The 72,089-nt window shown below is 35.5% G+C and overlaps 1 protein-coding gene across 1 annotated transcript; it reads right to left on the reverse strand.

Annotated features, from left to right (window-relative positions):
- Positions 1 to 44,946: 44,946 nt before the first annotated feature.
- Positions 44,947 to 45,966, reverse strand: LOC149195582 (uncharacterized). Its single transcript, XM_089407965.1, has one exon. The coding sequence runs from the start codon at positions 45,964 to 45,966 to the stop codon at positions 44,947 to 44,949; it is 1,020 nt and encodes a 339-aa protein (XP_089264091.1).
- Between the last annotated feature and the right edge of the window lie 26,123 nt (positions 45,967 to 72,089).

Raw genomic sequence — 72,089 nt, forward strand, 5'->3', positions numbered from 1 at the left:
ACCCAAAGCATGTCTCAAATGGTGAGCTTTGAGTATATGATTGCATGGACCTATTGTATGCATTTTTCACATAATGGATTTTCTCATCCCACAACTTGGGATCTTTTCTACAATAACCTCGAAGCAAGTGAACCATCATTCTATTGACAACCTATGTCTATCTATCAGTTTGTGGATGGAACGTCTTGTTCCTATTTAGCTTGGTGTCCATCATCTTCCATAATCTTGTCCAAAAATCTCGAAGGAATCGAGAGTCTTGATCAGATACAATGGATGTTGGTAGCCAAAAATGTAAGCATACATGCTAAAAGAAGAGTTGATAAGTCTACTCAGCAATAATCTACTTCTTACATGGCATTAAGATACACATCTAACTAAACCTATCTGCCATGACATACAAATAGTTAATGACCCTTTCATGACAAATGTAACCCTCGTACAAAGTCCATCGAGATACTCTCCCTTGGATGAAAAGGAATAAGGAGTGGTGTGTACAACCCATATTTTCTATTAGTGGACTTAAAAATAGATAAAATTACACATCCCTTTACATATTTAGTTACAATCTCTTTCATACAAGGCTAATAAAAAAACCTGTGCAAGTGAGACATAATATTTCCTACACCATAATTACTAGACACATGAGAAGTATGAGCTTATCGTATTACATGGAATCTTTAGCTTCTCATAAATTTCTTTGAAATCCTCGTCAACAAAATATTTCTCAACTTAGATTTCATGAGGTAAAGAAGCATTTTTCAAAATAACGAATGAAGAAATAGGAGATTGAGAGAGAATACATGCTACTTTGTTTCTTTTACCATTTTTGTACTCCATTACCAAGTGAAAATGTTGAAGGAAACCCATCTGCATGAAATGATGAGCCTATTGCAACTTGGTTTGTGACTAAAGGTGTTGTAAAGGTTGGTGATCAGTGTGAATAATAGTATCCTTCCCAATCAATTAATGTTTCCATTTCTTGATTCTTTGCACCAAAGCATGTAATTTCTTGTCATAAGTGGCATAGTTCACAACAACTTAAGAAAATTCTCTAAATGATAACAAACCAATTTTAGTTGATACATAAACATTATACCCATGGTGTAACCACTAGCATCCATCTTGGTCTTGAAGGGATGTTGAAGATTAATTAAGGCTAGTGTTGGTGTGGTACTATATTTTTTGTCAAGGTGTTGAAATGTTTGTGCTTCTTTCCTCCTAACTGAAAATTATGCTTCACAATTGTTAAGGCATGAAAAGGAGATGCTATGTTGGAGATGTTTCCAATGAACCTCCCATAATAATTTACTATGCCCAAAACTCTTCTCACTTCTGTTACATTAGAAGGCTTAGGACATTTAACAATTACATTAACTTTGAAGGGCCAATTTTGTATTCTCCTCCTCCATCAATATGACCTAAATAAACCAAAGAAGTTTTTCCAAATTCAAATTTACACATTTTTACATAAAATTTCTCCTTTTACGAAATTGCAATCACTTTTTTAACATATTTTACATGATCATCCCAATTTCTACTGGAGACAAGTATATCATTAAGATACACAAGAACAAAATCATCTAGAAAAGGCGTAAGTACATTATTCATCACCCTAATGATTGCATTCGAGGAACTGTGAATCCCAAATGGAATTACCAAACAAACAGACAACCTTTTCTTAGTCTTGAAGTTTTCCACACATCATGCTCTGCAATTCCGATTTGGTGGTAGCCACTTCACAAATCTAATTTAGTGAAATAAAAAACATTTTTCACCTGATCAAGTAAATAATCTGTGTGAGGGAGAGGGTAGTGAGTTTTCACCGTAATCTTGTTGAGTGCGCAATAATTCTTGCACATCTTCTGTGTGTCATATATCTTTGGTTCCAACACGATGGGTGAACCATATGGAGAAGAGCTAGGTCTAATGATTCCTTGGTTCGACAAGTATTTCACTTGCTTCTTGATCTATTCCATTCTAACAATTGATAACTTGTACATTCCCACATTTGGTAAAAGAGCATCTCCAATTGGAGATGAATTTCTTGTTGGATCTCCCTTTTAGGAGGCAACCCATTTTGTTCCTATAAAACCTCATTATAATTATAAACAACATCATACAATTCTATCATGTGATAGGGATTCTTAAAAATTGGTTACCAGAGGACAAGTGGTTCCCTAAGGTTTTGATCTTTGGCCTAGGGAAAAGTGTCCAAATTTATTTGTATTTTTCTCCTAAAGTGACTTTATAAGTGGTAAAGTCAATTTAATTTAAAATTGACTTTATAAGTGGTAAAGTTACATTCTAATTTAAAAGTTACTTTATAAGTGGTAAAGTTACATTCTAATTTAAAAGTGACTTTATAAGTGGTAAAGTTACATTCTAATTTAAAGGTGACTTGATTAAAGTCAATGAAGAATTAGAAAGTGAAAAAATGACTATGGAAATAAAAGGCTAAGTGGGTCCTTATTTAAGTGGGTGAGTTAAAAAATAGAAAGTAAGACTTAAATGCACATTTATTCTCATCCCTAGATCTAAATGAATCTCAAGCATTAGATCTTAGGGTAACCCAAGAGGTCATTTAGAGAGTAAATGGAGAAGAGAAGATGAAAATATTATCCATTCTTTCATGACCATTTGAGAGAAAGAGAAGAAAGAGCAAGAAGACATTTTAGCAAATCTGGGCAACAACATTTATTGGCATGCATCCCAAGGAAAAGCCATACATGAGGAGCCCAAGGAAAAACCATACAACAAGAGAAAGGCACAGATATTGAGGAAGAGAGACATCACAGAAATTGAGGAAGAGGGATAGTAGCAAGGGCATGAATTTTGAGGCAAATTTGGGCATGAATTTCGAGGTAACCATACGGCTGAAATCCGTACAGTCGATATAGTCCGTACAAAAAGTTATGGGCATGTTTTTTGAGGTAGGATGTACAACATTTACTGTTTTTTATTGCTGGAAAAATTTCAGTTTTGGCTGTTTGTTGATTGGCATGATTTTCGAGGTGCAGTTCAAGCATGTAAATCGAGATAAGTTGTAATTTGTGATTACTGGAATTTTTACTGTGTATTTCAGTTTCTTTGTAAAAGAATTTTCATAAATAAAGAAGAGCTCTCAAATTGGTTTTCCCCAAGATTTTTAGGGGGTTTTTCCAGGGTCACATTGACCAAAAATCACTGTGTTATTTTTTGTTTGTGGCTCTCATAGTTTTTCTATGTTTTATTTCTGCAATTTCAGTAGTTGTGAAATCTCCAAATTTGTGTTTTCAGAAAATATTGTCATTTTCAGATTTTAGAATTTTTATAATGCTTGGATTTAAAACTAAATTCATGGAGTGATAAACAAAAAATGATAACCAGAGTGGGGGTTGAAATTTATTCATGGTATCAAAGCTTGGTTGGCTGAAAAGTGAAATTTGGGATAGTAAAGTGAAAATTACAACAAATTTATTTTTACAAAGAAAACATAAACCTTTATCACATATTTGAAAATTTCAGTTTGGTAGGACATTGAAACATGTCTTTGGGTTTCAGATTTGAAGACAATTTGGATGGGAATAACAACTATAGTGCATGGAAGGAGAGAATCCAGAGCATATTTGAGGAAGTAGAAGTATGGGGCATTATGGTAAATACTACACAAAACCCAGTAGCAGTGCCTGCTTACCCTGTACAGTTGGCAAAGTTTAACAAAATGAATGCTAAGGAAAAAATATTGATTCTATAAGGAATCAAAGATCATGTCATTCATCATGTGAGAGGAAAGACTTATGCACATTAGATGTGGACAACCTTGACTAGTTTTTACCAAAGCTCAAATGAAAACAAAAAAATCATCCTAAAGGAGAAACTGAAGGCCATTAAAATGGCTAAGGTTGACAGTGCTACATCATACCTCACAAAGATCACTTTAGTGAGAGATGAGTTGGAAGTTTTAGGTGAGATTGTTGAACCCATTGAGTTCGTAAGGATTTCTTTGAATGGTCTTCTCAAGACTTGGGAGAATTTTGTGGATGTCATTGTTGCATAGGAAAACCTTCCCGATTGTGGGAGGTTGTGGGATAATTGCATTCAGAATGAGATTAGAAAGAACAATCTTGGGGTAGCCAAATAGATGGAGGAGGATGACAATGTGGCATTGTTAATAAGAGGCAAGAAGGGCAGAGCAAAGAAGTAAGCTTCCAATAGTGGAAGCAAAGGCAAAGGTAAAAGCAAACAACATAACAAGGAGAAGGACTATTCCAAAGGCAAATGTTTGAATTGTCAAAAGTTGGGACACTAAGTTTTTGTGTGTCTGGAGAAGAAGAATAAGAAAGGGAAATACAAACCCATGGTAGCTTCTATAGAGATAGAGAGATTCTCAAAGAGCTTTGATCAAGATTTTGGGTTCATAGCTTGTGAGTCCACTAATGCAGGATCACCTTCCATACATGTTCAGAGGGAGTGTGCATTCCCCACTACTAGCAGAGCATATTCTAGCATTTGGTATGTTGGCAATGTCACTTCCCGCCACATGATAGGAGTCAGAGAGTACTTCTCAGAGCTTTCAGAGGATGATACTAATATGGAGGTAGTACTTGGAGATGAAAGCATTGTTAAAGCAGTCAATGTGGGGACATTGACATTTGATAGGGGACCCAAACCTCCCTTGAAAGTGTCAGATGTTCTATGCATGTTTAGAATGAAGAAGAACCTTATATACGTCTCAACGATTGAGGATGGAGGGTATGAAATGTTGTTCAGTAGAGGGCAGGTGCTTATATATCCTAGGGTAACTCCAACCTCTTTATCTAGAGTGATTTGTGTGCACCATGCCTGTTAGCTCTGCTACATATCTTTGATATTGAAGGTTAGGGATAAGCTTCATTGTGACTGGTTATGCTCGAAGGAGGCTATAATGGTCATTCTCACCTTTTTCCTTTACCTTTCTCATCCTCCATTCATCTCCCTTTCCCATGCTTTTCTATTAAAAACCATATAAAAACACTTGTTTCTTAAGCCCTGAGCGCTAAAACCAAAAACCTCATAAAACCACACCCATACAACTTTGCACCTTCGTAAACTCATCACTCGTAGCCTCAATCGTTGATTTCCACCCGTCGATCCAATGGGTCTCATCATGCCCGACAAAGAGACCCACGCGATTGAATTGTCACCGTCCGATCATCTCCACCGGAGATCCAACGACAGTCGCTCTCCCCGGGTCCACAAAGCGATGAAATGTTAACACGTGATGGAGAGTGGTTTTCCTCTCTCCTTTGCCACCATGCATCATGCGCCGAATGGAATCACGTGCCCTTGCTCTTTACCACCGAATGCCCTAAAGGCAGTGCGGCTGATACCACTTACCGCTTCACCTCATGACCCCACCCAATAACCGCTGTGCGTTTTCATCGCCCGACCACCATTGGATCTATCCACCTGAGATCCAACAACTCAGGCTCGCTCTGCTTCAACCTCCTCCGGTACCCTTTGCCAAGCCATCTCCGCTGTCTATCCTCTCGATCTGATGGATGACCTTTCTCCCCCATCCAGCTTGTCCATCCACCACGCAGTCCATGTCCCTTGACCATTTCGTGCACTTGAAGGATGAAGGCGATCGGCTCACCAGTACCAGTTGTAGTTGCTCCTCAACAACCACATTTAACAGATAGTATGGCTAAGGAGGAAAAGGACACAGCTTGAGATTGTAACTGCATTTAGTAGTTATGGAACTTCATGAATACGAACACTCTAGCTGCCTGAGAGGACAGTAGAACACCTGAGAAAGATCATATTCACCCAGTGAGACAAGTAAACACATTGAGAGACTCCATTAGGCAGTTAAATGTAGTTGGTAGTTAATTATGACCCCTCCATACCTGAAATGGCCAAGTGCCTTTGTAATGAAACTCCATATATACCCACAAAAGAGATGTAATCAACTTTGATGGTTGATGATTTGATGTAAGGTTCAACTTCTAGAGACTGTAACTATTTTGACACTTGCAGCATCTCGTCTTCATTTTCAGCTAATACAATCTTCTTTTGCTATTAATTTCTCACTTTCCATTTATCTTCTCTTCCAAGTTGTGCCTAATATGTTGTGTTCCTGAACTCTTGATGTTTAGCATTAGAGTAGTTGTCATCCTATCTCTGTGTTAAAATCTTGTATGTATCATTGAATGAGTTATTCAGGTTTCTCTTCTTCTAGTGCCAAAGAGTTGTCATCCTATCTGTGCATTAGTAGATTAGATTTGCAAACTTCTTTACTGGTTACAGCTGGCCATCACATCGTCTTGTGCATCTGCTGGTGTGGTCAGTATTCTCCATATTCACCCAATCTTAAACTGTGAGTAATTTGTGGTCTAAAGCCTTGTAGCCTGAGGGTGTTCACGCATGTCTAGAGTAAAGCAAAGTAGAAGTGGTTATCTGGCTTGGACAAACATCATTCCTTCCATTCATCCATTTACGAAAATAAGTTGAATTTATATGTTACCAGGCATCTACGAGCTACAACCTAGGAGAGATTCTTGGAATCCTAACATAATTGGCACTGTTGCCGAGGAGAGGAGATTGGAGCTCAGCTTCCCTAGGAGAACGATACAGTTCCAGCTTTGATGATAGACAATGTCTGGACATGTTTCTAGTTGTAATCATCTATCTGTGACTCTACTGGAGGACCAACCTAGTGGTGACTCCACATTACTGTTCTGGCTCAGTTTGTGAGGCATACTCGGAGAATTCCTCAGAAATCGCCAGCTGACCTAGTGCCTCGCCCTGAGAAGATTGTTAAGCAAAGGAAAACATCACAGAAAGGAGCATTAGGATTAGGTAAGCCTAAACAATCTGATGTATCTCTGCAAGAGAAGATTACAACTGAGAATGTTCAGTTTGAAGATATAGAGCCTAGCATTGTTAGTGAAGAAATACCCTCAGAGATTCATAAAGATCCTTGTTCATTAAGTTCCCCTTTGGATCTCAGTCCAAAGAAAGCCTTCCACGTATTCCATCATTTTCCTTCATCTCTATCATTGGTTCCTCATTCTCCTGTCATCCAAATGACCAGTACTTTTCCATCTATCCCAGTCATGGCAGGCCAAAAAGCACCCACAAAGATGGAAAGAATCATAGCTTCTAGGTATGGACCTCTGGTCTTTCCTATTCCTTTGAATTCCATGCCCGCAGGAGAGAATTAGAAATACATGCCTAAGTTCAATGGTACAGAGGGAGTAACAGCTGAAGAACACCTTGAGTCTTTTTATAGTTATGATGATAACCTACATATCAACGAGATGATGTGTGGATGAGAGTATTTGTCCAAAGCCTTGATGGAGAGGCTAGAAAATGGTTCAGAGAACCAGCCCCTAGGTTTGTAGCAGACATTGAAGCATTAGATGATGCATTTTTGAAGCAAAGGGGAGATATAAAGGTCCTGCTATATTACCATACCGAGTTTGGAAACCTCAAGAGGGAGAATGGGGAATCATTTCCTGATTTTAATAAAATATTTAATCATATGTATAGTAAGATACCAACTAAAGTAAAGCCTACCCCTACCTCTACCAAACTCACCTATGCCAATGCAATTTACTCTGACTTTTGCCTGCTATTGAGAGAAAGAAGATGTGTCACTCTGGTCGAAATATAGGATGCAGCCCTAGAGGTAGAATCTAATATCATGGCTACAGAAAAGCTCAAGGGTCATGCTAATAGAAGAAGGCAAAGAGGTGAGGCTTCTTCTTCCTCTGCTTCATCTTCAGAACCTAAGTTAGAAAAAATGACTAAAATGATAGAGTCATTGGATGCTGAAATATCTAAGCTGAAGGTTGAGCAGAGCTCTGGGAAGGCAAGGCTTCTAAACACATTTGCTCCAAGAAATACAAATACATTCATAAGAGCAAATCAAAAATTGCAAATCATTCAGAGGGGTAAAGAAGCCGATGAAGAACAAAGGTTTAAGGCCCCTTTCCAAAACGTAGTCATGGGGGACGAGCAGTTTGAAGAAGAGCATGAAATTCATTGCATGGAAGATAAGGGTAGTGCTGCCTTCTTGACATTGGTTGCTTATGAAGAATCATTACTCCAGGACCAAACTAGTCAAGAGTGGGACATAGAGGCTGTTCTATAGATTGACGAGCATCAAAGATATAATCTGAGGTCAAGAACAAGTAATATCAAGGAGAATCCTGTCCAAAGAGCTCCTATTCCCATAGAGCATCAGAACATCAAACAGAGAAGGCCAGCAACTGACCCAGTCATCCTCAAAGCACCAGCTCAAGAGCTAAGATTTTCTGACAAGTCCCCTTCCCCTTTCAGCTTTGAATCAGAAGTCGAGAAGTTAAAAATATTTGTGCCTCTGATAGAACTTGCAAAGAGTTACGTTTTTAGAAAGCTTATACTTGATGCTCTTGAGTTGAAATCCATGCAAGCCTCCACTGACTATGTCAATTTTCAAGATGAAAAACCTGCAGTTGTGCTTAGCCTAATGACTGAACCTAGTGATGATAATTCCCCATCATTTTATGTCTCCTTGAGCATTCATGACAAAATCCTCCACAATTGCCTGCTGGAAACAGGGGTCAGCCATAATATGATTCCCAAAGCCATCATGGAAGAGTTAGACCTTGATATCGCCACACCTTATCATGATCTATTCTCCTTTGATTCAAGAAAGGTTAAATTTCTGGGGTTGATCAAAGACCTGGCCATTACCCTAACTTAGCTTCCCATGAAGAGCATGATGATGGGAATTGTGGTAGAAGATTTCCCTCCTAAGTTTGGAATGTTGCTGTCTTGGATTAAGAGACTAGGTGGGACATTACAAAATGAATTATCTTATGCCATTGTCCCTATCTTTGGGGGAGAAATCAGGAGATTATATAGAGAGGCAAAACTAGCATACATCATCAGTGATGAGAAGAATCCTTCTAATCATCCTATTTATGTTGTGGACACTGATTTTGGAGCATGTATTCTACAAATTGAAGAATCCCAGAAGGCCTCATTGTAGCTCAAGAAACTAATAGTCCAGGTAACAGGAGGGCAAGGAAGTTAGGTTTGGGAGATGTTCTTTGATGGAGCATGTTCAAGGGAAATTGCAGGAGCAGGGGTGGTGTTGATATCTCCAAAACAAGAAAGCACACATTTGTCTTTTAAGCTGGCTTTCCAAGTCACCAAAAATATAGCAGAGTATGAGGCTCTGATATTGGGCCTGAACGCAGCTAAAGACAAAGGAATCAGAAACATAAAGGTGTTTGGAGATGTTGATCTCATCATTCAGCAAGTGAACAAAATGTTTCAAGCAAAGCACCCAAGGCTAAAAGCATATAGAGATGAGGTATGGAGACCCAAAGATTCTTTTGATGGTTTTTGTATCTCATATATCCCTAGAGTATAGAATCAGCTTGCTAATTCCATTGCTGTGTCTGCTAGCATGTTTATCCCTCCCATGCCTCCCGGACTAGTTTATGAAGTTCAAATGAAATATAAACCATCCTTGCCTGATAATGTCCAACATTGGAAAGTTTTTGAAGATGATGATGAGGCAAATAGGTTTCTACAAGTCATTGATGAATTCTCTGAAATGCAAATTGATCAAGAGAATGAAGCCTTGGAAGGAAAACCCCAATCCCAGCTAAAGAACAAAATTGGCAAAGATAGCATTGTCCAGCTTCCCAGTAATTATATACCTAAAGGCCTAGTTCCCTTAGAATTTTTTTTTACCAGAATGATGTGCCTTATAAAGCTGCCCAAAAAGAAGAGCAATCTGTAGTCCATTGGCATAACATATGGAGCCCAGAACATCCAAAATATGTAAATCTATCCACCCGTCTATGTGCTGCCTAAAGTTCTAAGTACAACAATTTAATGAAGCAATTTGCTGATGTTTTTTCCTGGGAATATAGTGACCTGAAAACGTATGACAAAAAGATCATCCAGCATAAAATTCCTTTAGAGAAAGACACCATCCCTTTTAGACAAAAACTGAGGCCCATAAATCCTTTGCTCCTCCCTCTGATTGAAAAAGAAATCAAGAAGTTGTTGGCTGCCAAAATCATAGTTCTCATGAGATATTCAAAGTGGGTAGCCAGCTTGGTAGTGGTGAGGAAGAAAATTGGAGAAATCAGGCTCTGTGTTGATTTCAGAAACTTAAAAAATTCTCTAATAAAGATAATTATCCTCTACCCAAGATGGAGCATTTGCTGCAGAAGGTCTCAGGGGCCAAAGTGATGTCTTTCCTGGATGGATTTTCAGAGTATAATCAAGTTGTTGTGCATCCAGATGGCCAAGAGAAGACTGCATTCACACTCCTTGGGGCACTTTTATGTATTCCAAGATTCCTTTTTGGCTGATGAATGCTAGAACCACCTTTCAGAGAGCTATCGATATAGAATTTTTAGGAGAGAAGGATAAGTTTGTCCTTATCTACCTAGATGATATAACAGTGTACTCCAGCAGCCATCAAGACCATTTGAAACATTTGAAGAAAGTGTTTCTGAAGTGCAGAAGGTTTGGAATTTCAGTCAATCCTAAAAATTCACAGTTTGCTTTAGAAGAAAGCAAGTTGTTAGAACATGTTGTTTCTACTGCAGGTGTCAGAATTGACTCAGAAAGAGTAAGAGCAATACAAACCTTGTCTATCACAAGATAAAAGAAGGATATCCAAACCTTTTTGGGCAAGACAAATTGTGTAAGGAGGTTTATCCCAAATTTTGCAAAACTTGTAAAACACATTATCTCCATGTTGAAAAAGGGGTGAGAAATCAAATGGACTAATGCGATAGGAAGATCTTTTGAATCCATCAAGAGAGCCATTATGGAAGCTCTTACTTTGATTAGCTCAGATTATAGCAAGGAGTTCCATATATTTTCGTTTACCTCTGATGACACCCTTGTAGTAGTTTTGTTGCAAGCAAATGAGGAAGGTTCAGAGCATCCAATGGCATTTTTCATCAAAACATTAGTGGATGCTGAGCTGAGGTATGATATCATTGAGAAATAAGAATATGTTCTTATCAAATCTTTGAAAGCTTTTAGAGTTTACGTTCTGCATTCCAAGGTAATTGCATATGTGCCCTCTGCTTAAGTGAAAGATGTCCTAACGCAGCCAGATGTTGATGGAAGAAGGTCTAAATGGATTGCAAAGCTTATTGAATTCAACATAGAATTGAAGCCCACCAAGCTTGTCAGAGGCCAGGGCCTTACTAGATTAATTGCTGAAGAAAATTGCAGAATGCTGGACATGAATTTGATAAGCATGAATTCAGAGGATGGTAAGATACAAGAGGAAACAGTTGAACCAGGGAAAAATCAGTCATTGGCAAAAAATCTAGCTTCTTGTGAATGGTATTCTACAATAGCTCAATTCTTGCTGAAGCTAGAAGTTCCTCCAGGCCTTAGTTCAAGCCAAGCCAGAACTATCAAGCTCAGGGTAGCCAAATACTGCATTCATGAAAATCTGCTCTACTGGAGGGACCCCTCTAGGATTCTCTTGAGGTGTCTGGACAAAGAGAAATCCATGGAGGTTATGTAGTAGTTTCATTCTAGCATGTGTGGAGGGCATCACTATTGGAAAACTACAGCCCATAAGATCCTCAGAGATGGATACTATTGGCCCACCTTATTTTCTGATGTCTTTTCATTTGTTAAATCTTGTGACAGGTGCCAAATATTTGAAGGGAAACAGTAATTGAAGTCCCTGCCCTTAAAGCTAATACGTGCTAGTGGCCCTTTTCAATAGTGGGGCTTGGATTTCATAGGGGAAATCAGTCCACATTCCAGTGGCTGGCACAGATGGATCTTAGTAGCCACTGACTACTTCACTAAATGGATTGAGGCCATCCCTACCAGAAAGGCTGATCATCATGTGGTCAATGAGATTATTGACAGAGAATATCTTCACCAAGTTTGGCTGTCCACATAAATTAGTCATAGGTAATGCAACAACCTTCGGGGTAAAAGAGTTGGTGGACATGTGTGACTCAATGGGAATTAAGTTAGTTCATTCCACTTCAAACTACCCTCAAGGCAATGGTCTAGCAAAATCATCCAACAAGAGCCTAATAAGGATAATTAAAAAGATGTTGGAAGACAACAAAATGAATTGGGATTCTAATCTCAATTATGCACTGTGGGCTGACAGAGTGACCACCAAGAAATCCATAGGGAATTCTCCATTCAAGCTGGTATATGGCATTGAGGCTGTATTCCCAATTCAGTTAACCCTCCCTGTGCCAAATTTCTTTCAAGAAGAGCAGAATGAGGAAGAGGAAATGGCAAAAATGATCACTAATTTAGCAGAGGTACATCAAATCAGAGAACAGCTGGTTGAGAAGTCTGCAACAAATCAAAAGAGAATCAAGGAAGCCTTTGATAGAAAGGCAAAAGCAGACAATTTTCAGGTTGGAGACTTGGTTCTTAAGTTGGATGCACTGAAAGAGAAGAAAGGAAACCATGGGTAGTTTGATGCCCTATGGATGGGACCTTTTGTAATCACTCAGATTAAGGGGAACAATACTTTCATGCTACAAATTATGGAAGGAGAGATAGCTTTTGGTGGTCCTGTTAATGGGTGATTTTTGAAAATATATGTTGTCTAAGGTCTTCAGGCTTTAAAGTTGTAAATATGTCATTTTATCAGTTTTAGTGTAATTAGACTCCATGCCAATGGAACACTAGGAAATTTTGCTCATCTGGTTTTGACAGGGAAGGCATTGGTCTACAGTTCTTAAGACCTCACAGGGAGGATCTCATCCCTAGAAGGAGCCAGTGTTAGCTCTGCTACATATCTTTGATATTGAAGGTTAGGGATAAGATTTATTGTGATTGGTTATGCTCAAAGGAGGCCTATAATGGTCATTCTCACCTTTTTCCTTTACCCTTCTCATCCTCCCTTCATCTCCCTTTCCCATGCTTTTCTGTTAAAAGCCATATAAGAACCCCTGTTTCTTAAGCCCCGAGTGCTAAAACCCAAAACCTCATAAAATCGCACCCATACGACTTTGCACCTTCGCAAACTCGTCGCTCGTAGCCTCAGCCGTTGATTTCCGCTCGCCAATCCAACGACTCTCGTCGCGCTCGACAAAGAGACCCACGCGATTGAATCCTCGCCATCTGATCATCTCTGCCAGCGATCCAATGGCAGTCACTCTCCCCGCGTCCACAAAGCGATGAAATGTTAACACGCGATGGACAGTGATTTTCCTCTCTCCTCCACTGCCACATGTCACGCGTCGAATGGAATCGTGTGCCCTCGCTCTTTACTGCCCAACACCCGAAAGGCGGTGCAACCGATATTGCTTACTGCTTCACCTCATGACCCCACCCGATAACTGCCATGTGCTTTCGTCGCCCGACCACCGTTAGATCTGTCCGCCTGAGATCCAACGACCCACGTTCGCTCCAGTTCCACCTCCTTCGATACCCTTTTCCAAGCCATCTCCACCGTCTATCCTCCCGATCCAGCAACTGACCTTTCTCCCTTATCTAGCTTGTCCATCCACCATGCAGTCCACGTCCCTTGACGTTCTGTGCACTTGAAGGACAAAGGCGATCAGCTCAGTAGTACCAGTTGTAGTTGCTCCTCAACAACCACATTTAACAGATAGTATGGCCAAGGAGGAAAAGGACAGGGCTTGAGCGTGTAACTGCATTTAGCAGTTATGGAACTTCATGAATATGAACACTCCAACTACCTGAGAGGATAGAAAAACACTTGAAAAAGATTAGATTCACCCACTGAGACAAGTAAACGCACTCAGATACTTCATCAGGCAGTTAAAAGCAGTTGGTGGTCAATTACCCCTCCATACCTGAAATGGCTAAGTGCCTTTGTAATGAAACTCTATATATACCCACAAACAAGATGTAATCAGGTTTGATGGTTGATGTTTTGATGTAAGGTTCAACTTCTTGAGACTGTAACTATTTTGACACTTGCAGCATCTCATCTTCATTTTTAGATTATACAAGCTTCTTTTGCTGTTAATTGCTCACTTTCCATTTATCTTCTCTTCCAAGTTAAGCCTGATATGCTGTGTTCCTGAACTCTTGATGTTTAGCATTAGAGTAACTATCATCCTATCTCTATGTTAAAATCTTGTATGTATCATTGAATGAGTTATTCAAGATTCTCTTCTTCTGGTGCCAGAGAGCTGTCATCCTGTTTATGCATTAGTAGATTAGATTTGTAGACTTGTTTTTTGGTTACAGCTTCCCATCACATGGTCTTGTGCATCTACTGGTGTGGTGGTGTTCTCCATATTCACCCAATCTTAAACTGTGAGTAGTTGGTGGTCTAAAGCCTTATAGTCTGAGGGTGTTCACGAATTTTTGGAGTAAAGAAAATTAGAAGTGGTTATCTGGCTTGGAAAGGCATCATTCCTTCCATTCATCCATTTGTAACATAAGTTGAATTTATATGTTACTAGGCATCTTCGAGCTACAACCTAGGAGAGCTTCTTGGAATCCTAACAATGCCAATGTGTACAAGTTCTCATTCCAGCCCCTAATGGCATCGAGTAGAAGCACCCTAAATAGGACCGACAAAAGATCTAGCAATTCAGAGTTCTGTGAGATTTGGCACTGCAGGATGGGGCATATGTATCATGGGGCCTTGAGTACATTGCGGGAGATCACCACTAGTGTGCCAGATTTTAGTTTTGATCACCTTGATGTATGCAGAGGATGTGCTATGGGGAAGTTTTCCAGATCCCATTTTCCCAGCAGTGATAACAGAGTGACCTAGATCCTTGACTTGATTCATACTGATGTGAGTGGTCAGATGTCTCATGTATCCTTGAGTGGCTATGAGTACTATGTTTTATTCATTGATGACAACTCTAGGAAGACCTAGATTAATTTTGTAAAGACCAAGAGTGAGGTCTTCAAGCAGTTTCAAGATTTCAAAGCTCTTGTGGAGCCTAGACATGTAGGAACATCAAGGTCCACAGGTAGGACAATGGAGGGGAGTATACCCTTGGTAATTTTGTTCATTTTTGTGTCGAGGAAGGCATTAGGAGGGTGTTCATAGTTCCTTACAACCCCCAACAGAATGGGGTTGTGGAGAGGAAGAACAGATTGGTTGTAGGGGCTACCAAAGCCATGCTTCATGATCATGGGTTACCTTTATTTTTATGGCCAGAGGCCTGCAACACTGTTGTGTACTTGTAGAATAGGAGTCCAAATCTTGCCTTGGGGAATGTGACTCTGAAGGAGGCTTTTGCTGGGAAGAAGCCTGATGTTTGGCACTTTTGTATCTTTGGGTACCTTATATATTCCTATGTCCCCAAGGAGAATAGGACAAAGCTAGAGCCCACTACATACAAGGGAATATTTGTGGGTTATAGCGAGACCTTAAAATCTTATCGGATTTATATTCTTGTGTAGAGGAAATTGGTTATCAGGCAGGATGTGAAGTTCAAGGAAGACAGATTTCAGGAGGTCACAGGAGTTAGAGTATCCAAAGTCACCAAACCCTCAGAAGAATTTGAGTTATTCATAGGGATCTAGTGGTTAGGGATCAAGAGGTACATCGATTACAGTGTGAAGTCCATCAGTGAGGAGTGCCTCATAGAGGTAGGTGTGTGGTTCTTCGGGTAACATGCAGGGCATTTTGCAAAGCAGTTCACAAGGTAGTCCCGTAATGGACAATTCACACGGTACTTCAGCATCTACAGGCACAGATTCAGGCATGAGGTGAGTTGGCAGGCCTTTAGGAGTTTAGGCTTCTAATGATGATGAGGATTATTTTACTCTCGTGGGAGAATTATTCTCAGGAAAGAGGAAGCTGAAGTGGTTTCAAGGTACCTTATGAGAGGCCACGTCAGTTTCTGGGCCAAAGAGATAGGTTAGAGAGAGTAAACCACTTGAGTGGTTTTGTAGTTACATGGCATTGGTAACAAGCATTGTTGACTTTGAGCCTTCTAGTTATGAGGAGGCAACCAACTAGCAGGTCTAGAGAGAGGCCATGATGGAGGAGCATTCTTCTATTATGAAGAATGATGTCTGTGTGGTAGTGTCTAGGCCTGAAGGTAAATTCATTATTACTTCCATATGGCTCTACAAGATAAAGCATGTTTTAGATGGTAGCATCAATAAGTTCAATGTTTGATTTGTGGTGAGAGGGTTCTCACAGGTAGAGGGAGTTGACTATGAGGAGACCTTCGCTCCCATAGTTCGATATACATCTATTTGCTCCATTATATCGATTTCAATAGAGATGGGCTGGAAGATCCACCATATGGATGTGAATACTGCATTTCTCAATGGATTCATTTATGAGGAGGTCTATATTGAGCAGTCGCGGGGCTTTGAGGTGCATGGATTTGAGGTGCATGGGAAGGAGTCCCATGTGTGCAGATTGAAAAAGGCACTCTATGGCCTGAAGCAATCTCCTAGAGCTTGGTACTCATTGATTGATACATACTTGTAGCAGTTGGGTTTCACAAAGAGTGACGTTGATATGAACCTATACTTCATTGTGGTGGGTGAGGAGCCTCTCATTTTGGTATTATATGTTAATGACTTGATCATCGCTAGTGCAGAGAGACTCATTGAGGGCTGTAAGAGAGATCTTGCTTCAAAGTTCGAGATGAAGGATATCGACTTGATGCATTATTTTTTGGGATTGGAGGTGTGGCAGGAGGAGGGGCATTTCTTCCTGGGACGAGGGAAGTACATTGTGGATATTCTTGTTGATTTCACTTGGAGGACTGCAAACCCATGTCTATACCTATGATCACTAACTAGAAGACTCTTCACACTTTTGATTCTGAGTTGGTGGATCCTACTCTATACAGATAAACTAGAAGAATCTTCACACTTTTGATTCTAAGTTGGTGGATCCTACTCTATACAGATAATTGACCAGAGATATGTTTTGTAGTTAACACTATGATTCAGTTCATGAGTGACCAGGAGAGTGCACTGGGTGGGTGCAAAACACATTCTTCATTTTATGCATGGGACTGTGGATTTTGGTCTAGATTATAGACAAGGTGATGCAGTGAGACTGACAGGGTACATAGATTCAGATTGGGTAGGTTGTGCTTCAGATAGGAAGAGTATTTCTAAGTGTTGTTTGGATTGGATTCGGGAGTTGTGTCATGGATCAGCCAGAAACAACAATCATTTTCATTAAGCTCAGCTGAGGCAGAGTATATGGCTGCTAGTTTTGCTAGTTGTGAGGCCATATGGCTTCCCAAGATGTTGTTTGGTCAGACATTAAGAACTTGAGTAATTTACTGTGATAATTAGAGTTGCATAAAACTCACGGAGAATCCAGTTTTTCATGACAGGTGAAAGCATATTGAGATCAAGTATCACTTCATTAGAGACTATGTCCAAAAGGGAGCTTTCAAGCTTGAGTAAATTTCCAAAAATGAGCAAGTAGCAGACATTTTCACCAAAGTGTTACCACGGGGCAAGCATGTCTACTTCAGAGACAAGATGGGAGTGGTGAGGAATACCTTCCTTGGTAAGAGGGAGTGTTAAAATTTGGGTACCAGACGACAAGTTGTTCCCTAAGGCTTTGATCTTTGGCCTAGGGAAAAGTGTCCAAATTTATTTGTACTTTTCTCCTAATGTGAATTTATAAGTGGTAAAGTCAATTTAATTTAAAAGTGACTTTATAAGTGGTAAAGTCAATTTAATTTAAAAGTGATTTTATAAGTGGTAAAGTTACATTATAATTTAAAAGTGACTTTATAAGTGGTAAAGCTACATTCGAATTTAAAGGTGACTATTAAAGTCAATGAAGAATAGAAAATGAAAAAGTGACTATGGAAATAAAAGGCTAAGTGGGTCTTTATTTAAGTGGGTGAGTTACCAAATAGAAAGTGAGAATTAAATGCACATTTATTCTTATCCCTAGATCTAAATGAATCTCAACCATTAGATCTTAGGGTAACCCAAGAGGTCATCTAGAGAGTAAATGGAAAGGAGAAGAGGAAAACATCATTCATTCTTTCATGAGCATTTTAGAGAAAGAGAAGAGAGAGCAAGGATAAAATTTCTGAGTAGTGAGGAAGCGAAGGAGAGCAACATTAAGACATTTCAACAAATTTGGTCAGCAACATTTATTGGCATGCATCCCAAGGCAAAATTGTATAGCGGGAGAAAGGTACAGATATCGAGGAAGAGGGACAAAACATAAATCGAGGAAGAGGGATAGTAGCAAGGGCATGAATTTCAAGGCAGTTGTACCACTGCAATCCATCTACTCTGTACAACAAGTTTTGGGCACGTTTTTCAAGGTATGATGTACAAAATTTAATGTTTTTTTATTGCTGGAAATTTTTTTGTTTTGGCTGTTTGCTGATTGGCATGATTTTCGAGGTGGATTTCAAGAACAAAAATTGAGATAAGTTTTAATTTGTGGTTCCTAGAATTATTACTGTGCATTTCAGTTTCTCTATAAAAGAATTTTCAAAAATAAAGAAGAGCTCTTAATATGGTTTTTTCCAAGAGTTGTAGGGGGTTTTCCACGGTCACATTGACAAAAATTCACTGTGTTATTTTCTTTGTGCGGCTATCATAATTTTTCTATGTTTTATTTCTACAATTTCAGCAGTTGTGAAATCTCTAAATTTTTGTTTTCAGAAAATATTATCATTTCCAGATTTTAGAATTTTTATCATGCTTGGATTTAAAACTAAATGCATGGAGTGAGAAGGAAAAACTGATAACCAGAGTGTGGGGTGAAATTTCTTCAGGGATGACAACCTTTGAAAACATCAAATGATTCAACATTTGTTTCCATACAACCATGAGCATGCAATTTTTTTTGGAGTTAATGAGTCTTTTGATTTGTCCTACACCAAAAATATTTTCATTGATCTTCATATGGTGGGATGTAACAATATACTCCACCCCATTCTTCGTGAGATGTTATTTGTTCTCATATTAGAAAAAGTTTGATATCCTATCATACAAATACAGATTTCCCAAATCTATTATGCATATATCTAGTGGGACAACATCCAGATGAACCTCATCTACCAATTTTCATGCAATTACAAACCTAATGCTACATTTCTTGGTTACATGCAGTTCTGCATTATCACATACCCAAACAAGAGGGTAGGGTTTTAGATGAGATTTGATTTCAATTCCCAACTTCTTAACAGTTGATTTTGAAATTAGATTGACTTGATAGCTTGGGTGACATCGAAGAAATTTTGAGGTCTAAAATGGGCCACCTAAGGAATATTATAAAATAATGGTGGAAATAATAAAATAATATTAGGTTATATCATTAAATTTTAGAGGGAAAAAGGAAAATTTTATTTTTTCAACCTGTATTTTCAACTTATCTCCTTGCAATTTTACTCAAATTTAGAGAGGGAATAGTCATTAAATGAATAATTCAATTCCTCATCCAAGGAGTACCCATGTTGCATACGTTCGATGGAACCTGCTACATGAAAAATGAGAAATAGATGAAAAAACGTGATTGCAATAATGTTTTTCACGTATTTCTCATTTTTCATGTAGTAGGGTCCATCGAAAGTATAAAACATGGGTACTCCTTGGATGAGGAATTAAAATTTTCATCTAGCAACTCATCTCAACTGAAATTTGAGTAAAACTGTGGGGAGATAAGTTGAAAATACAAGTTGGAATTTTTTTTTTTTTTTTTTTTTTTTTTTTTAACATTTTTACTGTTTTTCTCCAAAAATGGTGAGTCATCCCCCATGGTGACATCATCATCTTGAATCCTATTGGTTCTTATAAAGTTAAATTTGGTTGTATATTTTTGTTTTGAGGCCAATTTTAGAGCTCAAAATTTCTCTCATGAAATAATGTTTATATTTTGGTATGTTTAGCCACAACCCTAACATGGAGAAATTCACTTTTCTTTTATTCATCAACATGAGATTCATTTGTATAAATTTAACTAGAAAGAATTTCAAAGATTGAATCAACATGAACAGATTTGTTACCTTGTATACCCACAATTATAATATGTGTCTCATCACTAGAATTGGACCCAAGATCTTGTTGCATAGTTGAAAATGTCTTTTTCTTCCCTTTTAAACTATATTTCTTTGGCTTGAATTGTAGATGTAGCTTCCAACAATTATCTTCAACACACCCTTCTTTCTTGCAATGTGTGCAAGATGGCTTTCCCACTTTTTTCTTGGTTGTAGTTATCTTCTTGTCCTTTCCCTTTCCTTTTCCTTCGAATTTTCAATGCTGAGGTTTGCATGATTACTTCTTTGGATGATCTGCCTAGTCATGTTTACCCCTTCTTTCAAGATGGATAACTTTCACACTAGTTGCGTCAATAGTAGTGGGTTTAAACAACAATAAATAATGCTAGAGATAATTGCATGAAGCGCCAATATTTTTCATCACAGTTTCTGGTGAATCTAAAAGAATTCCCAATGTTAATTCTTGCTTCCTAAATTTCTTTGTGAACCTTTAAACATTTGGGCCATTTCCTTGTCTCAAATATTTCCATTCCACGATGGCCTTTTTCCAGTATCCTAAAGGATAGATTTTTTTATCTCAATGTAGATGCAAATTTATACCAAAAAGAAATGAGTTTACTCAAATTTTTTATACCTTTTTGAAGTTTTCTCTTCCATCATATGAGAGTGGTGTCTCCTAGTCAAATAGATGCTAGCTATATCTTGGCATCATCTTCTTCAATCTATTATATCCAAAAATACATTTCAATTTGTCTCATCCAATTATTGAACTTTCTTGCATTACATTATCTGTTAAACATGGTCAAATCAGACTTTACATCCAAATTTGAAAAAGGCTTTCTGAAAGCTTTTCTAGGATGATTAGTAGAATTATGAGAAGAAGATGAAGAAGTATAACATTCCTTGGAAGATGGAGATGGAGGTTTTGGAGGTTCTCCTCCATTTCCATGATTTACCAAGCATTATCCTCTCCTTTCTCTTCCTTCTTCTCTTCCTTTATCAACTTCCTTGCATAATATGAAGATGATTTTTATAACTTATTTACCAAGGTGTAGAAATATTTACAAAATGATTTCTCCTCCTCAACATGGACATCATCATTTACCACCTTCCTTTTTTGAGTTGATGTCCAATTCCCGGGATAAAAGAATTATGTTTTCCTTTATAATTTTTTAGCTTCGCCCTCATTATCATACACGCACATTTCACATTAAAAAAAAGACTACTCTAATACCACACATGATCCATAATATTTACTTCATTTCTTTTTTTCTTAGAATTACATGAAAGATCATGTAAAAGCCATATGTGCAAGCACTTAAAGAAGAGAAAAATAAAGGATAACATAAAAGACAATGCACAAAAATTTAATAATGGAGTTCATCCAATGTGGACTATGTCTCTAGGCCCTACTTCAATAGTGGGGATTGACCTGCAAATGGGTTGCTCAAATCCAAAAATAGATTACACCAATGAAATCCTCTCAAAATTTTGAGTAAGTTGAGTACAAACTTGACTATATTCTCTCACTTGCAACTCTGGCCCCTCATAGAATCTAAACATTACACAGAAGATTCTCCTATGGGAGTATTCCTAAAATATTCTAGGGAATATACTCCTAGAATATTCCTTGTCTTGAAATCTGTACCACACAGTTGCACCTTCTCAGTTCCATCTCTAAACACAATTCCAAAGTCATGCTTCATAGCATGCTTGACAATCCTCTAGTTGGTCGAATGGCATATAGGTTTTTATAAATCTGAGTGGTGTATTATATAATGTATGGGTCGTTGGCCCAACAAGAACCTCGCCGTGTTTGGAGTGTTGGAGGGTTGGGTCGATCAAGGGTTCAAACCCCACCGACCTCATATTTTACTATAAAATAAATAATTAAACAACCCCCAGCCAAAGATTCGTCATGATCGCCATGTGTTCATTTGGTATTGCTGACCACTAATTTGTTGTTTTGGATTGAGGGTCAATTATTATAACCGCTGGCTCATTTGACTCCTGTCAATGACACAATAACACTACCACAAAAAAACATTAGGCTATATAATGAATCTAGGGGTGCCGCAAAGTTTAGGTTCCCACTTGAGAACTTGACACCTCTCTAGTTTCCCTACCAAGTTTCTCCAGGGTTTGACCAACCAACCACAGGATGGATTGTGGCATCCTGTGATTGTCCCATGTGGTGACCAATAACTGAGCCACTTCAACCCTCTCTCTTCCAAGTGCCTCGATCTGAACTCAACACATGGTGCATCCTGATTGCCTCGTGTGACTCTATACCTACTATCTTAGCTACTCATAGAGATGACACATGGACGAATATGGCATTGTCACATAACACCCTGTAAGTGGCCTGTAATTTTTTTTATATGTTTGACTTAAACTTCATATGGGCCCAACTTTCACAAACAAATCTGGATTGAGGTGTCTTTCATGCCATTAGAATCATAATGATGATCTCTTCGATTTGGTTTTGGGTTCACTGAGATTTGAGGACTTAAAATTTTGGCCTTTTTAGATCCCCTATATCATCATCTCTCAATTTTAGTTTGAATAACTTGATCATCAATTGAACTACCTTGAGCTCTAAGTGTGAGTGATATAATCTTTCCAATTAATTAATTCATCATAATACTTTGTAATTGGGATTATATGATTACTAAGCTCTTCACTTATAGAATCTATAATCAGGGGACAAGTCTTGTTATTCTTGTTCTCACATATGGAAATCTCTTTATCTAATGTCGACTTTGGAGGTATATTGTTAGATTCTCCTTCATAGACACCTTTCCACAAGTCACTGAAGATAAGGATGTGGATAATATTTATGGCCCATTCATGGTAGTTTTCTCTTCTAGTCAACATCACACCAACAATAGAGATGAGAGAATTCATCATTAAGTAGAGTATTGAGATAAATTATTTGTAGTATATGCTTCAACTCATATAATACAATAAAGAAACACAGTATTAAACATTCTCATTTGCTCTGACAGTAATACCAATAAAAAATGTGTCATACCACAATCTCCTCCCACAGAAGGAGGGTGGATTTCTATATAGAATACCAAATAAGAAAATAATAATCATAAATATGTTTTGATGAAAATTAAAACCATAAATAAGTGTCCAACACATGTTGCATATAAAATTAACTGAAATTTCCTCTTCACATGAATGTGGTCCCTCTCAAAAATTACAATCATGGACTTTTCCCTTGACTAAAATAATCACGAATTTGTTATTGAATATATTTAAATATGAATGCCAACAAGAGTATTAGTTCATAATAAATAAGAGGTCTGCTTAATCACTCCAATATCTGATCATTCTTCTAGACAATATCCTCGTGCCAAGACATGAACTCTGGCCCAACGGTCTACTTCTATGACTTTGCAACTTCTTCAACCTTAAATTTTTTATTTTTATCCTTATCCCTTTATTTAATTATATATGTGGGATTGATTACACTGTAAGAGATTATTTTTTAGGGAACCTTACGAAAACCTGTCTGCCACCAAGTCAGACAGAAAGACATTACAAAATGACAAAATGTTCTAGTTGTTCACAAGAATAATCATGTTCTCTGAACCTAGTCAAGGAGTCATTATTAAAATACTGTGAGTAAATTTCTTCCTCACATTCCCAAATTGGTATTTCAGCATATTCTGGTACTTTGTCTTGAAAAAGTAGTGGGCAAAAATGATTTAAATCTAGATCTTTCATGGCATGAAAGGACTCAAGTCATGAGAAGAGGCACTCATATTTTCCCCGAATCTTCTGAAGAAAATATTTCATGTAATAAACCAACGAAAAGATCCATTGGCATAGAGTGTTGCAAGCATGTGATAATTGGTGATATCACTGATATCCAAAATCCTTTTGTATAAAATTCCTGACTGATGTGTCTGTCGTTCTGTATACCAGGCTTTCCCTTGGCATTCATGATATTCAGAGTTCTGAAGGTTGGGTGGCAATAGGAGGCGATCAATGTAGATTTCGCAGTAGATTAGATTTTCATTTGTAACTTTGTATAATGTGAAATCAAGATTTCACAAATGTTGAAGAAAACTTAAAGCTTCAAAAGCTTCATCATTTCTTTGCATTTGATCATCCCACGAGAAATAATGTTGTCCAGCTCCATGCCGATATTTGATTTCTTTCATTAGAAACCAATCTGTTTGATAATCAAGTAGATGTTTCTGTAGATTCAAAGTGTGAGAACCATCAGCACATTCAAGGTGAATCTCATTTTCTAATCTTCTTATGACGTTACATTTGAGATTATTTACATAATTTCTCTGTAGAAATTCCCCACTGAGAAGATCTGCAAAGGATTTTTTAACTCCAAAAATGAACTCTACATCAAAACAGCATTGGGCCAATGCCATGATCCATCTAACCATTGCTGCATCTTCAAAGTAACATTTATGGATAGGAAACTTAAGGGCCTGGCAATCTGTTTTGACCGTAAAATTTTTATAGATCACAAAATCTTTGAATTTGGCAATGCTAAGGTAGACAGCTCTAAGTTCTTTCTTTAGGCTGGACCAATTTTTGTGTGTAGTTGGCTAGATTCCACAGGCATACTGGAAAATTTCATATTCCATTTTCTTTTCATTAGGATCATGTTGGTAGAATACTGCACCCCATCTGATATCACTAGCATCTATAATGATGGATTTAGGCCATTCTTCATTGATTGCGCTTAAAGGAGAAATATTCCTATTTTTTCCTTTAATTCTTCTGATTGCCTCTATTAAATCCTCTGTCCAAGGAATTGGATCTTTTCGCAATATTTTATTCAATAAGACTCTGTCTTGGGCACAATGTCTGACAAATTTGGAGATGTAATTCAAACTATCGAAGAATATTTTTGGTTGACTTTTATCAGTGATTCTGTGTGGAAATTTATCTATGAAATCAAGACTATGTTGCATAATGTAATATGATCCATATTGAATGACATATCCCAAGAAATCTATCATAGTCTGAAATAACTTCATCTTTGAATCTGATAAAACTATACCTTTTTCTTTAACTCTCTTGTAGAATATATTGATATTCTTTATAGGAGAGGGAATATCTGCAGAATGAATTAGAACATCATCAATATATTTCTTCAATCAATCATCCATACCTTCAAAAGTTTCGTCCATAATAATCTGTAAGGTTGACGGAGAATTTACTAGTCCAAAGGGCTTAATATTCCATTAAAATGTCCTTCTAGTACTGAAAAAGTTGTTTTCCACTTATCTTCTTCTTTTATCCCTACTTTGCCAGAAACCAAAGTTTAAATCAAACTTGGAAAATATTTTTTATTGTGATATCTGAGACAAAAGCACTAAGGGCTTTGGCAAGGGATAAGCATGATAATCAAGAATATTATTCAGAGGCTTGTAGTTTACTACCAATCTTGGTTTTCCTCTGATAATATCAAGTGTTTGTTGACATAAAATCCAAAACAAGCAATAGGGCTATGAGATTTTCTGATCAAACCTTTTTGCAGTAAGGATTTTATTTCTTCTTTACAATACCTGAGTTGTTGAGAATTCATCGGTATTGTTTTTGATCTTCTAAGTTTTCCATGAAATTCCTTTTTCAAAGGCAATTCTACTTCTTGTTTATGAATATGCCAAAAGGCATTTGGATCTTTGGAACAACAAGATTTTAGTTTCTAAGAGATCTCACTTATTTCTTTTTCAAATTTTCCTTTCAGAAGATTTTCATCAATCTTCAGCATTTCTTTCTTCTTCTCTAGTAAAGCCAAGGTATTTTGTAACCTGTCAATTCTGCTCAATCTATTAGGAGAATTGGAATGAATAAAAGGATAGAAATAATCTATACCATTGAAGAGAAGAAAATATCCCCATTTCTGTGATTTTTCATCATAAGTGCTTCCATGTCTTCTGAAATTGCTCAGGAAAGGAGTTCCTAAGTACATATCACAATCAAGCCCTGTGACTAATGGAGCATGAACTTGAATTCCTTCAGATTGAGAAACGAAGACATCTATTATAGTTTCTTCCGTTGTCTTTATTTCTCCACTTGCAGTAACAATTGTTGGACACTTTGTCTTTTGTCTTTGAGGATAAGGAATTACAATGTCACTTACTATGTTCAGTATTGAACCTGCATCAATTAGAACCTTCAACCACTCTATGGAAGAACCAATTCTGATTTTCATTTTTACACAGTACATTACGTTTGTGTTCATTGCATTCATTCCTAATCTAGATCTAGCATCTTCAAATTCTTCATCTAGAATTTCAAAGTCTTCAGATTTGAAAATCCTTTTCATTGGATAATGATATGGATCAGGCTGACTTTCTGGTTCTTTCTGTTCTGTGGGTTGTGCATGTAAAGAATGTATATTGTGCCCCTGATGTGCTTCAATACACATCCTTCTATTCTCTCTTAATTCTTTTCTGAGATCTTTGATAGCTTGACTAATTCCAAGGAGTGTTTGACGAAGATCATCTTCAATTATTTGTTGTCTAAATAGTCTTGTTAGACCATCAACTGAAAATAAGGCTGCAGAAGGAATATAGCTATGTTGATGATTTATCTGGGTCCTTTGCTATTCTTGATATTGTTGTGACTTGGACTATTGAAGATGGGTCATCAGCAATCCTTTATACATTTCTTTGAGTTTTGGATCAGTAGCATCAACCATTTGTGTAAGATAATTTCTAGAAAGCTCATCATGATGTAAGCTTTCATTTGATAGTGGTTTGAACATTCAGACTGCATTACATTTGCAAATGTTAGGACCGATGCATTCACAGAGTTCTTGAAAACATTCATTACAGTGTGGATCTTTGCAATATTCAACTTCAGAATCTTCTCCTTCATAAACAACATGTATCTGGTCATTTAGATCATAATGATTTTATTAATTTATTAATTCTTCACAACTAGAAGGGAGATCAATAATATTTACCTTGCTAGATTTATTCTTATAGCTAAATTATTTCTTCTTACCAGATTGTTGTTTGTGTTTTTTCAATTTTGGACAATTTGGAGCAATATGTCCTTTTTCATCGCAATGGAAGAAAAATATTTGCTTTCGTTATGGCCTTTGATGAAACTAGTGTGTTTTTCTCTATTCTCTCGGAGGCCTTCTATGAATGACTTTTGTGTTTTCTGGGGATCTAAGAGTTTGCTTAGAGTAAGATTTCTTTTTAGAGCGACAACAATCATATCCCCCTAAACTTTTAGAGCCATGTAAAGGCCATTGTTTACATAGTTGTTGATAGCCATGTGGTTTAGTGGAGCTGGTGGTAAGTCGAGCAACTTTCATCTGAGAGCAGAGTTCAAAAATGACAGTTTTAATAGCTTGTCTTATAACACCAAACTTATAGGCACTAATCTTTCTAGGAAGCTTATTCAAAATGGTAGTAGTTATCCAATTTGGTAATGAAGCAATGAATATTTCTTTCCATTTGGGATCTAGAATCATGTCGACAGAAAGAGTATGCAAACGATGGAGATATTCCATAAAATATTCATCAAAATGTTGCATATTAGTAAGCTTCATGGATGTAAGTGTGATTGCAGCAAGTTCATTATTGATCTAAGGATAACCACAAAAATTGACAAGAATGTCATGCATTAGGCAACCAATCATGTTATTCATAAGTAATGAAGTCTGTGGATCCATATATGTAGTATTATCTCGGTTCATTACCACAGATGTTTCCCAAGAAGGAATGAGGATAGGATCATAATTAATTTTTGCTTTAAGACAAGAATCAAGGAGTGCTTCCAATCCACTGATGGTTTTCCTAGTTGCATTTATTGGAGAAATTTCATCTGCTAAATATGTGCGGTAGCAGACCAACATGGAACTCAATGTAGACAATATTTCTTCTTCAGAAAAATTGTCAATATTCCATGAATATGAGGAAGAATCTGACCAATATTTATGATATTCTGATTTCATGATGTCCCTTTTATCAGGAGTAGGTGACCAAGAAGAATTCCAGGAAATTCTATTAGTAACTTTATGTATAGTTGTATCTTTGGGTTCTTCTAGATCAGAAAATGAAATCAGATCAAGAATGTCTTTTGGTATCTAAAAACTTGCTCTATCAGGAGAAGAAAAATTATTCGCAAGAAACTCTAAATCCTCTAGAGTAGGAGGAGCAGAGGGAGCTACTTCAAATTTGTTGAATACTGTATCCCCATTTCTGTAATTGGTATCATAGAAGGTTGAAAGTATTTACGCTTTCTTCCTATTGTTAGAAAGTATTGGTTATGGATACTTTTTCTCGAGCCACAAGTTCTCTTAATGAATTTAGTGATAAAAGTTTTGATGAAATTCTTAGAGAAGAAGAAGAGAAGGAATGTAATGAAATAATACAATCTCGTTTTCACACTTCCATCCATGATAAATCTATTACATTATTAAATGAACAAAGTAAGTCTGGTTCTTGGTATTTATCAAAAATAGACCCCAAAGATATCTATACAAATCTGGGATTATTAGACACTATACAATACTAGAGATATAAGGTTAAAGAAGAAATTCTACAAACCTCGAGTAATAATCGTCTGCTTCAAATAATGAATATCTTGAAGCAATCTAAGTTTATAGCTGCACTAAAATCTGGTCTCAATTTTGCTCATTTTGGTAATGTCCAAATTCGAATTCAACCACTACATAGAAAAGGTCAAGACGTTGTTGTCTTCTCTTGTGTTTTTGATCGCGGATGGAAAAATTTTCATAAAGCTTTAATTGGAGGATGTCAAGGAACATTAGCCTACGGTCCAATTTCTTGGTCTTGTGTTCCTGATTTTTCTATTTCCTTAGATGATCCTAATGCCATCAATTCTCTAATGCTTGACATCCAAACACATGGATATGATTATTTTCAAGATAATAGAAATAATGTTGCTATTCATTGGCGATGTGTCGTCAAATTTGATAAGAAGACCACTCCTTCTATTGTCCAACAAGTTTTTGAAACCTCTAAGGTCACTACTCTAATCACTCATGACTATGGCTTAAATCTTGTTGCTCCTCAAATGATATCGCTTCAAGATCTTAAACCGCCAACAGAATGGGTCACAAATTGGGCCTCTATTCGTACTTCTCTTTGTCCACAACCTATCACTTCTCAAACATCTATTCGAGAAGACTCTGGCCTTGTTCGAACTTGTTTCTTTCCCCAATCAGAGTGTGCACAGTCTGAGCGTGGTGGTCCTCCTCTTCCTCCTGTTATAAAAAACCGTAAAAAATCTGAAATCTTAGTAAGACCACAAATGTCTTCTATTGAATCTAGTCTTGAAGGATCACCAAGTCCTTCATATGATATTACTTCTGATCCAAAATTCTTGCATATGTTATCAAATATGATTGCACAAACTCTTCAGTCTTAGCATTCAAATATTGTTCTCCCTAGAACAATCAATATGCAATCAGTATTCCAAATTCCATAGTTTCCACAACCATCTATATGTAGTCATCTTCATTGTTCTCCTAACTTTTGTTAGTAAACTCCTAGTTTTCCAAAACCCCATGGAAAAGAAGAACAGGATAAAGACAGAAGAAGAATAAACATGATTCGTTTTGTTCCAAGTTTTGGAAATCAAACACAGGAATATACAAAGTGGACTCCTTTCTCAGCTCATGAAGAAATTTTTCTTCAATCAATGGGAAAATATGCTATAAACGGCTTAGGATATCCAGAAGAAATCCTCAACTATAGATTGGATCCTATGAATAAGATTCCTACTAAAATACAGCTCCCTTCTGATGAAGAAATCATTCAACTTCTTAAGATATACAAAGGAATAAGTCCTTATGATCCCTCAAATGAATGGTATAAGAAAATGTTTAATTGGGATCTGTATACACATCAACAAGAGTATAGATATTGTGAAGAAATGAAAACCTATTCAAAGAAAGATAGGTCAACAATCAACAAACTCAATAATTTTATTATCCAAGTACAAATGAAGTAGAAATGGCTTTGGTTAAAAAGTTCAAGAATCTATCTTGTGAGTATATAAAAACAAATATTAAGGAAAATCCAGTTGAAATTCTTGGACCTCTTATCATCCCTCACATAGATGATAAATATAAAAATATGTTGCAAAAAGCAAATGTTTCGAAACATTTACAGTCTGTCAAGATGAAAGGGAAGCTTTTGTTAGAACACATCTCTCAAACCCTTAGAGTGAATATGATGCAAGGGTCAGCCTTACAAACATAAGTTCCATAGCACAATTGGGAATTAATAGATGGCACTATTCTTAGCACTGAGTCAACAATTCCTCCTTGGAAAAATATTCTTAGCACTGAGTCAACAATTCCTCCTTGGATATCCTAAGCCTTTTGTAGCAGATTTTCCTACTGATTGAAGAAAAATTTCTTCATGAGCTGAAAAAGGAGTACACTTTGTATATTCCTGTGTTTGATTTCCAAAACTTGGAACAAAATGAATCATGTTTACTCTTCTTCTGTCTTTATCCTATTCTTCTTTTTCATGGGGTTTTGGAAGACTAGGAGTTTGCTGACAAAAGTTAGGAGAATAATGAGGATGACTACATATAGATGGTTGTGGAAACTGTGGAATTTGGAATGTTGATTACATATTGATTGTTCTAGGAGGAAAAATATTTGAATGCTGAGACTAAAGAGTTTGTGCAATCATATTTCATAACATATGCATGAAGTTTGAATCAGAGGTAAGATCATATGAAGGACTTGGTGATCCTTCAGGACTAGATGCAATAGAGGACATTTGTGGTCTTACTAAGATTTCAAATTTTTCAGGTTTTGTATAACAGGAGGAGGAGGTCCACCATGCTTAGACTGTGCACACTCTGATTGAGGAAAGAAATGAGTTTGAACAAGGCCAGAAACTTCTCGAATAGAAGTTTGAGCAGTGATAGATTGTGGACAGGGAGAAGTATGAATAGAGGCCCAATTTGTGACCCATTCTGTTGGCATTTTAAGATCTTGACGAGATATCATTTGAGGAGCAACAAGATTTAAGCCATAGTGCTGAGTGATTAGAGTAGTGAACTCAGAGTTTTAAGAAACTTGTTGAACAACAGAAGGAGTGGCCTTATTATAAAATTTGAAGACACATTGCCAATGAATAGCAACATTATTTATATTATCTTCAAAATCATCATATCCATGTGTTTGGATGTCAAGAATTAGAGCATTGATGGCATTAGGATCATCTAAGGAAATAGAAAAGTTAGGAACACGAGACCAAGAAATTGGACCGTAGGCTAATGTTCCTTGACATCCTCCAACTAAAGGTTTATGAAAAGCTTTCCATCGAAGATCAAAAACACAAGAGAAGACAACAACGTCTTGACCTTTTCTATGTAGTGGCTGAATTCCAATTTGGACATGGCCAAAATGAGCGAAATTGAGACCATCTTTTAGTGCAATTGTAAACTCAGATTGCCTCAAGATATTCATTGTTTGAAGTAGATGATTATTACTGGAGGTTTGTAGAATTTCTTCTTTAACCTTATATCTCCAATATTGTATAGTGTCTAATAATCCCAGATTTGTATAGACATCTTTGGGGTCTATTTTTGGTAAAGACAAAGAACTAGACTTACTTTGTTCATTTAATAATGTAATAGCTTTATCATGGTTGGCTGTGTGAAAACCATATCGTATTCTTTCATTACATTCCTTCTCTTCTTCTTCTCTAAGAATTTCATCAAAACTTTTATCACTAAATTCATGAAGAGAACTTCGGGTTGGAGAAAAAGTATCCATAACCAATACTTTCTAACAACAGGAAGAAAGCAAAAATAGTTTCGACCTCCTCTGATACCAATTACAGAGCTCACAAAGAAAGAGAGAATGCGGAAATAAACAAATTCGTGATTGATACTCTAATCACAAAGAGGGAAGAGACTCCTCTGCTGCGCAATCTAGCATAATGAAGTTGTTGTTGAATATATTTAAATTCAAATGCCAACAAGAGTATTAGTTCATAATAAATACTAGGTCTACTTAATCGCTCCAATATCTGACAATTCTTCTAAACAATATCCTCGTGCCGAAACACGAACTCTAGCCCAATGGTCTACTTTTGCAACTTTGCGACTTCTTCAACCTTAACAAGGCTCATACAATTCGAGAATAGAATCCAAAACAATCTACAAAGGAGACATAGATTTACAAAAATTGAGGAATCTTTATTGATGAACTTCAAAACTCAAGCATTACAAACTTGCTTCTCAAGCAAAAGGCTCTCTCCTTCATTTCCTCTAAATCTCTCGAAACCCCTGAATCCCTCTCTTCCCTAGTCTTGATCTATTTATAGATCCCTCGAGTACTGGGTTAGGTGATACTTCCATATCGGATATGAGAGAATCTTACTTTACATCAAAATCAAATCCTTACATCAGATATGAGAGAATCCTGCTTTCGAGTAACTCGGAGGACATCTGATAGTGATTCAATCATAAAATATTTTATATTTGTCCTTATCCATTTATTTAATTATATAAGTGGGATTGATTACTCTTTAAGAGATTCTTTTTCAGGGAACCTTACGAAAAACCTGTCTGCCACCAAGTCGGACAGAAAGACATTAGAAAATGACGAAATGTTCTAGTTGTTCACGAGAATAATCATGTTTAATGAACCTATTGAAGAAGTCATTATTAAAATAATGTGAGTAAATTTCTTCCTCACATTCCCAAATTGCTATTTCAGCATATTCTGGTACTTTGTCCTAAAAAAGTAGTGTGCCAAAAGGATTTAAATTTGGATCTATCATGGCATGAAATGACTCATAGTCATGAGAAGAGCCACTCATATTTTCCCCGAACCTTTTGAAGAAAAGATTTTGTTTAATAAACCAATGCAAAGATCCATTGCAAGCATGTGATAATTGGTGATATTGCTGATATACAAAATCCTTTTGTATAAAATTCCTGATTAATGTGCCTGTGATTCTGTAAATCTAGGAAGTTGTAATAACCAGAGAGAGAATGGGTAAAAACATAAAGGACTGATACCATAAATGTTCCACCATTATTTAAACCATTCAGGTGTGGGGTCTTGTTCTTCAATTTGTGTAATTTGGATTCCATGGTATCTAAAAGAAAACTACACATTATAGAAAAACAAGTTAGTTTTATTTTCAAAACACATACCTGTATACCAGGCTTTCTCTTGGCATTCATGATCTTCAGAGTTCTGAACATTGGGTGGCAATAGGAGGCGATCAATGTAGATTTCACAGCAGATTAGATTTTCATCTATATCTTTGTGTAATATGAAATCAAGATTTCTAAAATCTTGAAGAAGACTTAAAGCTTCAAAAGCTTCATCATTTCTTTGCATTTGATCATCCCATGAGAAATAATACTGTCCAATTCCATTCTGATATTTGATTTCTTTCATTGGAAACCAATCTATTTGATAATCAAGTAGAGGTTTTTGCAGATTCAAAGTGTGATAACCGTCAGCACATTCAATGTGAATCTCATTTTCTAATCTTCATATGACATTAAATCTGAGATTATTTACATCATTTCTATGTAAAAATTCCTAAATGAGAAGATCTACAAAGGATTTTTTAACTCCAGAAATGAACTCTACATCAAAACGATACTCGGCCAATGTCATGATCCATCTAACCATTGCTGCATATTCAAATTCACATTTATGGATAGAAAAATTAAGGGCATGGAAATCTATTTTGATTGTAAAATGTTTACAGATAACAAAATATTTGAATTTGGCAATGCCAAGGCAGACAACTCTAAGTTCTTTCTTTAGGCTAGACCAATTTTTTTGTGTGGTTGACCAGATTCTAGAGGCATACTAGCAAGTTTCATATTCCATTTTCTTTTTATTAGGATCATGTTGGCAGAAGATTGCACCCCATTTGATATCATTGGCATCTGTAATGATGGTTTTAGGCCATTCTTCATTGATTGTGCTTAAAGGAGAAATATTCCTAATTTTTCCTTTAATTCTTCTGAATGCCTCTGTTAAATCCTTTGTCTAAGGAATTGGATCTTTTTGTAATCTTTTATTCAATAAGAATCTGTCTTGGGCACAGTGTCTGAAAAATTTGCAGATGTAATTCAAACTACCCAAGAATCTTTGTAGTTGAGTTTTATCAGTGATTCTGTCTAGAAATTTATCTATGAAATCAAGACTATGTTGCAAAATGTAATATGATCCATATTGAATCACATATTCGAAGAAACCTATCTTAGTTTGAAATAACTTCATCTTTGAATCTGATAAAACTATACCTTTTTTGTTGACTCTCTTGTAGAATATATTCAGATGCTTTATATGAGATGGAATAGCTGCATAATGAATTAGAACATCATGAATATATTTCTTCAAGAAATCATCCATACCTTCAAAAGTTTCATCCATAATCCTCTGGAAGGTGGATGGAGCATTTACTAGTCCGAAGGGCATAATATTCCATTCAAAATGTCCTGGTACTAAAAAGGTTGTTTTCCACTTATCTTGTTCTTTTATCCCTACTTTCCAGAAACCAGAGTATAAACCAAACTTGGAAAAGATTTTTTTATTGTGATATCTGAGACAAAAGAACTTAGGGCTTTGGCAAGGGATAAGCATCATAATCAAGAATATTATTCATAGGATTGTAGTTTACTACCAATATTGGTTTTCCTCTTATAATCTCTCAGTGTTTGTTGACATAAAATCCAAAACAAGCAATAGGGCTATGAGATTTTCTGATCAAACCTTTTTGCAGAAAGGTTTTTATTTCTTCTTTACAATACCTAAGTTGTTCAGAATTCATCGGTATTTCTTTTCATATTCTGAGTTTTCCATGAAATTCCTTTTTCAAAGGCAATTCTACTTCATGTTTATGAATATGCAAAAAGGCATTTGAATCTTTAGAACAACAAGATTTTAGTTTCTGAGAGATCTCACTTATCTCTTTTTCAAATATGCCTTTCAGAAGATTTTCATCAATCTTGAGCATTTCTTTCTTCTTCTCAAATTTTGTCGAGGTATTATGTAACCTGTCAATTCTACTCAATCTATTAGGAGAATTGGAATGAATGAAAGGATAGAAATAATCTATACCTTTGAAGAGAAGAAAATATCCCCATTTTTTGATTTTTCATCGTAAGTTCTTCCATGTCTTCTGAAATTTCTCTAGAAAGGATTTCCTAAGTACATAGCACAATCAAGCCTTGTGACTAATGGAGCATGAACTTGAATTCCTTTAGATTGAGAAACGAAGACATCGATTATAGCTTCTTCCATTGTCTTGATCTATCCACTTGCAGTAACAACTGCTGGAAACTTTGTGTTTTGTCTTTGAGGATAAGGAATTACAGTGTCACTTACTATGTTCAATCTTGAACCTGTATCAATTAGAACCTTCCACCATTCTATGGAAGAACCAATTCTAATTTTCATTTTTACACAGTACATTACATCTGTGTTCATTGAATTCATTCCTAATCCAGATATAGGATCTTCAAATTCTTCATCTGGAATTTCAAAGTCTTCAGATTTGAAAATCCCTTTCATTGGATAATGATATGGATCAACCTAAATTTTTGGTTCTTTCTGTTCTGTCTGTGAATATTCTCCTTTTGTGGGTTGTGCATGTAAAGAATGTATATTGTGCCCATGATGTGCTTCAATACATAGCCTTCTATTCTCTCTGACTTCTTTTCTGACATCTTTGATAGCTTGACTAATTGCAAGAAGTGCTTGAGGAAGATCATCTTCAATTGTTTTTTGTCTAAATTTTCCTCTTAGACCATTAACTGAAAATAAGGCTACAAAAGGAATATATCTATGTTGATGATTTATCTGGGTCCTTTTCTATTCTTGATATTGCTGTGACTTGGACTGTTGAAGATGGGTCATCATCAATCCTTTATACATTTCTTTGAGTTTTGGATTAGCAACATTAACCATTTGTGTAAAATAATTTCTAGAAAGCTCATCATGATCTAAGCTTTCATTTGATAGTGGTTTGAACATTCTGACTGCATTACATTTCCAAATGTTAGGATCACTACATTCACAGAATTCTTGAAAACATTCATTACAATGTGGATCTTTGCAATATTCAACTTCAGAATCTTCTTCTTCATAAACAACATGTATATGGTCATTTAGATCATAATAACCTTCTGAATATGTTAATTCTTCAGAGCTAGAAAGGAGATCAATAATATTTTCCTTGCCAGATTTATTCTTATAGCTAAATTGTTTCTTTTTACCAGATCGTTGTTTATCTTTTTTCAATTTTGGACAATTTGGAGAAATATGTCCTTTTTCATTGCAATGGAAGCAAAATATTTGCTTCTATTTTGGCCTTTGATGAAACTGGTGTGTTTTTTTGTATTCTCTGGGAGGCCTTCTATGAATGAGATTTTTGTTTTCTGGGGATCTAAGAGTTTTCTTAGAGTAAGATTTCTTTTTAGAGTGCCGACAATCATATCCCCCTAAACTTTTAGAGCCATGTAAATGCCATTGTTTACATAGCTGTTGACAGCCATGTGGTTTAGTGGAGTTGGTGGCAACTCGAACAACTTTCATCTAAGAGTAGAGTTCAACATTGACAACTTTAGTAGGTTGTCTTATAACACCAAACCTATAGGCACCAATATTTCTAGGAAGCTTATTCAAAATGGAAGTAGTTACACAATTTGGTAAAGAAGCAATGAAGATTTATTTCCATTTGGGATCTAGAATCATGTTGGCAAAAATAGTATGTAGACGATGGAGATATTCCATAAAATATTCATCAAAATGTTGCATATCAGTAAGCTTCATGGATGTAAGTGTGACTACAGCAAGTTCATTATTGATCTGAGGATAACCACAAAAATTGACAAGAATGCCATGCATTAGGCAACGAATCATGTTATTCACAGGTAATGAAGTTTGTGGATGCATATATGTAGTATTATCTGGGTTCATTACCACAATTGTTTCCCAAGAAGGAATGAGGATGGGATCATAATGAATTTCTGCTTTAATCCAAGAATCAAGGAGTCCTTCCAATCCACTGATGATTTTCCTGGTTGCATTTATTGGAGAAATGTCATCTGCTAAATATGTGTGGTAGCAAACCAACATGGAACTCAATGTAGATAGTATTTTTGCTTCAGAACAATTGTCAATATTCCATGAATATGTGGAAGAAGCAAACCAATCTTTATGATATTCAGATTCATGACATCCCTTTTATCAGGAGCAGGTGACCAAGAAGAATTCCAAGAACTTCTATCGGTAACTTTATGTACAGTTGTATCTTTGGGTTCTTCTAGATTAGAAAATGAAATCAAATCAGGAATGTCTTTTGCTATCTCAATACTTGCTCTATCAGGAGGAGAAAAAGTATTCACAAGAAAATCTAAATCTTCTAGCGTAGGAGGAACAGAGGGAGTTGCTTCAAATTTGTTGAGTACTGTATCAAAACTGGAAGGCTTATCAGGATCATCTCCCGATTTCAACCACTCAGAAACTGCCATTTTATGTCCAAGGTTTGAAGAATTTAGACTGGAAAACATGTCAGTATTAGCCATAGGAGCATAAACAAAGGTAGTTTCTGGTTTAGGAAAAATGATATCACCAGGATTCCTCATTTTTTATTGAAGAGTAGTAGGAACAACATCGAAAGGAAATTGATCTTGAGGATCTGAGAAATAAGTAGTAGCTTTAAAAGTAGGATCAGGATTGTTTTTCTTTTTTAGACTTTCAACGGAAGTAGAGACAACCCAAACTTGTTTCTTTACTACTTCAAGTGACGTTTTTAAGCTTGTGATCATATCCTGAGTCTTATCTGCTACTGAATGTACTTTACCTATCCATTTAGAATTATCATTAATCCCTTTTTTCTAAAACATCAATAGTTTTAGCAATATGTAAATCATTTGATCCAAGAGTTTTTATTCCATCTAATAATTCATCTCTGGTAAAATCTACCTTTTGAAGAATTTTAACAATTATTTCTTTGAGCAATTTATTTTCTCTGGCTGCATATTGATGATTTCTTTCTAGATGTTTAATCAAACTATCTAGAGCAAGATTTGCCCAATTTGTTGCTACAATAGATTCCCTATCTGAAAGATGAGACTAGTCAGACTGAAGTGGAAGTAACCTAAAAATCTTATCACCTTGTCTAATAACAAGATTTTTCCAAGGATGAATTGCTGACTCAGTGCTAAGAATAGTGCCATCTATTGAATCCTGTTTGTGCTATGGCACTTCTGCCTGTAATCCACTTGGAATATTTATGATTATGCTTCATCTCAAGATGCTTCTTGATAGAAAATGTCCTGTTAAGATGTTATATATCCTCACGTATTTCTTGTGCAATGCCATGAGCCCTCAAAATTCATGACACTTTACTACCATTGGCACTCTTCACCAATGTCATTCAATGGGAGTCGTGGAATATTATGCCAATTTGTGAGGACATCAAACATTTCTGCTAGGAGTGGAAGATTTGTATCTCTACATAATGGGGATAAATGAGATTTATTTGTCTCTCAAAAATAAAAGATTTCAAGAAAATCATGCATAACAACCAGTAGCTCTACTCACCACCATCCCTAAAGAGTGAATATTACCACTAGAAAATATAATGCATGATTGGAAATGAAGCAATAGGTAACACACGCAAAGCTCCCCCCACATGTAAGAGTTCAATCATGAGATGAAAAGTTCGAAATGATTACTATACATTTGGAATTCATCATAGGGCCTGGCAGAGACATGGGTTAAAACAATATCAAGAAAACCATTGATTGGTTTTGTAAAATCAAATGGAGCATTTGCAAAATTTTACTAGAAGGTTGGTCTTCCACCAACATGGAAGTAAAACTTATCACATGGACCATGTGAAGTGCAAATATTCTTACTGTAGGGACATTTTGAGGATGGATTTACTAAACGGCAGTGGATAAAAGGTTAATGAAGAAGTGCAAATATATCATAGTGGGACAAACAAAAAAATATGCTGAGGCATTTCTTCTAGCAAAGAAACTGATAGATACATTAGCAAGAGTAGCAAAAATGAGCTACAAGGGGTAGAGGAATGCCTAAATTTGGACCTATACTTTGATACTATTTCAAGGAAGGAATTTGACTCCCAATGCGATGCATTCCATTAATATGAATATCTTTATATAAAAACATAATGGTGAACTTTGGGATTCAAATTCTATGGTGTTTCATATTCTAACTTATGGAATTTCTCTATTTTGATATTTACATTATTTCTCACCTTTTTAGAGGATTAGGCATCTAGAATAACCAACAAGCTAGAGGAATGAAGAATAATAAACATGGTAAGAGGAATATGGAGGGAAATTATAATGCATCTAAGGCCAATTATAATATTAGCAAGGAAAAGAAGAAACAAAAAGAGAAATTGAAATTCCTCTATAATATTTGTAAGGGAGATCGTCTTACCCATGTTTTTCATAGGATGCAAGATGCACAATGCATGTTAACACAATAGATCTCCTCAAGTCGACAAGTTATGCTAAATATGCCTTTCCACAAGGTCAACAACTTCTTATAGGGGTTGTTCCTAAATCCAATCCTCAATAACGGCGACACAAGAATTATTCAAGGTCAAGGGGAATTTCACTGAAAATATATATGTTTAGTGCTCTTTTGGACTTTCAAGCTTGCCCATAATTGTGGAGACCTTCAGTATTCAAAGGGGGAACAACCTTCTATGCCATAGGAAGGATGCATATCTTATGAGAGCAAGGATGTGTGAGGTTTTGCACTAACTTGCTAGATTTTTCTCTAACAAGCGCAACCTAAGGCAAAGTGCTTGTTATTATATATATAAGAATCCATACATGATATAATGAGGGAGCTCAACCAACTACATGCAACTCGCTTACACATGTACAATGAAACTAAGGAAAACTACCTTCTCCCAAAACTACCTAACAATATTATATGAAGCTACCCATCACACAACCACAAACCTTCCTCCTACAAGTTCCATTTCCATCTCCTTTTCGCTTAGTTAATGCAATTATTCTACTATTCCCAACCCCTAAACTCAGAAATTATAGAAAACTTGGTTTACACTTGTAAGATTCTTTCTTGAATTCCTTAGCACTTTGAGGTTTCCACCTATTCATAAGAGTTTACCTTTCCTTGTGAAGTTTGTTTCACTCTAGGTGGACCCAAGTACCATTGAGCTAAACTACTCATCTGTGGTGACACGTTTACATATTATTCCATTTGTTTGCACATCCATCTGCTCCTAGTGACACATTCACATCTAATTTATCTCAAATAATTTGAAGGTAAAATAATTCCAATTTTTCTTAGCTACCCCAATCAACACAAGTGCACCCAACTAGTATAAGTTTCGTTACACCTAATCCACTTAAGTCTAGTTGCACCCAATTGAGCCCATGGTGTCTAGAACATACATAACCCATAAATGTGTGCCCTTTGGAGTAAACATGATTAGAGATGATTGGAATTCATTACATCTTATGCCCAAAGTCAGCTCAATCTCTTATTACAACCCACAAATTTGGACCACCTAACTCCATTGATATTTATAAGTACCCAATTATTGAGACATACCATTAATTCTTCATTTATCATTCCAACTACATGATTGCAAATGACTTTTCCTAGAGAAATCTCTTTTCCATCTAGTTAGCATTTTCCAACTTCTTTGGTGCATATGAATTTCCATTATCGATAGTGTGACCTATTTATCTGTGTGTCCCCAACTCAGTCTGTAGTCCACCTTGCCAATGAGAAAAGGAAACAACAACCCATCATGTCACTTGCTAATAGCTTAAGGCATATGACCAACATGCACCTTTCCAATAGGCCAAGGAAACTAATTTTCTAAAGTGTTCCTTGCTTTCAAGCCAAGGTAAATGTATAATATTTCCCTTAGCAATGGGCTAAGCATGTCAACCAATTCATTTAACAGATCACCCATCCATGATTCTCATTTGCACCATGGTAGCAAAGGTTCCCAATGGCACTCTAGGTGAAGGTCTTATACATTCTAATATGACTTGGCCATATATGTTACTTGATCATAATCAAATCAAATCAGCTTAATTAATCCATCAATTTTATTATTAGAAAACAGATTTTTTTAATTACCATTTTAATATTTTATTCACTAATAACAAGAAACACACACATACACACATATATATAATTTCAAATTTTAATTGAATTAAAACAACGTAAACATTGTTTAACAATATAGGCGTTACATGTCAGACATTAGATATAAAATCTTTTTTAATAATAAATACGAAGTCATAAGATACATATCACATTAAATTATATAACATATAAGTAATAGTTATAAATTAAGATCTATTTTTCCATATAAATTAAAATAAGAATTTCGTAGCCATTTTTAAATTTAATTAGTAAGACTATAAAAATTAATACTTATCATACAGAAAGATTCTTAACCATGAATATTTGCCCTCATTGTACTATGAATATTGTTAACTTTTAAATAAGATTTGTCGCAATAGCATGGACCAATACCATGCCTTATAAATACCACATGCCCAAAAACCAAAACTCAATGCAAAATCTAACTATTATAAAAATATTTTATTTTAATTTTTAATTTTATAAAAAAATTTAAACTAAATCTTAATACTTATAATGAACATACAATATAAAAAAATTCTTAACCATAAATATTCACCCCCATTTTACCATAGATATTATTAACCAAATATGTTTTGTTACAATATCATGGGCAATACCACCCGCCCAAAAACCATAATTTTATTTTAATTTTATTTTAAAATAATTTTAAAATTAAATCTAAAAGAAAAATGGTACGTGTGAGATATTCTAGTGGTATAAATATTCGTAAACACTTCCAGGTGGCTCAATTAAAAAATAACAATATGTTAAAAGCTAGAGAGTTATTCTCCAACCTAAAAAATATCAATGTTGTAACTTGACGTAAACATTTTGATTTTATTGAATTATATAAAATTAAAAATAAAATGAAATAAAATATAAAATTAATAATTAAATTATAATTAACAACAAAATTAATGCAAAAGATGAACATCCTTGCCCCTCTATTTTCCTGTGTGTTAACACGAGTAAAGTAGCCTGGGCACATTTGATATCATATTACATTTGCATTTTCACTACTGCCTCAGTCTTTTTCGATGTTTGTCTTGCGGGTCTCCAGGAATTTCAGTTGTAGTACAAAACTTCTTATTTTCCATCAGCTTATGCGCTTCTTCTTGCAGGGCCAAAATTTGTTTGTCAAAATCTTCCCTCTGTCCCTACAATTGATTTTGCAAATTTTCCCTCTATCCCTGCAATTGATGTTGCAGGATCCAAATTATATATACGTGTTGAACTCTCGATAGAGAGGTTCTAATTGTCTCTTGAAACACTTCTATCCATTGTTCAAACCTTGCTACTATTTCCCGCACATCGGTGCGATGTCGTTCACGGAAACATCTATATTTTTTTTTTCAGGAAGAAAAAGGTTGTATATTATATTATCTGAGGAAAATATACAAAATAGTTGACATACATATCATTCACAGGATGTATTGGAAACTTAATTCTCCTCATCTCATAAGAGAGAAAAAGTGAGCTATAATACTAAAACATACATAATCCAGCAAAGAAGATCATAGCAACCTAGGTGCTTATATTATGTCATATTTAGAGTCTGAGCGGGAACACCTCATTTTGTCAACAATATGAAAAATATTGATCAAAACAACAAGTCAAAAAGTGACATATACAAAATTTTGCAGAAAAAAGAGAGGGAGGTTCAGATTTAAGACGGAAATGGGAAGTCCCCCAAATCATATGTTTTGTGCTCCCAGGTGATCTCCCAATACCATTTACCTATCATTCCCACCCAGCCTTTTTTTGATAATCTATCTGCTTGCTTGTTTTGGTTCTTGCCAATATGCTGGATTGTGGATCCTTCATGAAGTTGCCAAAGAAGATCGATCCGCTCCAACCATGGTAGCATAGGAGTGTTAATGGGGGCTTTTCCCAAGACCTAGTCAACGATGATCTTTGAGTCTCCATATGTGTGCAAATAGGGAATATTAAGGAAACTACTAAACCATAAGAAGCCCCATAGTGCTATTGCTTCTGCCTTGGTGTTTTTGTTGCGGCCTCCGTTCCAAAAGACCTTGTAGGATAGTTCAGCTGATATAGCCATCCAAAGACCACATTCACATGAATTTCTTTGTGCGGCCCATCAAAAAAATCCCATCGGATACAAAAACTATGTATAGATCTGCATGTGTGGATTGTTGCAAAAACGTGTGGGTTGTGAAGAGGAAGACCAAGTGAACTAGATTAAAAGGTTAGTAATTTTTGAAAAAGAGGAAGCATTTTTTTTATTATTAATTTTTTTTAGTCACTAAAGCTTTGGGATGCGTGCTTACTTGAGGAAGCTCTTTTTCCCTACAAAACAAAAAACACAAACTCCACACGAACATACAAAAAAAACAAACCTTATGGCTTGAAGTTAGCTTTACCTGGAAACTAAATATTTTCCTCCATGTTTCTGATTTTCCGAGATCACACTAAGGCACGACGGAAAAGAGCATACGCATGAGAAAAATCCTTCCTTTCTGTTTCTGATTTGCCCAGATCACACAAAATCACAGGGCAAAGAGCATATGCAGAAATGAAAGGTATAGATCCGGTAATAAAAAATACAAAGAGCTAAATAAACCGAAATAAACAGAGAGAAAATAACTATAGACTACAAATAAACACTGTATACCTCCAGATTTTAAAAATGACGTAGCTAGGGCTACGGAAACCTTTTCGCATGAAATAAAAGGGGTTCCTCACTGGAATAGATGCTCCTAACGCAATAGAGCTGTCCTCTCAGCCCGAAAGCAGTAAAAAACAATATATCTAGGAAAAAGCAGTCGGATGCAGTTCTAGGCTTCAAATTTGGATTACCAATGGATGTGACCCTCAAATAGCTCTGATAACATGTAGGAATTTATAGGGTAAGTTCCTTAGAGAGAACACTAAAGGACACCGCTCACAAATAGATCACAGATCAATACACCAATATTATTAACGTGGTTAAACTCTCAAAGAGGGAAACAGTCCACGGCCTGAGCCAACACGGCCACTTCAGTCAATTTATTAATAAAAAGTGAAAAATTTACATAAGCTTCTCTCATGAATGGTTACCCTACAAATGACCCTCCATGTTCTTTAAATAGAGATTATGAACCAATCGGGTGTTAGGCCGCGGATCAAGTATCACTGTCCGATCAAGAGGTTCTAATTGTCTCTTGAAACACTTCTAATTGTGTAGGATTGTAAGTTACAGAAACACATAGTGAAGAAACACACTTTACCTAATCCTACACTAGACCAAAATATACTTAACTATTTCCTATGTGTCAAAATATCCTAACATATGGATTACAAATTGATTACAAAATATTATCTATTTATAAAGTATTTGTTAAAAATTAACTTATTTCAATTAGTTAAATATATAATCACTCAAAATTTTATGATAATAGAATCATATATTAAGAACTAGTTACAAAAATATATCCTATACTCATATCTAGGATAACAAATCAATCAAATCAATTAACCTCCATAGTACACATTCTTATGCATTTCCTAACAAATCAATTAACCTCCATAGTACATAGTACACATTTTTATGCATTTCCTATTTTGAGTACGTTGTTAAATAATCATAAGTTTATTACATATACATTTCAACTCCACCCATACACTTACAATGCATATTAAATTCATAACATCCATAAATCATAACTCTATTTTATATACACTTACACTTCATATTAAATTCATAACATCCATAAATCATAACTCTATTTTATATGGTATTGGTACGTACTAAAAATCCAAAAGACAAAAAATTCAGAAACGGAAGAGGAAATTGGAATCCCTAATATAATCTATCCCAACGTATGATCTATGTATGATCATGAAACTGGTTATAGGGCCTAAGAGAAAATAAAGTTAGTCCTTAATATCATTTGAATCTATTTCCCGGCCGTCCTTATTGTCATTTGAATCTATTTCCCCGCTGAAACCTTGCTTTTTCAAGACATCGGCAATATAGTGAGCTACAGATTCATATCCCATAGCTAGGTCTCTATACGCTGCAATTCCTGTAGGTTGAATATTCCGTTTCCTCAAGCAAATAGAGCTGTTACAAATCCAGTATGGATTTATTCCACTCTCCTCTGAACAATGAGGACACATCCAATTCTTATTTTCGCGCACCTCCTCAATATCTTCCCCATAGCGCTCTTTCAAACAACGTCGACAAATCACACCGGTACTAGAATGACATCTTGAGCATTCTGAGTTACCAATGCAAACCTTTGTAACGTCCAGATTACGACAACGTTCACAATTTTCTTCCCGGCAGACCTTCTTCTGCCTGCAAAAATGACAACAAATGCCCACAATGGAGTCACGAACTAGGTCTCTGCCTTTCCTGTTACAGCGGTGGGACAATAAATCAGGAGACAGAAGCGCATCAGCATGAGAATTTTTGGGTAACTGCGCATTTGCCGGTCTTATCTCGCCATTGGAAAGATTCTTCTCATTATCTGAGTGAAATAATCCGTCTTTTTCGGTTTGCGAAAAAGTCGATGGAAGTGTTTTATATTCAGTGTTTGGGGTAGAAGAATTTGTTTTTTTCAAACGCTGTGAACGGCGCATGGGAGTTTTGTTTTCAAACACCGATTTCTGAGCAGAGTGGTTTTTTAATTTACTCGCGGATTTTGCCACCCTCAAGAGTGCTATCAAATCTCCTGCCTGCTTTTGGAGTCCTAACTGTGCCAGCCGGACCTGGTTCTCTGCAATCCTTGCTTTCCGGATAGATTCATAGTCATTGTCTGGGAATTTTTTGTCAGTCGGGGAGTGGTTTGAGAATCTTTCCAGATCTCCTGCCCGTTTCTGTACTCCCATCTGTGCCATGCGAAGAGTTTCGTAACCATTATCAGGGCATTTTTTATGAGTAAGCGGCATCTTTGATTTCACCATCCTGTTACAAATACAAACAGTCTGACGTAGCGAATCGCGATGAGAGAAATGAGTAAATGAGTAATGAAATGTCTACCCAATATTAGTTCGGGCTGGCTATTAATAATATTGAACATTCCATAATGATTTCATTACCTCCAGAATTATTGGTCGGCTATATAACTGTGATTGGGTGATGATAGTTATAGTGTTTTTTTGAAAGGCGGATTTGTTTTTGTGTTATCTTTTGGATTTTCTGGGTTAAAATTTGGTGGGAAATTTTGAGGTGAAATTTTTATTTGTGTTATTTAAATTGTTTTTTTGATTTTATATATGGATTGAGCATTGAAAAATTTTTAGTCCACTTTGATTATATCGGGGTTACCCATCAAACTTGTGATTTCAATAAATTTCTATTAAATTATAGAAAAATTAATTCAAAAAAAACCACCAAAAAAACTACCAAAAATATCATAAAAATACTTAAAAAAATCAAATCATCACAGATTTCTTTAATGCCATTAAAAAGAAGTTGGTAGTATGATGCTATGGTTATGGTTTTAAAAAGGAGCGTTTTTGATGTTTTTTCCTCCCATTAAAATTTTGGGTATAATCTTTAATCTTTACTTTTATGATCTCCTGAGAATTGATTTTATTTTAATAATATTTGTTTGTTTTATTTTTATTTTTAAATTAAGGTTAATATTTCTTAATGGTATTTTTTATTTTATTTTATAAAATTATATATATATATATATAATTTTATTACTAATATTATTTTTATGATTTATGATTTATAAATTTAAATAAATTAAATTTCTAAATATAAATAAAATAATTTTCTAAAATTTTTAATTATTAATATTATTTCATTTACATTTAAATAATTAATATTACTAGTCTATTTATATAAGTTAAATGGTTAATAAAATTAGAATATCAATATAAATATGGGAAAAAACTATGATAATATAGTTGAATTTTTTTTTAAACATTTAATTATCAATATTATTCATTTACACTTAAACAATTAATATTACTAACCTATTTATATAAGTTAAATCATTGATAATTGTGGAGAAGATTAGAACATCAACATAAACATATTTATCTATGTAATAAAATATATGTAAATATGTAAATAATAACAACAAACATGAAATGCAGAAATATATATCAAATTCTAAAATATAAAATTATAATATTTTTATAATAAAAAATGTTAATACCTAAATAAAATTAAAATAAATAAACTATAACTAAAAAAATTAAATATGTTAAACAATTGAATCGAAATTGAACATAATTTTTTTTATAATTTATAAATACTACCAAACTCAATTATAAAATCTAATTTAATTTAAATATGTTAAAAAATTAAATTAAAATCTAGAATAAAAATTAACCATTTATAAAATATGGTTAAACTCAATTATAAAATTATATTAGAAAAGGTATAAATATATTAATTAGATTCCAAATTTGAGGGAAAAAAATAATTACAAATATCATTTATAAAATAAATGTAATTTAATAAATTTAATCATAATCATTAATTAAATGGTAATAATAAAAAATGGGAGCTTTCGATTGATATTTAATTGTTACAATCTTAAAAACATTAATTGAAAAAATAATATTGTTCAAATTCATTATTAAATCTTAACTAATAGTAATATTTGTAATTAATGAATTTCTGAAATTTAACATATTCTTTCTAATATAAGCACTTCTATGGACATAAATAAAATAAGAAGTCAAACAACTAAAATTGTATAAGATAATTTATTTTTTAAGGTCGATGAATTAGGTATGGAGGTTTATGTAAATTGATTTTATTGTCAATGCCATGTGTTTTTTCATGTACTTATATAAATAGCCTTTGCAAATGTCCAATAGATATAGAGCAAATTCAACTGTTAAATTGGGTACAGGAAACCTATACATGCCAATATGAGTCTCATGTTCTAACATAAGGTAAATAAGAAGTCAAATAGCTAGTAATTAACTCTTTTAGGTTGATCAATTAGCCACACATCTTCACTTATATGAGTCTTATTGTGATCTGGTTGTGCATCAAGGTTTTTTTGTTATATTCAATAAAGGTGGAAATCAAGATTGTGGGAAATGTATTAGAATTTCCTTAAATTATTTCTCATTTCTAATTTCTAAATAATAAATGACTCTCAATCCATTCTCACAAGAAATTATCTACCAATAAAAAAATAATTTCGAACATTACGACATTTCTTTGAATCAAGGGAGAACAAAGAATCGTGCAGGGTAACGAGAAGGTTACATTAGTTAGAAGGGTTATAACTATGCATAGTCGCAGGAAAGGGTGTGTCTTGTTTGCAGTGCACATTTCCAGTTACAAAGGTAAAAATGTTGAGGATGACAAGATCTTGAACAGGTATCCTATTTTGCAGCAGTTTCAGGATGTGTTTCTACTAGAGATTCCATGGTTATTGCCTCATAGGGAAGTGGAATTTGTTATTGAGTTTCTAGCAGGGGAAACACCAACATTAAAGGCACCTTACAAGATGAGCACTCTAGAGTTAGCGGAATTGAAGTCAAAGTTGAAAGAAATTCCTGACAAGGGATACATTAGGCCAAGTGTGTCACCTTAGGGTGCAACAATATTGTTTTTGAAGAATAAGGATGGTACTCTCACATTATGCATTGATTACAGGCACTTGAACAAGGTAACCATTAAGAACATGTATTCGTTATTGAGGATTGATGACTTGTTTGATCAGTTGAAGGGAGCAGTAGTGTTCTCGAATATTGATCTGTGATGATGATCCCATCAAGTATGCATCATAGAAAAGGACATCTACAAGACTAGTTTCCAGATCATGTATGGACATTAAGATTTTTTTGTAGTTCCATTTGGTTAGGCTAATGCTCCACTACTTTTATCTGCTTGATAAATAATGTGTTGCGTCCATATCTAGATAATTTTGTGATTATATTCTTTGATGAAATCTTGATATATTCTAAGAATGAGGAAGAACATGCAGAACACTTAGCAACAACATTTATATTTATAAGAGTGCATTAGTTGCATGCCAAGATTAGTAAATATAGTTTCTTTCAGACATAGGTACATTACTTGGGGAATGTTGTTTCTAACGAAGGCATAACAGTGGACCTGAAAAATATCAGAGCTATCATAGAATCAGAAAATCATAGGAATGTGGATGAGGTAAGGTCATTCATGCGGTTTGCATGTTATTATAGGAGGTTCATCAGGAACTTCTCATGTATTACCTATCATATTACATCCTTGCAAAGTAAAGGAAGGAAATTTGAATGGATAGAGAAATGCAGAACAATTTTTGAATAGTTGAAGCAATTGCTTACCAATACTCTAGTTCTCAAGATTGCAGATCCAAATAAAGAGTCTATGGTGTGTAAAAATGCTTGTAAGAAAGGACTTGGTGGATTCATGATGCAGGAAGGACAGGTGGTATGCTATGAACCAAGGTAATTGAATGAGAATGAACAAAACTATGTGACACATGATATTTAGTTGGCAGTGATCATCCATGCTTTGAAGATCTAAAGGATTTATCTTCTTGGTAGGCGATTCATCTTGATGAGTGATCAGAATGGGTTGAAATACTTATTTTATCAACTGAATATGAATGTCAGGAAAGCTAGATGCTTGGCCACGATCAGTGAGTTTAACTTTGAGATCATGTATATTAAGGGTAAAGAGAACAAGGTTAGATATGCTATTAGCATAAGAGTGTAGGTAAATCATATAGTGCCTATGAGTTCTTGTGAAACAAATTTATAGGATCAGTTCTTACAGGAAGGACAACATGATGACATGTACAGGGAGCTTGGGCACAAGTTACAACAGGGTACATGTGAACAAGATGTGGATTATGATCTTACAACAAATGGTTTGATCGGGTTTATGGACATGATCTATGTGTTGAACAACAATGAGATCAAGAAGATTATCTTGAGGGAATTTCACATTAAGTCCTATTCAAGTCATAATGGATATCAAAAACCATTGCAACGGTGAAGAAGTTCCAGTATTGGCCAAATTTGAGAAAGGAAGTGGCAGAGTTTGTGGCTAGATGTTTGTATTGTCAATAGGTAAAGGTAGAGTGTAAGCATCTAGGTGGTTTACTACAGTTGATTATGATTCCAGAGTGGAAATGGGAGGCCATTTCCATGGAATTAATTAAAAGTTTTCCAAGGACATATAGACAACATGATCCTATTATGGTTGTTTTTGACAAGTTAACTAAGGTAGCTCACTTTATTCCAGTGAAGTTAACTCATCTAGCTAGCTAGGTAGCACAGGATTTTATTAGAGATATAGTGAGGTTGCATGGTATTCCAAAGAATATTGTGTCAGACAGAGATGCTAAGTTCGCTTGTAGTTTAGAAAGAATTTATTGAAGGATTGGGGATAGAGTTGGCCTTCAATACAACTTAACATCCACAAATAGATTGGCAGATAGAAAGGGTCAATGGGATTTTATAGGATATGTTTAGAATATATGTTATGCATCATCAATGGAAGTGGGAAGAGTACCTTCCACTAGTGAAGTTTCCTTAGAAAAATGGGTATTAGGAGTCACTAAGGATGATTTTATTTGAGGTACTCTATGGGTTGAATTGCAATACTCCCATGAGTTGGAATGATCTAGTCATTAGGGTGTCGATTGGACCAGACATGTTGGCAGAGATTAAATAAGAAATGCAGGTTATCAAGAATAATTTAAAGGTATCATAGGACAGGAAGATAAGCTATACAAATCAACACAAGATGTTTAAGGAGTTTTAGGTTGGGGAATAGGTGTACTTGCGCATTACACCCAAGAAGATATCCTTGAGGATTGGGTCATGTGCTAGGTTGGCACCTCGGTATTACACGCCTTTCAATATTATTGAGAGGATTAGACCAGTAGCCTATCGATTTGCATTTCCTCTAACATTGAAATTCCATGATGTTTTCCATGTGTCATTGATTAAACAATATGTGAAAGATGTTGATTATGTGATTGATTGGTCTGTATTGCAGGTGGAAACGGAGGAGAATTCTATCCATAACCTTAGTGCATTTTGCAGTGAAATATGTTCATGCTTTGGAATCAAGCAAATGAGCAAGTTAAAGTGAAATGGAAGCACTTTGGGCTTGATGAAGCTACGTGGGAGATGGTTGATCATATGCGGGCTATGTATCCTTCTCTATTCATTGGTTGCGTGGATATCTTTTGCTATATGTTTTGTTGTTGTGTTTTGGTTATGTGTATATATGCATATGTATGATATAAATACGGCATCAAGTTTCTCTATAAAGATCCAATAAGTGGTATGGTTGCCATGTTCTCATGTTGGTTACGTTGTTTTTTATTTTCAGTTGGTTGTTCATTGCAAATATTGCATCGAGATAAGTTATAAATCTCCATGGGTAGTATGTTTTGGTTTTTAGTGGTATTGCTGGTTATAGGTGTCACTGAGTACTAAGGATGGTGTTGCACCAAGGGGGAGGTTTCTATAACAACCCTGGTTAAAAATCCATGTAATAAAGACAATAAAGGAAAAATAAGACCAAGGTCATGGGACATGTATTCCAAGTTGAATGTTGGGTGAAAACACAGTGATGGGGATCACGAGTGATTAATTAATGGCTATGGAAATTGGAAAAGGAAATGGAAAAGGAAAAGTGGCATTAATTGGAATTTTATTTATGAAAATAATGGAAAATAGGAAAAAATGAAGGTAAAAGGTCACATAATGCATGTGAGGAGGAAAATGAAGGAAAATAATGAAATATGAGGAACATAAATGCTTCGATGATAAAAATTCTTATGAGGATCAATTTATGGCCTTTTTGTCAGTTTTAGCTTAGAGTTGTCTCTCTATTCTCTCTCCCTCATACTCTTGAGGATTTTGGGCATACTCTGGATTTGGAGAAAGAAGGCAAAGGAAAATCTAGAAAGTGTAAGGGAACATCGAGATCAACAACTACATTGCGTTTACTTTGCATAACCAAGTTGCATGTATGCTTTCCTTGCTATTTTTGGCATGCATTGCATATGGATGCAGTTATTTTGTTATGTTTTGTCATTGGCATGGAGGATGACTTGGACTGATAATCATTTTGCCTAGTATTTCCATTTCATGGATAGCCATGATGTTGTTGGTTTTTCCTTTTGTTTTTTGATTAGTGCTCATGTTCGTTATGGTTGTGGGTTGAGTTACTATTTTGTGGAAGGCTTGGTTGGACAAATGCTCTGGAAGCCCTGTAACAACTTTGGTTGAATTACTAGTCCTGGAAGCCTTGGTTGGACAAATGATCTGGAGCCCTTGGTGGCTTGAGTTACTAATACTAGAATTATTGGTTGGATAAACTCTTTGGAGCTCGAAAATAGTTGTGGGTTCAGTTACAAGTCCTGGAATCAAGGTTGGAACAAACACTCTAGAGCCCTGGACAACTTTGGTAGAGATCGATCTGGTGATGGTTAGTGATGCCCGATCGTAAGGTGGAAAAATTAGTTGAGGGTTGAGGCGGTTTGGCCTATGGAATCACTGGTTTTATTTTTCTTGGTTTATTCCATGAGATCCCACATTCGTGCTTGGAATATGGCATGGGGCTTATTGGCTGAAAGAAATATTTGGTTTATCCTAATCTATGGTCATGTGGTATGTGGAAGTCCCTGACATTGTTGGATTTTTCATATGAATAATAAGAATATTTCCTCTTCAGTTTTATTAGCAAATGTGCTAGTTATTATGTGATTTTAATGGTCATTCTATCATTGTTAATTTGTTGGTTATATGCATGGTTTTGTGACAAACATTAGTTATGGCTCTCATCATGTTTTTATTACTAAATGAATGGTTAATGAATGTATGACCTAATAGATGATAATGTAGCTATTGTGAGAGGGCATCACACTTTCTTAACGATTCTCAGATAAGTATGAGACCCCTATGTTTAGATGTGTATTTATGACCTATACATTACATGTTCATGATGTGTTTGACATAATGCATGTCATGGTTAGGCTTGGTTAGGTCAAGTTATTAAATAAGTTTTCCGTTAGAGCCTTTTTGCTTGAGTAATTTAATGTTTTGGAAACTTTCATCAAGTTTTGAGCAATGAATTGGAGTCAAGCCCTGAAAAGGTGACATAAATTTTGTCATAGCAGGCACATAAATGTGAAAAAATACTACAGCCACACACTTGTAGGCTTATGCATGTGACTAGAGGATTTCAATCACATGGATGCAAGATTGTACATGTGAATTGGAGTTCAAGTCAGTGAAAAAAAAAGGTTAACTCACAGTCTTGACACCTAGAAGGGTGGTTTAACCCTTAGGGGTCCTCTAGGACCTGAGGGAAGTTAGTAAGGTTTTGGTTGGTCGATTCTACTTCATTAAGATGATCTAGGAGGTTGAGTCATATAGTAGTAAATCTTCGTCACATGTTTACCTTAGTAGGTTGGTTAACTTGGGTAAATGTGGGAGGAGGGTGTTCCAATGAGAAGGAGTGAGATGTCCTAAATGAGACCAGGAGTGAAGGCCACCAAGTCTCCGCGACAAATTCCTATGGGGAGCAATGGTGTTAAGACAAATATGGCTGAAGGGAGTAAAGGGTGATGACAAGATAAAAGAGTAACAAACAACAAGAAAACATGTAATACATTGGTGTCAAGTGTAAACTAACTATAGTGATTTGCTAGTTTAATTCAAGAAAACATGTCCTATCAAAGAAAAAACAACCTCTAGCCTAGAGGTGATCTAAATCCTTAAACAAGTCCTAGTTCTACTATTTCCTATGGCCTCCCAAGAGACTTCTTACTTGACAGAATCTAATCCCCACAAGCAGAGCTATCTATAGAAAGGTGGAGTACATAACCAAATATTTTCCCACACCTAGTCCTATAGGGTGACAATTGACCACTAAGGTTACCTTTTTCTCATGGGGTTGGTCGAGTCTTAAGCTTCTTGGTGATAAACCATGACATAGAATTCCTTACCACTGGTTGGGTAGCCCTGAGGAGAAATTCTGGCACCATGATCTAGCCTAACCTACTCTGAATCGGGTTTCTAAAGCACTATGGCTTTAGACCATGGGATGGTGAAGGATTTTAATCTCCTTAATATGTCAACTTTTTATGTCTCGTTGTAGGTGATAAATAGGTGTTATTGGAAGCCTTCCACACTAATCCTACAGCTAACTATAAAGATTTTTTTGGTCATGGTGGCCAAGTGGGCTCAATCTATGTGAGCTAAATTATTAAGGTGTAGTGTTTCAAGTCTTGGCTTGGTGGCGTTAATCAAGCTCACGTTCAGTTAAGGTGTGTGTGTGACAAATGTGTCAAGTGGATGAGTTAATTGAGAATGTTTTGATCATGATATTGTTGTTTAAAATAAAGTGAATACACTATAAATAATACTGAAAATGAATAGTAAATAAAAAAAAATTGAAGCACACAACCCCCCACCCAAGAAGGCAATCAAGCAACAAAAGAAAAGAGGGACAAAAAGAAACTCAAAGAAACAAAAAATGGCCAAAATATCTAATTTCCAAGGGAGTGAGATCTAAAGGAAATAATCTACTAAAATGGTGTAGAAAACCAACAAACAACAACGGTGGAAATGCTAGAAAATGGCAGGCTCTAGGCTGCAAAAAAATGGATTTACAATGGGGTCCTATAGAGGCAAGAACACACTAGATTCTAAAGGGAATAAAGTGGTGTAAAAATATGTTTAAAGGGGCTATAAATACCTTCCAAAGCGGCTAAAAAATAAAGTTGAAAACTATTGCACACTAGACTCCTCAACTCAATAATTCTCTTCGTAAATGGTGGAGGTGTACTTGAAACCCTAGGGGGATTTTTCCTTCCTAAATGAGAAACTACTAAGTGAATATAGGCCTAGATGTGACTTAGGAGACAATAGAAACCCTTCCCACCACACATGCAACAATCTTGAAAAAATTGGAAAAAACTACAATAATTTTTGTAAAATTGCAGAGTGCGAAAACTGACCTGAAAAGTGTATTGGGTGCATAGTTTGGGTAGAAAACTATGTTGGGCACAATTAATGGGTCAAAAGGTGTTCTATGTTCCCACTTCTCTCACTTGGAATATCAAACCTAGATTATCCCATCTCATACTTGGTTGGTACCTATGACATGGGGAAAGATGTGAAACCCCAACAGAAGTGAAAAGTTTTCTAGAAAGTAAGATAAATCTAAAAATAGAGATTGAGAGGGCTAAAAATAACTCAAAAAACATTGACGATAGTTGAAACAATAGTCGCCAAGGTTCTCAATTACTACACCAATGGAGTCACCATTTGTTAGTATGAAATTCTTAGTATGTGTAACAAAAATGCTTCACTTAAGTCACTCGTGATGAGTGACCCTAACAAAAAAATATCATTGTCTATGCTTCATATATGTAATGAAAAACAAAGAAAAACCCTGCAACAAAAGATCGTAAATAACCAAAAAGATAAAAGTGTAGCAACCTAATCGATTATATGAATAAGAAAGTTTTATTAAGAGAAATGATACACCTAGTGAGGGGAACTTATAAACTTGGGCATATAGATCCCCCTCCATCGGATGGGTCCTTTCGACATCCTTAAGCTTCAATGATTTGTTTCTCTCTCTCAACTTGTAATGGGCAAAAAAGAAAACAAAAATAGCTTGAAATCAAGTGGGAGCTCAAATGTGACAAGACGATAGTGGTGATGAAGAGAATGATCAATATGAAGAATGAAACAAAAAACCAGCTATTTATAAAAAAGCATTGAGTGAAATTAGGAAGTAGAAAATAATAAAATATTATTCATTGAATAAAAATCTAGTCATTGTGAATACTTTATTATATTTTTTTAGAGGGAAAAGATATTCCAAATTGTCAAATATCTTTATTTAGAAAGTGGTTGAAGTAATTAACAAAGAAAAATGATTTATTAATCACTTTGTGAGAATTAATAATGAAATAATTATTAAATAGTGGTTTAATAATTATCTCATAATGAAAATAATAAATAATAAATAAATAATGGTTTATTTGATTATTCCAAGGTGATCAAGTAAAAAGTAATTAACAAATAATTATGAAATAATAATTTAATATTTATTTCTAGAGAAAATTAAATAAGTTATGATTTATTCGATTATTCTCATAGGGTTTTTTAGATTTTAATGAGAAATAATTTAGGAAAATGGTTTACTAAATTATTTCCTATGGTGAAAGTGGGTTTCACCATGGAAATATTAATCCTACATGGTGTATTTCGATCCACCTAGTAAGAAATTCCTAGGCAAACATTTTTGGGGTCATAATAGTACATGTTTCAAAATAAATAAACAAGTTAAAAACATCATTTTGGTCAACACGCATTCCACAAATCAAATGCCATCAACAAAACACAACAATATTCTCTTTCATCTACTACATTTTGTGCTAGAGCTCTTTGGCATATTCTTCTAGGTCCACTTTACTCAATCATGAACCCATTTAGGTCCAAACACTAAATCATTCTCTGATACCACTCTGTAGCAAACCCTCTCATCCACCTTGTAAAAACCAAGACAAAAGGGAGGTGTCACTATTGTTGACTCAGCCTCCAATGTCCCATTATGGAGATGGGATATAGAAATTTCATCATTTTTTGAACTCCTCAAAACCTAAAATAAACGTCACCTTTACAACCACTTCATTTAGAGATTTTCAACAATTTCAATTTCTCCTCAATTAGACTTTCAGATCAAAAGGTATGGCCATTTAAAAATTCAACCAATAACCTGTTGTGATGTAACTGATTTTTCCATGTGTCATTAATGTGGTCTCCATGTGGTACCCACGTGGCACTCCATCTCATGCCATATCACCTCCACATGGGCACACATCTACATGCCATCTGATACCATACCTCCAGACTCCACCCTTCATGACTTGTAGTTCATTGAATTCCCATATAATTCCATCTCGACCATTCAACATTTCCTCAAGATGTTACAGGGCCATTAGAAGAAATTTAAGCCTAAAAGTACCCATGAAATTTTTAGATACACAATATGTAAACCAATCAAAATTCTTTAAATTTGAAAAGAGGTACATGTAAATATTTTGGAGGGAAAAAAAAATTCATTATATTTTTGGCTTATCTCCTTATAGTTTTACTCAAATTTCAAGTGTAGATACTCATTGGATGTGTAATTAAATTCCACATCCAACGAGTACACATTATGCATACTTTTGAGAATACCCACATTGATAAAAATTGAAGATACATTAAAAAAATGTGTTGAACATGTTTTTTAATGTATCTTCAATTTTTATCAATGTGGGTATTCTCAAAAGTATTCACAATGAATACTCATTCGATGAAGACTTTAATTATGGATCCAACGAGTGTCTACACTTGAAATTTGAGTAAACCTACAAGGATATAAGTCAAAAGTAATTGAAAAAAAATAGTTTTCTTCTTTTCCCTCCAAAATTCTTAACTATTATTTTATTATTTTTCCTTAGGAGGCTAATTTTAGGATGAAATTTACCCTAATGACTGTACAAAATACTGCGGTGAAATGGAAATACCTCCTCACTAATCAACGAGAGGATTTCCTAGATTGGCCCTCACTCCTCAGCTTGTTCCCTTAGTGAACCCTTCCAACCTCGTTGAGGTCTCGAGATGGAGAAGTCCTTGTCAAGTGTTATACCCATTTCCGATCTCAGCTCATAAATCACCAAGGCCCTGATTTCCCCTCTTGACTCGTAAATCGCTAAGTTTGTGAGATTTCGTAATAGTTGTCATATTTATTTCCTATCTCATCCATTAATCTCACCCTTACATCATTGATTCTCTATGGAAAACATTAATATGATACCAACCAGAGGTGACATCACTTTGACATCATGCTGGCATCACCTTATGTGATGTCACACTTACATCATGCTGACATCATCCATCCACGTGGCTTGCACTGGGAGTGCCATGTTTCATATTATTTTGGGGCACTTTACCCCCCAAAATGGCCATTGGAACATGCCACATGGAAATCTTCCTAGATGCCACATCACCATGAGTATGTGTCATCTTTCTAGGTGGCCTAGGTCCCATTAGGGTTCTAGATCTCGTGTAAGCATGAATTTTACATTATAAGATAATTATGTGTTTTAAAGGTTTTCACCAATTCCGAAGCGTGAGATGGTAATTTTTCTCATTTCTCGATACACTGACCTTCAGTCTCAATCTTCATCTGTCATCCAAAACACATTGTGCACAAAAAAAAATCATCAAGGTCCTGATACCCTGAAGTCCCTCCCATTTGATGGTTATGGTAATCCAGGGAAACTGACAGCACAAATTAGAATGAGAACACCCTCCTCCCTCCTCATGATGTCATGATGGGGGGGGGGGGGGGGGGGGTTCCTCACTTATGGTTCCAATATTAGTTCCATGCTATTAAATCAATGTCAAACATTCCTCCGCACCCTCTATACATAATTGCTTCATTGCTTCTCGTAAAATTTGGTACAATTCACAAGGACATATGTTTGCATATAAATATTTGGCCTACGAGATACCATTGACAATGTTGTCCCTCATGAGCTTTCCACTTTATACATTGCCTATTATTAACACTCTATGAGAATTTATGCATCTTTGATTCCCAAGAAATCTTAGAACCATATCAATCTTGTAATAATAATGAGGTTTACACAACTCATATACCAAAAAAATTGGGATAAATTCAGATTTAAGACTTAAACACGAGGATCAAACCATTCCTCATAAATTACACATGAAACCAATATTCAATATTCTTACAAGAAATCACATTCCTCAGTGTTAATATAAGCATTGAATTCCACACGAAAAACATATACATCATATTAAAATGCACAAGAACATGAATGCAAACTTATCTTATGCATAATTACGGGAACTGAGATTGGGTCTCCACCCAACCTTTGGAATATTGCACTACACTTTTTCATGTAGTTAACCATCACTGAGCTATATTCAAAGTGAGAGGAGGTAGTTTCCTCAACAACTGCCACCCATTGCACCAAAATGGATTTTAATTCAACAACCAAAATGTCACAGGGGTTCAATAACAACACATAGAGTCTCAATTCCATTTTTGGAGAGGGAGATAAGGAAAGAAGGAGGTTTCTCAGCTACATTCTATTGTATGAATAAGAGCACACATTTTAGTATCTTGTCATCAAACCTCACACCTATCTTCACAACCCCCTTATACCACAGTACATGTTATCAAACCTCTACCTATGGGTTGTCTCAACCTCTTAGTAATTCTCAACGAGCATAGTCTCTAATTTTTTTGTCATGATCGAGAACATAGAAAATGGACATGGTGAATTCTTAGACAACATTCTTCATCGGTGTCCCATCTGGCTATCATAGAGCATGCCTAGTCCATTGAACTCTCTTCTAGAATTCTACACACAACATGCTTAGGCATCACCATAATATAGGCACATTATAGACTTCTACCCATGAAAACTATTCCACCAAGAATATTAAAACAACCTAATGCATGCAAGGTTGTGCAAGCCCAACGAGTACACCACTCTCTTCTTTTTTAAATGTCCTACTTACCCCAATTCTTCTTATGTGTTGACTCTATTAATACTACCCAGAAGATGGCTTGCAGACTCATCCTCTGATCAAAAGCCAACATCTTTCATTACCTACTTGCAGCAGGCCCATGTCTTATAATAGGGTATTTGGTGATGACTCAAATGCAGACTAAGCTTTCATGCAACTCCTCCTACTATAGACATATAAATCCATGCCCCATATTAACCACTCATCTTTTTTAATTAAGCACCAAGTACATGAATTTACAATCCATAATATAATATTTATAAGAGGGTTAAGAAAATGGATGTCACAATAAATATCGGGGGAATACTTTACTAAGATCTTTTTCCTTAAAAGGAAAAAGTAATTATTTGTTGAAGACACTAGTAAAATAACCAAATTATAATAATAGTGGAATTGTCTGACATATGATATGCAACAAGTTGTGTAAGCCTCTGGACCATGATAATTTTTTTTTTCCTCCTTTCACCTTTCTGGACCAAAATTATTTTTCATTTTATTTGTATATCTTAATATGGACTAAGGAAAAATGCTTGTTCTAGCTGATGAAAAAATATTTATTTGTTGAAAAGAACTTGTCAAATAATCAAGTCATAATAATATTGGAAGAGAGCTTTCAATTTTTTCATTTTCTTTGTAGTTTGTGATGAAAGAAAAAATGAGTTGGACAACATCAATGCACATGGGATATATTTTTTATGATGGATAAAAAGTATAGGGAAAATATGCCTGACAAAATAAATTTCTTGAGTTTTGACAAAATATTATCATACAAAATTTAAGATGAGAAATTGATAGTGATGCAAATTAATAAGAGAATTTGAAATTTTAATGAGAAACAACCCCAAGTGCATGGGATGTGATCTAGGGTCAAGGACAAAGATATTTGAATTTTAGATATATGATCAAGACTTGAGACAACTTTTTTGGTTTACATCTTAGGGAGTATATGCACCAAAACGACATGGTTTACGATGTAGACTCACTTGTTTAAAGTAATAATTACCTAAGTAATAGGAGGTCAAGTGGAAAAATGTAGTCATAGAAGCTATATATAGGATATTGCATAGCAAAATTAACAACTTTTATTTATAGAAAATGACATAATAAGTTCTTCCAAATGCTTCATAATAAAAGATGACCCCATAATCAACAACATTAAATATTCTTAGAGTGATGACACTAAGACTAATTTGACTTTTCTACGTGCTCCTATTCTTCTTGACTATTCTCATATGCATTGTACAAGCTTCATTTCATTGGTTAAAACCTCCTATTTTGTTTCTTATTTTTTTTCCTGCATTATAACTAGCCTATATTTGTTCCTTTTTAGGAGATGTGTCATACTGACTATATTCTTGAGTCCCTTTGACCTTTCTTTGGTCTTCAAAGGTCAATAATATTATTTCATTTCATTTTGAAAGTTATTTTAGTAAAAAAATTGAAATATTAAATTTGTTCTAGAATTGATACATATGAAGTGCTAATTGAACCAAAAGAGAAATAACATAAAAGTTTTCCTTAGGTGAATTTGCAATTTGTAGGCCAAAGTCCAAAGTTTTTGTTAATTTTATTCTAAAGTATTGACACCCCACCTTCTTGTTTTGTGCGTGTGCAAATTTAGTTAACATGTTCCTCTTGATATTCATAAATTATGTGATGCTATTATTTTGTTGATTAATTATATCCAATGTTGAAGAAACTGAATAAGGACAATGCTAATTCTATTTTTCATTATAGAATGCATTCTTCATTTTAGTGAATTCTTTCAATAGAGATAATACTCTCACAAGTTGAAGGGATATTTTAGGTATAAGGGCCTATTCAGTGGAATGGAAGCCTCTTTATGTTATTAAGGTGGTTGATAACATGCGTGATGTCCCAAGGAGATTTTTCCCTTAGGGTATTTTTTTTACTAGGGTGTCCAGTAAATAAAAAGGTATTATAGAATATTAGTGCACATTCATATAACAAGAGGCGTCCTTATATTTAATGCACAAATATAAATGTTTTCAACAACAATAGGATTCTTCAAGAAATCAGAATTAATCCAATGAAAATTAGAAATTTTCCGCCAATATAGTTATGATTGTACTATCAATTTACTATAGACCAACAACATTCTAACTATAACCCACACTACTCATTGTCTAACTACTGCTTCATTTGCACTTCTTCAAACTTTCTTCGAGTTTCCTCCTACAGCGGGAGTAATCTCTTGCATTGGTCTTATTGTTCTAGATTTTCGCTTAGGGCTTATTAAAGCCCTCTTTTGATCCAATATCATGTTATACGTGTGTTCACTGACCCCTTGAATGAAGTATACATTTCCTTGTAAAATGGATAGGGGCTATCCTGTTATCCTCATGAAGGAAGGAACCACTATTATGAGGTCTACTTGCTTCAAGCTGACCCTATATACCCCCTACGAAAATTTTGTTTGGTTGAGGGAGGGACCACATTATTATTCTTATGTTTCGGAGCCTCTGGGTGGGGTCCATAGCCTTGTTTTTCATCAATATAATAAAATATGAGCACAAATGTGCCCTAAGAGTAATACTTCCCAAAAACCTATAACTACCATATATACCATAGATAAACCTATCAATGCTCCTGAAAAGGCTTGTTGACCAAACACATAACCACAACAAATTGCTTCCTTGGTGGCTAGAATAGACCTTAGTCACCTTAAGGGAGTAAAATGTAACAAGGTAGATAAAGAAGGTGACTACTTAGGGTGGGATCACCTCCGCCGAAAATTGACAAATGAAAGAGGGGTCTTAAGACCCTCAGAGCCTCAGCTCAAGAAAAATGAAGATATTCTAGTCAAAATTGATGATGACTAACTGACTATAACTCTCTATTATTTATATATTTACTTATGGGGTTCTTATCCTTAAATATGTGTGATGGGTTACAAGCGTAGCCCACGATTCCTGATTTTTTCCCCTGCTATCCCAAACTTACCCAATGTTACCCCAAAACATTAGATAATGGGTTTCCCCTTTATCAATGACTATAGCCTATGGGGTTGGATATGTTATTTTATCCTCCTTGGGTAATTAGTCCATAAGGCGCATTACATTTTGATAGTAGATTCCTTAAATGAAAGAGATAACCCTCTATATTAAGTGGAGATATTGGATTTTGGACCATTAAGAATAGCATAAGTACATTTTAAGGCAGTCAAATTAGTACTAGTAAGACTTTTAAAAATTTTGAATTCATTTATTTACAATTGATAGCAATCATTGGTTAAAATAATATGAGAGAGAGTGGAAATTTTTTATGTGATTGTATTTGAAGCCCTTAATTATATATAAAGTGGAATTTTTCATATTTGAAATATGAGGTTTCATATTTTTTTTCTATAACCTTTCTTTCATTTTATTGATTGTTTACTCACCTAGTAAAGATTGGAATATCTTTGATACAAGGGCACTATTTAGTCTCCTACATATTATCTCTTTCTTCTGTTTAGTTATTACTTGTTACATTTTTGTATTTTTTGATGTGATTCTTTTTTGTTAAGTAGTTGTTTTTCCTCCCTTTGAATGACTATCTTTTTCTCCTTGTTTACACCTTGTATTAAGGGATCTCTCTATACAATGTTTCATTAAGTGAGATAAGGCTACATATACCTATCAATTATTTCTTAGTATGACTCTAAGTAAGTTTAGAAATTTCATATTTTTTCCATGATCATAGCGTGTACCTATTTTTTATGTGGAAAATACGGTTCTATCAAAAGTTTTCACTCCTCACACATGACAATTTTATCAATGTCATTGGACTTTTCTAATTACCAAATAGTTTGAGGAAGAATGAATATAAATATCACACACAAGTCTATAGTGAATTACTGTTGGGTCCCTATAATACTAGTAATTACCCCATTACTATTGTAGTTATACCCCTTATTTATATTGTTGTGCCCCTATTACCCCCATATTGTTATTTATGTGCCCCATAGAATCCCTCTATTGTTATTTTTGTGGCTTTATATTATTATTGTTAGGTCGGCTGGATTATATTGTGACTCCTTAGACTCCTATATATAGAAAGGAGGTTTTGTCATTTGTATCATCGAAGAATTGTTCATTTATGTAATGTAAAGGAGGTTGCCCCCTCGAAGAGGCTGAATTCTAAGGCGTTGATCTCTCTTTTCTATCTTTTCTTGAGCTGGTTTCATAACATTTGGTATCAGAGCTTTGGATTCTAGGGTTTCGCTACTCCAAACAGGTCATCGTGGAATTTTCGCTATAACTTTTTTCCTGTGACGTTTCAGAAGTCGCAAAAAAAACCCATTTGAGAAGAAATCGCACTAAACCTTGGGTCCGAATTTCAGAGCTTTTCGCGTGATATTTTCGGAGATATGATTTGAGGAAGTTGGTATTTTTGCAGACTCCTGAATAACACTCAAAACAGGTGACCTGGGGAAAATCGTCAAACCGAAGTCACCTGACTAAAGCGGTAATCAAATCCTCTCCTTTTAGTCGAGCCTGCTTGCGCATCCTCAGATATACGAAATTCCACTCTGATGAATGAGGGAGATTCAAAGCATATATTATATATGTCATTATGCATTCATTCATTATATATGTCATTACGCATCAAAACCTCCGCCAAGTTAGCTGTAGGGTAGGGTATCTATCAGTCCTTCTATGTAAGTGTATGTCTGGTTGATTGGGCTAAGTCTTATCTCTATAGGTCTAGTCAGAAGGATAGCTGTTATATCACTTTCAAATCAAAAGGTTATGAAAAGAATCTATCCATCTAGGCGTGGGTTGTTAGCTCTGCAGGCCACCTCATAGCTTCGACTAACACCTCCTAGCTTCGTAGGGGACAGGATAGAAGTGATAGGCTAGATCTATCTCGATCTATCAAGGCGTAACGTATTGATCTATATCGATCAAATCACTTTAGGAGAGGGGCTCGACTGATAAGGAGAGGACCTTTAGGTACTCGACTGTTAAGGACCTTTAGGTACTCGACCATAAGGGAGAGGAGAGGGAGAGGAGAGGTCCGGCCAACCTTGAGCCTTTGGCCAACCTTGAGCCATCGACCAGCCTTGATGGGGCCCCATCCTTGACCCTTGAGCCTTGATATTGGAACCCAGTATAAATTGAACAAAACTCCTGACACCTTACTTCATTATAGCTGACACCATACACAATACACTAATGGTCTTATTTGGTAACCTAATCGAGCAAAATACTTACGCTAAGCTATGTACCCAGCTTGGGGGTGTAAAGTCGCCGTAAACACACACGCAAATGGGCTTTCAAGCGACTTAAGGATCCCCCTTCTTAGCATGTTTATCCCTACGGCGCTGCTCCCTTCGTAGTTTCTTATCAGATTTCACCTTAGAACCATGTGTAGGGTGCTTGAACGGAGGAGAGTCAGGCTGTTGAATTCGAGCCTTCTCTATCTGGGATTCAATGCGAGTAATACTAGCATCCGTGTTCTGAGCATCGGATTGAAATTTCGTAAGAAGGTATAGAAAGAGGACGGACTGTAGTTTTCTTTTATATATTTTTCAGAGTCAAAGGTTGAAACAATGACACGTGGCACTTCATACAAGTTCGCTCTACTGAACTAGTCTATAATCAGGTCACTGCAGGAGATTGTGCATAACTCTTTCTTGGAGAATCCAATTTGGATCAGATTAGTGGCATTGGAAAGAGGACATAGAAGGCTACTACATGTCACAATTTCAGAACTGGATGATTCGAAACTACAGAGATACATCAGATTCAATATCAGGCTTCTACAAAGTAAGAAAAAGGTGTGTAGTTTTTTTTTAATTTTTGCATAAGCTTGGTTTGAAGGAATTCAAAGGGCATAGTAAAGCATTATTATCAGTAACTGATACCCCGAGGAAAGAAAATGCAAACACCTAGTAAGGAACCTGAAAGCTCTATCATGACTCATGAAGGAGAGGAAGAAATGCTACATGATATATGAAAATTACAAGAACAAGTGCAACAAATGTCACGCTCACAAAAGCTAACAGATGCTAAGGTAAATGGTGTGGAATCTAAGATAAAGGGCATGGAAGCTCAGGTGAATGGCATGGATGCTAAAATTGATGGCATGGATGATAAGATGGAAGAATTGAAGATAAATATGAATAAGTTGCTACAAGAAATGGTCACTGAGGGTGAAAGAGTACTAAAGGAAACTCATGATGAGAACAAAAGAAATGTTAATCATGATTCCATAGACTCTAATGTTGGATCGAAGATTCACCATGTTCCAAAAATCGATATGAGGAAGTTTGATGGCAAGGATCCCGCCACATGGATATTACAGATGGAGCAATTCTTCGATCTCAATAATGTGCAAAACACACAAAAGGTACGTATGGCAACTTTATATTTGGAACCAAATCAGTTTGTATGGTATCAATGGCTTTGTTCTCGTAAACAATTTATCACTTGGGCAATTTTTACGGAAGAATTGATAGCACATTATGAGGATACAAAAAGCAACACTTTTTTTAGCCAATTGATAAGTCTCAAACAAAAGGGTTCAATAATGGAGCACATTGAGGAGTTCCAAAAATTGAACATAAGGGTAAAAGATATTCCAGAGGAGCATAGGATTGATGTGTTCATAGGGTCTTTAAAGGATAATATCCAACATGATGTGTGCCTTTGGGAACCTGATTCATTAGAGAAGGCATTCAGGTTAGCAAGAAAAATGGAAAGCAAAATTATGGCAACTAGGAAGCATACCATTCACAACTATAAAGATGGAAGTGTTGTTGCCCATAGTCTTCCACAACCTACAAGGTTGACACCACAACAATTGGAAGAAAAAAGAGCAAAAGGGCTTTGTTACAATTGTGATAGCAAATACACAAAGGGTCATAAGTGTGGTGAGAAGAAATTATTCTACATAGATTGTGAAGAGGAAGAAGAAAAGGAGCAAGAAAGGTCAAAAGAAGAGGATATATTCCAGGAACAAAGCCTAGATGAAGAACAAATAAATCCGACCATATCTTGTAATGCATTGGCGGGAATTACCACTCCTCAAACCATCAAGATAGAAGGACAAATCAAGAAGAAAAAGGTAATAGTGTTGATTGATTCAGGAAGCACCCACAATTTTATTCATTGTAGGGTAGCAAAAGAATTGAATTGCTTCCTATATCCAGCACCAGAGTGTCAAGTGATGATTGCAAATGGAGGAACAATAAATTGTTCTGGAAAGTGCCATAATATCAAGCTATCCATGGGAGAATATGTATTGACTAGCCCAATGCTTTCCATTCCAATGGGAGGTGCTGATGTTGTACTAGGAGTCCAATGGCTACAATCCTTGGGTACAATAGCTTTTAATTTTCAAGAACTTTTCATGAAATTTTCTGTGGAAGGAAAGGAAGTTGAATTAAGGGGTATTGCAGGGAAACCAGGAAAGATAATCAGCTCTAATGGCATGACAAAGCTTCTAAAAAAGGAGCAAAGAGGTGTAATTGCACAATTATGTTCGCTAGATGTTTCCACATTGGAATCATCTATTTCTCCAGATCTCCAAAAAGTCGTGGACAATCATTCCAAGGTATTTGAGACTCCCAAAGGTCTCCCACCTATGCGTGATCATGATCATGCTATTCATCTGATTCCAGGAAGTGTTCCTCCAAACATCAGGCCGTACAGATATCCATATGTCCAAAAAAGTGAAATTGAACGTATGGTTGCAGAAATGCTAGAGGCTGGTATAATTCAACCGAGTCAAAGTTCTTTCTCAGCTCCAGTAGTATTGGTGCACAAGAAGGATGGATCATGGCGCATGTGTCCAGATTATAGGGAGCTCAACAAGCTCACTATTAAAGATAAGTTCCCCATTCCTTTCATTGATGAATTACTGGATGAATTGCATGGATCAATTTACTTCACCAAGTTGGATCTTCATTCGGGATATCATCAAATCAGAATGAAGATTGAAGACATTCCGAAAACGGCATTTAGAACTCATGAGGGTCATTATGAATTTTTGGTCATGCCTTTTGGCCTTACCAATGCACCTTCAACATTTCAAGGTTTGATGAATTCAATTTTCAAACCATTCCTTAGAAAATTTGTGTTAGTATTTTTTGATGATATACTAATCTACAGCAAGTCTTGGAAGGATCATGTTGAACATGTTGACAAGGTGCTACAACTATTGGAGGAGAAACAATTATATGCAAAAAGATCCAAATGTTTCTTTGGAGTCCAGGAGGTGGAATATTTGGGTCATATTGTATCTCATGAAGGAGTTAAGGTAGACCCTAGCAAAATTAAAGCCATTAAGGAATGGAAAATCCCCACATCCATAAAGCATCTGCGAGGATTTCTTGGGTTGACAGGGTATTATCGCAAGTTTGTTAAGAATTATGGGAGAATAGCAGCACCTCTAACAACATTATTGAAGAAAGATTCATTTTCATGGACTCCGGAAGCAACAAAGGCCTTTAAACATCTTAAAGAGGCAATGTGCCAAGCACCGGTCTTAGCTACACCGGACTTCACAAAAACCTTTATTGTGGAATGTGATGCTTCAGGAAATGGAATTGGTGCTGTTCTAATGCAAGATGAAAGACCCATTGCTTTTGAAAGTCGTCCAATCAAGGGAAAGTTTTTAAGCAAAGCTATTTATGAGAAGGAAATGTTGGCAATACTCCATGCACTTAAGAAATGGCGACCCTACCTAATGGGAAGACACTTCAAGGTAAAAACGGATCATGATAGCCTTAAATACTTTTTAGAACAAAGATTATCCTCTGAAGAGCAACAAAAGTGGGTCACAAAGATGTTGGGTTATGACTTTGAAATCATCTACAAAAAAGGGAAGCAAAATGTGGTGGCAGATGCACTCTCAAGAAAGGATGAGGATATGGAAGCATTGTTGTGTGCCATTTCTATTATCCAACCAGATTGGATAAACGAAGCAAAGGAGGAATGGAAGAATGACGAAGAAGTGTGGGCACTTATTCGAAAGCTACAACAAGATTCCAGTACTTCTGATACATTTAGCTGGAAAAATGATTCGTTATGGTACAAAGATCGCTTATACCTCTGTAAGAATTCCCAGCTAAAACAAAAGATTCTTATGGAATTGCACACTTCTCCCTTAGGAGGGCACTCAGGATTTTTAAAAACCTACCACAAGGTTAAGAAGGAATTTTTTGGGATGGCCTTAAATCAGATATTCAAAAGTTTGTGGTGGAATGTTTGGTTTTCCAACAAAATAAAGTTGAAACAATTAAGACACCGGGTCTATTACAACCTTTATCCATTCCAAGCCAACGTTGGGAGGAGGTTTCAATGGATTTTATCACAGGTTTACCCAAGTCTGAGGGAAAGAGTGTCATCATGGTGGTAGTTGACAGACTTACCAAGTATGCACACTTTTGTGCATTATCACATCCATTTAAAGCTAGTACAGTTTCTACTGCATTTATGGAAACAGTTCAAAAGCTACATGGAAACCCAAAGATTATTGTAAGTGACAGAGATCCCATTTTCACTGGAAATTTTTGGACAGAATTATTTTCTTGTCTTGGTACTCAGTTAGCTCATAGCTCATCTTATCATCCTCAATCTGATGGGCAAACTGAGATAGTAAACAAATGTTTGGAAGGATATCTTCGTTGCTTTGTATCTGATAAACAGACACAATGGGTCAAATGGTTGCCTCTGGCTGAATGGTGGTATAACACTTCCTTCCATACAGCAACAAAAATGACCCCATTTATGGCACTTTATGGGTACCAACCACCATCAATCACATCATATTTAAGAGAAATTCTAAGGTTCAGGCAGTGGAACATCACATCGAACATCAACAACAAGTCCTCCAACTCTTAAAGGATAACCTCGTGTTGGCACAAAATAGAATGAAACAACAGGCAGATCAACATCGCAGTGAAAGAAGTTTTGATGTAGGTGATTGGGTATTCCTATGGCTACAACCATATAAGAAAATGTCCCTAAAGCAAGCTAAGAAGGATAATAAATTATCACCAAAGTATTATGGTTCGTACAAGGTGTTGGAAAAGATTGGTACTATGGCATACAAATTAAAGTTTCCTGCAGCTTCTCGATTGCACCCAATTTTCCATGTTTCATGTTTAAAGAAGGTTATAGGCGACAAGCTCCCAGTTCAAACAATATTGCCAGAACTTGACGAGGAAGGAAAAATTATATTGGAACCGGAAGCAGTCATAGAAACAAGAACTCGACAACTACGAAATCGATCAATTTCAGAGTATCTTATCAAGTGGAAGAACTTATTCGCTGAAGATTCCACATGGGAGGATGAGAATTTTATGCAGAAGTACCCAGAACTGCTCAAGCGTTGAGGACAACACTTTTTTGAAGGAGAGGGGCATGTTGGGTCCCTATAATACTAGTAATTACCCCATTACTATTGTAGTTATACCCCTTATTTATATTGTTGTGCCCCTATTACCCCCATATTGTTATTTCTGTGCCCCATAGAATCCCTCTATTGTTATTTTTGTGGCTTTATATTATTAATGTTAGGTCGGCTGGATTATATTGTGACTCCTTAGACTCCTATATATAGAAAGGAGGTTTTGTCATTTGTATCATCGAAGAATTGTTCATTTATGTAATGTAAAGGAGGTTGCCCCCTCGAAGAGGCTGAATTCTAAGGCGTTGATCTCTCTTTTCTATCTTTTCTTGAACTGGTTTCATAACAATTACCTTGAACTAGTAGTAGTAACCCACTTAGAATATTGTTCTCTTAGTAGGATGATGAAACACCATTTGATATTCCAATAAAGGATTAAACTTTTCCATGCCTCGTGGCATTTAGCCAAAGCCTTCATCTAAACTTTGTTTCCAAAAGTATCCATGTTCATCATTTATGATCTCATTATGCATCCAAATCTATGAAATTCCCAACCAATTACCTAATTTGTGTGTCCCTTGGCTCATTTGATGAATTCTTCCACCTCTATATAAATCCTAGCAACATTCTATTAAATTGTAGGTGAATAAGGCAAGAGATAATGAAGGCTTATAATTTGAATGTTTGACTCATGGTGTGAAACGTCTTGCCTCAACCACTTTCTAAGTCATTTTCATTTGCTCCACGCTCTTGGAACAATGATATTATTTATCCATTATATAAGATAGGTGATGCATTAATCACAAGTAGTTGCATATTGTTGAACTATTATAATAGGACATATATTGGCCTACTGTTATATACCTAGGGGGGATAATATGGGGTACCAAGGGAGGTACCCAAGGTAATAATGTAATAATGGGATGGGCCATAACAATAAATAAGGTGGTTAACCCATATCATGTAAGGGACCACAAGTAGTTAATAATAATGTAATGGGCCCATGGTATTAGTTGATGGTATGAGGGAACCATGGTAATGACCCATGGTATTGTATGTATGAGGCCTATATAGAGGCTAGAGACTCCATGTCAAGATAGTGAAGGATTATTGTATGAACATGCATATGGCTTGCGGAGTGTTCTCCTTCCTTAAGGAGTGAATGTATGGTGTTGCCCTACCTTAAGGGTTTGATAAATAAAGAATCATTTTGTATTATTTCTAGGTTTATTTATATTGTCTTATATTTTTATCTCAGATCTATATATTCTTGGGTTAGATCTACAACAAGTGGTATCAGAGCTACAACACCTACCTTCACTCCACTATGATGGCCATCTATCAAGATATGAAAATATATATAAGTTTTAGGGAATACTTATTAAATTGTTGTTGAGATTACCAAATTCTTGATTTATTTGTCACATTAAGGAGTGATACTTGATGGATTGAGCATTACCAAAAAAAATGCGTTGTTTCTTGTGGATTTTATAAAGATTTTGATATTCCTTGACATTTATTGATGGAGTGACTTTAATACTTGGATTTTTATAGCAATTTTATTTGGGTAGTTGTAACATGGATTGAGATATTTTCATTGGAAGAATCCAATATTTCCACATGCTATTGGGGTGAGATGAGGATGGCCTATATTCCCAACACTTTGAGTTGCACATTAATGAACTATTTTAGTTTTTGTAATAACCCCAATGGATTAATTTTCTATGGGAGGACGGAATAGCCTATCCAAACCTATAGGCTATAATTTTAATAAAGGGGGAAACCACAAATTATCTAATGTTTGGTGTAACATTGGGTAAATTCTGGGTCAGTTAGGGAAAAAATCCCAAATTGGGGGTTGCACTTACAACCCCTCACATTTGAGAAGCCTACATTTACCATGGATCGTAGCACTCCAAAGTTCATTGTAACCATAACTATAAAAATTTATTTAAGGGTCTCTAACACTTTATTTTGAGATAAGAAAGTACCACACTCATTTATATACACAGGGATATCCTAATATTTTGGGGAGAATTTCCTACCCTTTTGTTGACACTTTGCAATAGTTTTTCCTTGCTTAACAACCACATTCAATATTTTTCCTATCCATGATTATATCTTAAAGGTGT

This window comes from Pinus tabuliformis, chromosome 2_2, assembly GCF_031772625.1.
Source record: "Pinus tabuliformis cultivar Carrire ecotype Pingquan chromosome 2_2, CPIR1, whole genome shotgun sequence".
In the NCBI taxonomy this organism is placed as follows: domain Eukaryota; kingdom Viridiplantae; phylum Streptophyta; class Pinopsida; order Pinales; family Pinaceae; genus Pinus; species Pinus tabuliformis.

Bases quoted from the DNA above. Each gene is read 5' to 3' on its own strand.
- LOC149195582 (XM_089407965.1), bottom strand. From the start codon at position 45,966: ATGCCGCTTACTCATAAAAAATGCCCTGATAATGGTTACGAAACTCTT.